Genomic DNA, 72089 nt, shown 5'->3' on the forward strand with positions numbered 1-72089 from the left:
ATTTTGTTGTATCGGTTCGAGTCGTTTGAGCGTGGCTTTGAAATTTCATCAATTGTGTTCATGGAGTTGGAATGGCGCAGGGTTAGCGACGCAGCGCTCCCGCCCGATCCTCGCTAGCTCTAGCGCCACGACACTGCCTTTGTGGCGCCGCAGCACCGCTTTGCTAGGCACCTAGGCGCTCGTCCCAAAATTTTTAAACACTATTTTAGGCTCATGTCTTCTATGTTTTGGTAAATGTCAACACATCATTTTAGGATTTGTTTCGGGGGTTGATGTCATGGTTTAGTACGATGATTAAACGAGGTCAAGTCCCGAGCAATTTAGAATGTCATAAGAAAATTTTCATCTTTGGTGGCGAGTACGATTATTACGTCTAGGCATGGAATTTAAGTGCATGAAATTGTGTTAGTATGTGCGGCAGTGGTGCCAAGCGAGATCCAACGAACCTCTCAACGCCATGTAAGTATGTTCGATGTGCAAAGGAAAAATGTTTTATTTTTGAGGTATGCTAAATATCTTGTGACCAATTATGAACGGGTTTTGAAGTCGGTGAACGTTGTCGATGACCTCTCCACCCCGGTAAAGCATGATCGGGTTTAGATCAGGATTGGAAAGCAGTAAAGCATGATCAGGGACCAATCCACCCGATAAAGCATGAACAGCAATCTCATGTATGTAGTAGTGGATTTTCCCTGCCAGCCCAGTACTGTGGTTTAGTCTGATCAGGCACATTTATGTATAGGTCACTTGCTTTGAAACATATCTCTACGCAAAATGGTGAAGTTATGCATGTTCAAGTATGTATGATGCAAGTATGTTTATGAAAATTTTTATGATGATGGCACGTCTATGTTTATGTCACTACGTTCAAGTTTCAAGTATGTACGCTCTACTTTAAAGATGCATGTGGTTTTATTACGTATTATTTGTTATCTCCAGTTTATACATGTTGAGTCTTTAGACTCACTAGACTTGATCGATGCAGGTGAGGACGAATATGAGGAGACAAGGGGTGAGGACCAATGAGCCGGCCTGGACTGTGAATGAGGCTAAACTCGAGGACCGCCAATGTTTTAAGATTTTATACATGAAGATTTTAGTACTCTGACTTTTCGAGATTTCTTCACGTTGTTTGAACAAGTATTTTTAGCAAACTTTATTTGTGATCCGTTTATTACAAATATTTTGGATGAATAGTTTAATTTAATTGAAATTTGAAGGTTTATTTCATATCTAAGAAATTTTTATTTTTCTGCAAATTTTAAATAGTTTAAAAGTAAGGTACATTGCACCTGGTTTAGTCCCCCTTAGCCGTGCCACATTCTTTCTTGCACTAGACCAACCAAAACCCTAGCAGCTCAAGGAGAAACGATCGACCCTCTCTATTTCGTGGACAAATCGAGACTCCAGCCCGTAGAAATCTTCAATCCCTTCATGTACAGCCCTTACAAGCCTTAACCTAGCATCCCCTTGTACAAGGACATGAAAAACGTGAGTTGTACACAAGATATATGCATGTTCATATCAAAACCTTTGCGAAAACGATGCTATATGATAGACCAACGAAATTTCATGCAAAAAAATATACAACATATAAATGATGTAAATGATGAGAAAAAAGAGATACATGGCGAGCCTTGATGATTATACACTTGAAAACTCGAAGAAAATACGCGCGGGACGTGAACCGGAGAGCGTGGGAGGAGCTTTTCTTGAAAAAAGAAATCAAAGCCGAAGCTTGCTCCTGGTTTTCTACTGAAAAACGTGGGGATGGAGGCTGCTGAATGAGGGGAGGGGGTATCCAAGGAGTGTATTAGGTTTAGGGTTTGATTAGGTTAGGTTTAAGTAGGAAATTTGTGCACTAATGAGCCCTAACTTAAAATTAAATGGATTAAAAGGGTTTTGAACCCATTAAGCATTAAAAAAACCCAACAAGTCCAGTAACACTCCTGAAAAATCAAGGGTGTCAATTTGGGTGGGTTGGGTCGGGTTGAGCAATAGCACTATTCAAAAATTGTCCAACCCGAACCCAAGCCAACCCGAGAACTCTCAACCCGGACCTGAACCTGATCAATCCGTATAACCTGATTTTGAATTTTTTTATAATTTTTTTAAAAAATAAAATTTAAAAAAATTAATACCAATATTTTAATTTAAACACATAATAATAAAATCTCCCTCATATATATGATTTAAATTTGAAAGTGTAATTATAAAAAAATAAATTATATATACTAAATCAAATAAACAATTGTTTAAAAAATAAAAAGATGTTCAAAATAAATATTAAATTATGAAAATTTATGATATAAATATAAAATAAATATTTTTCAGGCATGCAATATATAAAAATGTAGGCAGTATTTATTAATTATAATTTTTTTAAAAAAAATTTAAATTTTCTGGTCGACCCGGGTAGATCCGAACACAACCCAACCTATCATTTTTCGGGTCAGCTATTAGGTCCAACCTGATCTGACCCAAACCTGAAAACCCCAAACTCAAACCTGATTTTTTTAGATTTGAATTGTGTCGGGTTGGTGGGTCATGTCGGATTTTGACACCCCTATGAAAAATATTCCGTTTAGTTACGTTTTTGAAAATATTGTCTAATCCCTCAAAGAGTCCCCCAAATCACTAAAATTTGTGTACTTGTTAAAAATATAACTCGACGAATAAAAATACCCAACCAATGTCTATTTTCAAAAATCATACTTAAAACACCTCATATTATATAATTAAAATTAATTCTTTAATAAAAATATTTTTCCTGATTATCCCCGATCTCTGTTACCCGTTCGAGCGCGAAATGCAACTTAAAACCCTAATGTTTGAAACTTTAAAATACTCATGCAACAACACCTAACTGTTGCGCATTTTCCTACTGCAAGTGTACGGTGTCAAGTTTTAGTACTGGTTAGAGTACAGATATCGATCCCACGAGGAGTGTGTGTAAAATTGTATATCAATTCTTGTAATTAAAATAGTCTCAACTTTATTTAGAGAAATTGAATAAACGGTTGGTTTGGTTGAATGAATTAACTGAAAACAATGAATTAAATAAGTCACCGAATTGAGAAATAATAATGAGAGAAAGTATCTAGAGAAATGATTTCACAAAGTTTCCACGATAATTATTCACAGTTTAATTTATATTCCTGAATTCCAATCAATTAATGGCCAAGAACACTTAGATTGTTTTATTCCCCCTTTCCCAAGTGACGAATAAAGTGTATCTATCAACTTCGATTCAATTATTCCTAATTAGAATCTACGTTTCATAGATAAGTGCAAACAATGTTCTTACTAAGCCTCGCTAAAGTTATACGCCTTCCGAACGCTATAAACATTTAACGATGTGTCTCTAATGATCTATAATCCCAGTCCCTCTCCCGAGTTATAAGATTAATCAAACAACAACAATTTATGGCCAGTAAATTGCAGTGCAGTAAACACAGAGAACACAATTAAACGAAAGCGGAATTCAATCAAATAAATAACGATGTCAAATCATCGTATCCACAGAGTTACGTCATTCTCTAGAATGGAAGTTTAGTTCATCACGAAATCCAAGAGAAACCAATACATATTTGTAGTTCTAGGCATCGACACGCAATAAAATAAAGAGACAAAAGAAAAGATAACAAATCCAAAGCGTCGTCTCTGTCCCCAGATCCGTCGTTCTTCGTAGTTATGATCGATCTTCGCGTGTCGTGCCTTCGTCTCGCCTTCGCTCCGAGTCTTCCTCTGTATTTTCGTCCAAAACGGCGCTTAACCCCCTTCTGACCTAGCGGTGCGCATTATATAGTGATTTCTGGGACGCCGTGCGCGCGGGTGCGCGTGATGTCGCGCTGCTGCGTGCGCTACTGTGTTTGGCCGTGCATGTGTACGCGCGGTTGCGCGTAATCTCGCGCGCCCGCGCGCAATATTCTGTGCATTCGCTTCTTCTGTGCGCGCGCGGGTGCGCGTGATGTCGTGCGGTGGCGCGCGATGTTCTGCTCGGGTGCTTGTCTTTGCGCGCGCGGCTGCGCGCGATGTGGCGCGATGGCGCGCGACTCACTGGTCTTGCATTTGTATGGGTGTGCGCGCGCCTGCGCGTGAAGTGGCGCGGCCGCGCACACACATCTGTCCGGTGATGTGCTCGTGGTCGTGCGCTTCTTGGTCCACTTGGCTTCGTGTTCGCTATTTTCTCCATTCCTGAAATGACAACATAAACAAACCAAAAACGCATAATTCTGTTCGAAACAAGCATAATTCAAAATGGATTTAAATGTAAATTAAGTGCAAATCTTGCACTTATCAAACCCCCCAAACTTAAACTTTTGCTAGTCCCGAGCAAAATAGAATAAAAGCTAATAAATAAATACGCAACTACTAAAGTCATGGATATGCGAAAAGTGATATTGACCTCCGACTCATTTAATTTCATGTAATTCACGATTTCCCAAGAGTCACGTGTGTGTGTGATATGTCAATGTTTGTTTACCCCATCGACTGCTCAAATAGAAGTGTAATGCCCATTCGCCTTACAGAATTAAGAATTCCTCAGTTCAGTTCAACTTACACTTCCTCAAAATATCAATTTGCATTCATAGATCACAAAGGACTTTATCGGTGATTTATCGGCTCCATAGATATTCAACAACAAAAAAAATAAACCAAAGAAGAAATCACACATTGAGATGCTCGCATGCACGTGATTAAAGTTTAACTTGATGACTATGTTTTCAGGTATCCATAGGCTTAACTTGAACAACTTTTCTCCACTAGTATATTGGATAAATGTGACAAGGTTAATAGGTCTTGTAAGCTTGTAGCGTTAGGCCACGGCTCACGGCTACAATAAAAGGTATGGAATTCAAAATTTGAGAGAAATAATCAACTCTTCATCAATTTCACTCTTTTTCATTTTCTTTTTCATTCACCATCCACTTATTGTTTTCTTTTCATTCATATCCTTCATCTCCCTTATATTTTCTTTGATTGAACTTTTTCTCTTTCTTTTTGTCTATTTTCAACTCCCTCTTTGCTCACTTCAATTTTTCTTTTTCTTTTCAAGGAGCTTTTGAATCACTACACCACCAATGAATTTATTTCTCTCAAAATCAGGTAGGAAAATAAGTGTATCGGCTTCATTAGGTAGTTGTTGTGGGATGTAGAATAGATACAAGTGGGGGCTAATTGTATGTCATTGACACACACCACTTGATTTTTAGTAAGCTCAAAATGGGACACTAGGGATATTCCATGTTCATTTGGTAGGCTCGAAGGCTCAACGGTTTCAAAGATCGCCTAAATCATTCCTATGTCACATATTATCCGTATTTCGCCTCAAAAAGTGCTCAAACAAGTTCTAGATTACCGTCAATCCATTAATCATCTCATACAAACTAGTCACATGCAATTTTCAATCAAAATGATATATGAAATAGGTGCACGAATGAAAAGTAAGCATCTCAATTAACTTTTAAGCTCAAAGGGCTACAATTGACAGTAAACAAAGAACACAGGCCCAAGGATGTTATGAAAGACTGCCTAGATCATTTCTAAGTCTGCAAAAGTGTCAATCAATGTCATGCAAGTTTTACCAAGAATCGGGTCTCCCTTATCTATTTAGCTTCATAGGCATGCAACTTGTCTCTAAGCAACAATAGTATCAATAAACACGACAGTGCAAAATATCTGTGACTCCTAGGTTCTCGTGAACACATATAGATCTCATGACCACAATTCAATTTTCATCATCGGCCACACGTTTTACTTATCCATGACTTTCCCTAACAAATATAGAATGCAAAAAGTAAATAGAAACTAAATTAACTACTGAGCAAAATAAAAAAATTCATAAAAATTCCAACAAGCAATTTGTTACCCCCCAAACTTAAAGTATGCATTGTCCTCAATGTATAGAAATGAAAAACATGACAACACATACCTCGCTCCCGAGTGTCAGAACTCGGGGCTCGAATCATCATTCCCAGTATCTTCATCATCTTCGTCCATGTGCTGCGGGTACTGTGGTGGCCAGGCTGGTTGTGGTGGGTAAGGAACATCTTCGGGTCCAGGTGGGAATCGCTGGGCAAGCGCCGATGTGAAATCCATCATGTAGGACATGAAAGTATTAGTGGTTTGTCGGTGTTCGTCCTGCGCTCGACGCTCAGCCCGCGACTCTTGTTCCAGTCGGAACATCCTATCTCGCAAACTAGAACGAGGAATCGATGGTGGTGGTGGTGGATTGCGTGCTCTGGCTCGCTGGTTGTACTCTGTCCTGGCCTCTTGCCGTTCTATTTCGTCTCCAAAGCGCGAACGTTCTACTTCACATACCAAGATTGGGCCTTTGACTTTCAAGACCTGTTCATCTGCGCTCCATTGCACACCGGCATAAAGACATAATGCAGTGATAGAATGTGGGCAAAGGGAGGCTGACGGTCATAAGTCCTGTACCAGCACGCATGATATAACTGTTAATAAGCTTCCCCAAATCCACGGTCCGCCCAGTCATGATGGCGTAAATTAACGCCACTTTGTCTTTTGTAATTTCAGTCTGATGGGAGGAGGGCATGATCCGTGAGAGAATAAAAGATGCCCAACAACGTGGTTTACGGCGTAAATCAGATTTCTTCAAAGTAACTGGGGAGCCCTGATTCAATCGCCACTCTGCACCCTCGATGCCTAAGGTCCTGATAATCTCATCGTAGTTCACATCCCCCATGATCAACTCAATGTACCCGTCATTTTCAAAATCCGACAGATTGTAGATTGCATTAATAGTGGCCGAATCAAAATAGACGAGTTGCCCTCGCACCAAAACTCCGTATTCTTCATGTTTGATTCTCAAATTCGCATAAAATTCACGGACTATGGATATCACAGCGTCTGGCGGAGACTGGGCTATATCCATCCACCCTCATCGCCCGACCTCTCTAATGAATGCACAATCGGGGTATGTCATATCTAGCCCTCTTTCTGGAATAATCGATCTAGACATGGTGCTCTCATATACCCGAAAGGCTTCCTCGTTCCAAAATTTTTGCGCATCGTAGGAACGAGACGAGGAAGCCCCATCCTTTGATTTTTTTCGAGGCGGCATAATTATCAACACTATCCCCACCAATAATCAACAAATAACGAGCACAATGCCACCACAAAGCTTTATTTCTCCGATTAAGCCCAAACAATAGTAAGGTAAAGGAAGTGGTACCCTTGAGCCAAAAATAGAAGATGACACCGGCGGTAGGAGAGAAAAGCGGCGGCGGCGGCTGCTGGGTTGAGAAGCGCTTGCTGTGGTGGTGTGGAGATGATGGGTTGTGTTGGGGCTTGTGTGTGAGGGGTGGTGTATTGTAGAAGTTTGGGAGAAATTTTTGCAAGTGTTGGATGCTTGGATTTATGGAGGAGAGGGTTTTGGAGAGGATTTTGATGGAGGAGGCAGCTGTTCTTGTGGAGAGGAGAGTTTTGTGTGAATGAAATTGTGAGATAGGTTATAAAGGGGGGCTGGTTCGCGGTGCGCGCGGTCGCGCGTGATATGGCGCGGCCGCGCGCTGGCTACTGTCTGCTGCCAATAATTGAGGGCGCGCGCGCTGGCTACTGGCTGTCTTCGATAATCAGGTGCGCGCGGTCGCGCGAGAACTCGCGCTGGGGCGCGATGGCTTCTGTTCTTTATGGTTGATGAGGGCGCGCGCTGGCGTGAGATGTTGCGCTGCCGCGCGCATGCTTCTGGTCTTGCCCTTGGTTCCACGCGCGCTGCTGCGCGAGAAGTTGCGCGGTGGCGTGCATGCGTCTGTTCTTACCACTTTTTTATATATATATATATAAATGATTAACCTGCAAAAATAAAACGATTCAAATTAATACATAAATAGAAGAAATTAAAATTATTAACTAAGAAATAGAATTAAAATAATAAAGCAGAACGAATGCAAAAATAAATAAATGCGAGTTGCCTCCCACACAGCGCTTGGTTTAACGTCATCAGCCCGACGCTCACTAATCATGTTCATGGTGGGTCGTATGATTTCGTGGAAGCCCTGAGTTCTACATTTTTACCATCAACCTCCAAGGTCAGTTTTCCTTGTCTCAAATCAATGATGGCTCCAGCAGTAGCCAAAAATGGTCGCCCGAAAATAGTACGAACATTCTGACTGTTCCCCATGTCAAGCACCACAAAATCTGCTAGAAGCCTTATTTTATCAATCTTAAGTTCAACATCTTCCACAATACCCAGCGGTGTCCTGATCGATCTATCCGCCATCTGTAAGCTTAGTCCTGTGGGTTTCATCCTGCTCAGTCCAAGTTTCTCGTAAAGAGAACTTGGCATTATATTTATGCTCGCTCCTGAGTCACAGATAGCTTTTTCCACTGATTGACCCCCTATTTCACATGGTACGATAAATTCTCCGGGGTCTTGCATCTTCTTCGGAAGGTTTCTTGGGGATGCCAACTCTTCCTGCTCTGCAGACTGACTGTTAGTGTGTAAGGTCTTGAGTTCTTCAAGACTTTTTTTCTTTTGAAATTCAGCCCTTAATTGTAAAAATCTTTGGGGATAGGGAAGTAAAGAAATATCGATGCATTGATCAAAATCAGAACTCATACCTTTCTTACCTCGGTTTCCTTTGCTTGGAGTCTTCTTATCCTCCCGGCTGGGTGTGCAATCAATTTTTTTCTTTTCTCCTTCTATCATCTCAATTTCCTCATGATGTATAAAGATAGCATTTACTTCCCTCATATGTGGATCTGCAGTCTTTTGTACTGCACCTGATGGTTGCGACGTGAGTTGCTTGGTTATCTGCCCAACTTGCGACTCAAGGATTTTCAGGGTAGCACCGATACTCGCCATGTGTGTCTCAAGGTTGTCAAGTCTAGATTCAGTCTTAAACATCCTCTTACCAGATTCAACAACAAAAGTCCCCACTAAATCTTCAAACGATGGCTTTCCTTCTCCATTTGATGTATTGAACCCCGGAGGAGGATTCAACACATTCTTATTGTTTGCATAAGAAAAGTTTTCATGGTTTCTCAAACCAAGGTGATAAGTGTTAGGGGGAGGGTTACCTCTGTAGCCTCCATAGCCACGATTGTTAATGTACTGAGCTTCTTCCACAACTGGCTCTTCCGCAGCAGTTACCAAAGCTACATTAGACGTAGATTGGCCTGGCTTGTTCATCGCTGCAATTTGTGCTGTCAATGCCGAAACCTGTGCAGTCAGTGATCTGATCGGGTCTACGGCATACACTCCAGCTGTTCTCTGTACTCCTGATCTCTCACTTGGCCACTGATAACTGTTGATGGTCATCTGTTCAAGTAATTCATAAGCTTCATCAAGTGTTTTAGAAAAAATAGTACCTCCGGCGGCTGCATCCACATTGCCTCTAGTTGGCCCATCCAGACCATTGTAAAAGAGCTCAATCTGAACCCATTCTGCATATCCATGATTCGGACATTTTCTGAGCAGTTCTTTGTATCTCTCCCAAGCCTCATATAACACTTCAAATTCCCTCTGCCTGAAGTTAGTGATGTCTATTTTCGGCTGAGCAGACTTGGCAGGAGGAAAATACTTTGACAGAAATTTTGTGACCAAATCTGCCCATGTAGTAATACTCCCTAGCGGCAGAGATTGGAGCCAGCTCCTTGCCTGATCCCTGAGAGAAAACGGAAACAAACGCAATCGAATAATTTCGTCAGAAACACCATTAATTTTTACCGTGTCCGTGATCTCTAGAAAAGTCCTGAGATGAAGATGGGGATCTGCTGTGGCTGCACCTCCAAACTGGTTCTGTTGAACCATGTTGATCAGTGCGGGCTTTAGCTCGAAGTTATTAGCAGCAATGGTTCCACGAGCTATTCCAGAATAGTGAGCGTTAATGACTGGGCGGAAATGTTCTCGGATTGGCACCTCTCGTGGGAGCTCGTTCTGATGATCTCTGTTTTCAGCCATTTCTTTAATCTCCTCTCGTCTTGCTTTCCTTAATTTCCTGGCAGTTCTTTCGATTTCAGGATCAAAAACCAGAAAGTCGGGATTTGTATATTTTCGCATGCACTGTAAAACCAGAGAAGATTATAAAATAACAAAGTAAAACAATAAAAAATAAACTCTAAAATAAAGTCAAGTCTACTTGGTAACAATACTGATATAAATTCAAATTTGACACTCCCCGGCAACGGCGCCAAAAACTTGTTGCGCGTTTTCCTACCGCAAGTGTACGGTGTCAAGTTTTAGTACTGGTTAGAGTACAGATATCGATCCCACGAGGAGTGTGTGTAAAATTGTATATCAATTCTTGTAATTAAAATAGTCTCAACTTTATTTAGAGAAATTGAATAAACGGTTGGTTTGGTTGAATGAATTAACTGAAAACAATGAATTAAATAAGTCACCGAATTGAGAGATAATAATGAGAGAAAGTATCTAGAGAAATGATTTCACAAAGTTTCCACGATAATTATTCACAGTTTAATTTATATTCCTGAATTTCAATCAATTAATGGCCCAGAACACTTAGATTGTTTTATTCCCCCTTTCCCAAGTGAAGAATAAAGTGTATCTATCAACTTCGATTCAATTATTCCTAATTAGAATCTATGTATCATAGATAAGTGCAAACAATGTTCTTACTAAGCCTCGCTAAAGTTATACGCCTTCCGAACGGTATAAACATTTAACGATGTGTCTCTAATGATCTATAATCCTAGTCCCTCTCCCGAGTTATAAGATTAATCAAACAACAACAATTTATGGCCAGTAAATTGCAGTGCAGTAAACACAGAGAACACAATTAAACGAAAGCGGAATTCAATCAAATAAATAACGATGTCAAATCATCGTATCCACAGAGTTACGTCATTCTCTAGAATGGAAGTTTAGTTCATCACGAAATCCAAGAGAAACCAATACATATTTGTAGTTCTAGGCATCGACACGCAATAAAATAAAGAGACAAAAGAAAAGATAACAAATCCAAAGCGTCGTCTCTGTCCCCAGATCCGTCGTTCTTCGTAGTTGTGATCGATCTTCGCGTGTCGTGCCTTCGTCTCGCCTTCGCTCCGAGTCTTCCTCTGTATTTTCGTCCAAAACGGTGCTTAACCCCCTTCTGACCTAGCGGTGCGCATTATATAGTGATTTCTGGGACGCCGTGCGCGCGGGTGCGCGTGATGTCGTGTTGCTGCGCGCGCGCTACTGTGTTTGGCCGTGCATGTGTACGCGCGGTTGCGCGTAATCTCGCGCGCCCGCGCGCAATCTTCTGTGCATTCGCTTCTTCTGTGCGCGTGATGTCGCGCGGTGGCGCGCGATGTTCTGCTCGGGTGCTTGTCTTTGCGCGCGCGGTTGCGCGCGATGTGGCGCGATGGCGCGCGACTCACTGGTCTTGCATTTGTATGGGTTTGCGCGCGCCTGCGCGTGAAGTGGCGCGGCCGCGCACACACATCTGTCCGGTGATGTGCTCGTGGTCGTGCGCTTCTTGGTCCACTTGGCTTCGTGTTCGCTATTTTCTCCATTCCTGAAATGACAACATAAACAAACCAAAACCCATAATTCTGTTCGAAACAAGCATAATTCAAAATGGATTTAAATGTAAATTAAGTGCAAATCTTGCATTTATCACTAACCATGCAATATTCATGCATTAAATGCATAAAAATCATTAAACACATATATTTATAAAACCCTAGATTGCATGCAGTCGGGTTACGTAGTTTGAATTTCCTACACCTTATAGTGTGTGTAGGTGTGTGTGTGTGTGTGTGTGAGACTCTTTCAAATATAATTTAAAAAGGTTTCCTAAACACTTAATTAATGAGATTAATTAAGCTTAGCTTTTTAAATAATTAATTAGGTCTATTAAGATTAATAAAATCATTAAGCCTCAAATTACAAGATTTAAAAATATCTATTTCCAAAAAATCTCATGTAAAATACATAATTTCCTAGTTCTTACAATTTAATTTAAATTCGACATTAAAAATGTTAAAATTCTTAAATTATTTCAAATAAATATTTTCTTAACTAAAAGTAAAAATTTAGCTTTTAAATCTTTAACACCTTAATCGTCTCTTGTCCTCCATCCCCGGCCAACCATCGATATTCGTTTGAAAATCTTTAAATTATGCAATCGAGAAAAATTACTCAATTAACATTTAATCATTCAAAATATATCATTCATGGAAATAAAATCATTTAATTAAAATATTTTAGCAATTTAATAATTTTCATGTATGCGGTTTACGTGGACTGATTTTCAGGCGTTACAAACTATATATAGAGAAGAAATTTAGCTGAACAAGAAGGAAATTCCAACTACTGAAAAAAATCAAATATTCTAAGCTTTCATTTGAGCAAAACTCATTCAGTCTAGCACACTTTCAAAGAGTATTGTATTTGATCATTTAAGGATCATCAAGTGTTAAGACAATATCGTAATTTATTACTTTGAATAACAGTTTGGATATTATTTATTATCAGCAGAGATATATTATGTGGGGACCCGGGCTCTAACTCATTTCTTTGGGATTAAATGGATCTTTATTATGAAAAGTGGGTCAAATTTTTGCTTTTAACATTACATCAAATGTTAATAAAACTAAACACAATAGATACTTCTACTTTATTTCATCAAATGTAAATACAAGTCTTGCTATTATACATTCGTACCACTAGTGTTTAAAACAAACTACTATTTACAAGTAGTACAAAGCTAGTAGTCACAACTAGTCCTCTGCTGCGCCCGAAGTCACCACGCTATCACGATCTCATCTCTGTCTCGACCCAGATCCTGCCCCACCTGTTGTTATGCACACATACAGACATAACAACAGCCGAAAACTCCGGTGAGAACAAATCCCAGTATAAACATGTATACATGCATATAATCAATCTAAAACATGAAACATGCTATTATGAATGACATCCATATAAACATGCAATGCGAATAAAACCATGTCTGGACTCGACTCGACTATAACTATAGGGATCTCGGTGTGAATAAGAAGATCTATCACCTACCCTCCCAATCGGGGTGACTGTACGTCTTATTCCTAGACTTCGGCCTGATCTGTATCCACATCTACAATAGGAGACTGATCTTCCCCTAAGCTGTGATATCACCGAACGTCTAGAAGTTTGACTGTTCTGTCAAGACTCCCTATCTTAAATGCAATGAATAACAATCTGTAAACAAAGCATAATCATCTCAAAAGATTTGAATACAAATCTATAAACAAATCACAATCATATTACAAGATAAACAATAAATCTAGTATGTTATTTTGGTTGGGAAACTCAAATGGAATCTCATTTGAGTTGTATCTCCCCAAACAAAACATGCATTATACCTTTCTTACAACAATCTGTGTCGTACTCTAAGTTTCGATGTCGAATCTGTCAACTTCAATCTGAAATAGCAATGTTGATACACATTCTATTAATTTCTAACTCAATTCATTCATATACAAATCAGTAAGCAAGCTGGATACAATTCGACGGTATAACGACGTAGTATAAACAACATAATCTACCTCATAACATATATCAACACTGTATATAATCAACACTGTATAATCCTCAATTTATACAGTATATAATCAACACTATATAATCAACACTATAATCAACACTATATAATCAACACTGTATAATACCTATACAATGTCATTCACTCAATTTATACACTATATAATCAACACTGTATATTTCCCATGTCATTCACTCAATTTATACAGTATATAATCAACACTATAATCAACACTATATAATCAACACTGTATAATACCTCATAACATAGAAATACAATTGGATCGATACCGATCAATCTAATCTCAACATATATCAACACTGTATAATCCTCAATTTATAAACAACATAATCTACCTCATAACATATCAAAATCTACATAATCTCATATACAACCATTCTGAAAACCGTAACAATAGTATACAATAACCGTTCTTCGATCCAATTGTATTTCTACGGTGTCAATAACTTCAAGAACGTATATCTACAAGCATAATACAGTTTCCCCAATATCAATATCTTAAATCATGTAGAAACTGAATCATGCTTACATCCCCTTGTAGCCCTTGACGAGAGGAACTCAAATCTCTATTCGGTATAAAAATCGGATGGCTAAATCTTAAGAAATCTTACCCCAAACCCTTGAAGAAACTTGAGAATTCTTGGAGGAAGTCTAGGTTCTCAGCTGCTGAAATGAGAAAGAATGATTCAGCATACTTCTATATATATATACTTTGCCATGTGTCAACTCAAGAAGAGATGGTGGATTTCTCGCATGCAGCACCGCGGGTGCGCTCATGCTTCGGCATGGTTTTTATTTTTCAAAAATGACGACCGCGGGTGCGGTCTTATTCTTACCGCGGGTGCGGTCACACCACCACAGGTGCGGTCCTGCTTCGAATAAATTTTGCCAACTTTCTGTCTATGCACCGCGGGTGCGGTCTGGGTTGCACCGCAGGTGCGGTGTGGCTTCGGCCTTTCTTGTAAAAATTCCTAATTGTATGACCGCGGGTGCACTCCTGTTCTGGGCGCGGGTGCGGTCTTGTAAAACCCTAATTTCTCATGTTTTTTCTCCTCTCCTTACACGTCATGCATTCTCATATCTTCCGAGTCTCATATTAATGAATACTAATAAATCTCGGACCTTACATTTCTCCCCCTCTAAGAAATGATTTCGCCCTCGAAATCGCAGGCAATTTATCAAAGCATGAACATAAGTAATATAGTCAAGACTGAAAAAGTACTCACATTATGTGAATAATTCGGGATATATTTTTGCCGCATGTCTGTTTCTGTTTCCCAAGTCGCTTCTTCGACGCCATGACGACTCCATTGGACTTTCACTAGCGGAATAGTCTTTGTCCTGAGCTTCTTTTCTTTCCGATCAAGAATTTGTACCGGTTGCTCAACATAACTCAAAGTCTGATCAAGCTCAGCTTCGTCAGGGTGAATGACATGGGAAATATCCGGCATATATCTACGCAACATCGACACATGAAAAACGTCATGTATCCCGGATAACGAAGGAGGAAGAGCAAGTCGATAGGATCGGTCGCCAATCTTCTCTAAGATCTCGTAAGGACCGACGTATCTAAGAGACAACTTCCCACGCTTGTCAAATCTGACAACGCCTCTGAAAGGAGAAATCTTTAGAAATACTCTATCCCCTTGCTCAAATACTAATGGTCTCCGGCTAATGTTGTCGTATTTCGCTTGTCTATCATGTGCCATCTTCATTCTCTTCTGAATGATTTTCACCTTCTCAGTCATGTCTCGAATCATATCCGGCCCAAGTTCTGGTACCTCTGAGATGTCATCCCAGTACAGCGGAGATCTGCACTTCTTGCCATATAAAGCTTCAAACGGTGCCATCTCAATACTTGTTTGATAGCTGTTATTGTAAGAGAATTCACAAAGAGGTAGAGAATCTTGCCAACTAGTGCTAAAATCTAGCACTACGGCTCTCAACATATCCTCTAGAGTCTGGATAGTCCGTTCTGACTGTCCGTCTGTCTGAGGATGATAAGCAGTACTCAGGTGTAATGTCGTACCTAAAGCCTGCTATAAACTGTGCCAGAATTGTGAAGTGAATCGTGGATCATGATCTGATACGATAGACTTCGGCACACCATGTAATCTGACTACCTCTCGGACATATATCTCCGCCATCTGATCATGCCGATACGTCATTCTGTACGGAATAAAGCAAGCTGATTTGGTCAGTCTGTCAATAATGACCCAAATCGCATCACAGCCTCTAGATGATCGAGGTAACTTCGTCACGAAATCCATGGAAATGTGATCCCATTTCCATTCTGGAATGACTAAACTCTGAAGTAAACCTCCGGGCTTCTTCCTCTCAGCTTTCACTTGTTGGCAGTTCAAACATTTAGACACAAATTCTGCAATATCTGACTTCATCTGCTTCCACCAGAACTGTGTCTTCAAGTCGTTGTACATTTTTCAGCCACCAGGATGAATGCTAAACCGACTACAGTGCGCTTCTGATAAAATCTGTTGTTTCAAATCTGAAACATCTGGCACTACAAGACGGTTATTCACATACAGCACATGATCACGTACCTGATATTCTGACAAATGCCCTGATCTGACCATCTGAATCGATCTCTGCACATTCTGATCCATTCTTTGTGCTTCTTTGATCCTCATAATTAAATCAGGCTCAACTCTGATTGTAGCAAGATGTAGTGATCTACTCTTTGTATCAAATTCTAATCCAGACAAACAACAATTCTCAACTAACTTTGTAACACCTATCGTCGATAAGGATAGGGAACAAACCTTTCGACTCAAGGCGTCCGCTGCTGCATTTGACTTCCCTGGATAGTATTTGATTTCACAATCAAAGTCTTTCAGTAGATCAAGCCATCTACGCTGTCGCATATTCAGTTCTGATTGAGAAAATAGATACTTCAGGCTCTTGTGATCTGAGTAGATCTCAAATATCTCGCCGTAGAGATAATGACGCCAGATCTTTAATGCAAATATGATAGCCGCCAATTCGAGATCATGAATGGGGTATCGAATCTCATGTGGCTTCAGTTGTCTCGAGGCGTATGCGACCACATGACCTCGCTGCATAAGAACACATCCCAACCCTCGGTGAGAGGCATCACAATATAAAACGAAATCACCCGTACCTGAAGGTATCGTCAGTACTGGAGCACTGGTCAGCTTCTTCTTCAATTCCACAAAGCTAAACTCACAATCCTCGGACCATACAAATGGCGCATTCTTTTGTGTCAACTGGGTAATTGGTTTTGCAATACTGGAGAAATCTTTAATAAATCGTCTATAGTATCCTGCCAGACCCATGAAACTGCGTATCTCTGGCATAGAAGTCGGTCTCGGCCAATTGATCACAGCTTCCACTTTACTTGGATCTACAGCAATACCATCTCCAGATATGATATGTCCCAAAAAGACAAGTCGATTCAACCAAAACTCACACTTTGACAATTTAGCATACAGTCTTTCATTTCTTAAGGTCTGTAGTACAATTCTGAGATGCTCTGCATGCTCATTCCTGTTCTTAGAATACACCAGAATGTCATCGATAAAAACAATCACAAAATCATCCAAATACCTCTGAAAGATTCGGTTCATCAAACTCATAAACTCCGCTGGAGCATTTGTTCAACCAAAAGGCATGACAATAAATTCATAATGTCCATACCTGGTTCGAAATGCTGTTTTCGGTATGTCTACATCTCGGACTCTGAGTTGATGATATCCGGATCGCAAATCAATCTGAGAATAAACCGATGATCCCTGTAATTGATAAAATAAATCGTCGATGCGCGGCAATGGATATTTATTCTTCACTATCGCTTTGTTCAATTGCCGATAGTCTATACACAATCGCATCGATCCATCTTTCTTTCGCACAAAGAGCACTGGTGCGCCCCAAGGAGATACACTAGGTCGGATATATCCCTTGGCTAGAAGATCTTCCAATTGTGCTTTAAGTTCTTTCAGTTCAACAGGCGCCATCCTATACGGGGATCGAGATATAGGAACAGTACCTGGAATCAAATCAATGCTAAAATCTACCTCTCGAGCTGGAGGTAACCCTGGGATCTCATCTGGAAACACATCTGCAAACTCCCGTACTATTGGCAAGTCTGCCAATGCCGGGCTCGATTTCTGTACATCTACAGCATACACAAGGAACCCATCTGCTCCTTTCTGCAACAACCTATTCATAGTCAAAGACGAAATCAAGGGAATCCGAGATCTGGAACCCTGACCGTAGAATTTCCACTCTTCTGCCATTTCTGGTCTGAATCTTACAATCTTGTGGAAACAATCCACGGTGGCTCTGTACTTCGTTAACATGTCAATCCCAACAATGCAATCAAAATCAGCTAGCCCAAGTACTATGCAATCTAGATCAATTTCATGACCCTCAAACTGTAAAATGCAATGTCTAACCGTAGTTACAGATATCAAGCCACTTCCCAACGGAGAAGTAATAGACACTACATCCAACAAAGACTCAACAGGCAAGGAATGCAATAACGCAAATCGTTCTGAGATGAATGTATGCAATGCACCTGTATCTATCAATATATAAGCAGGATAACCGCAAAGAGAACAGTTACATGCGATGACATCGTCTGGTGCATCTTGGGCTTGTTCTTCCGTCAATGCAAACACTTGAGCCTGTTGTCGGGTCTGCTGACTCCCGGTCTGACCACCTCTGGCTCGAGGCTGGGTCTGTGTAGGTGGCGGCTAAAAGGAGTGAACAGATGAAGCTTGCCTCTCAGGCTGAGTCACTGATGCAGATGACCCTGCACCCTGAAATCTCGGTACACCACTCCTCTGAGGACAAACTTTGGCAAAGTGACCTGGTTGCCTACAAATATTACATCGGCCCGTAACCCCCTGGCACTGTTCAGTCGCATGTCTGCCACCACAAGAATTGCAATATACACCCGTGTACCTTGTACTCTGATCAAAACCACTCTGTTTTGATCCACTGGAGCTCGACGAACTGCTCCCGGGTCTTTTAAACTGCTTCCTTTTCGCTTTCAACTGATCTTTCCGCCCGCTGCTACTACCGCCGCTATCAAATCTAGGAGGAGGTTGTACTGGAGGTAATGGCGGTCTTGGACTTGGGGCAACATACGGAACACTCCGTTGCCTAAGCAGTCCTGCTTCTGCTCCTTTGGCACGGTTCAATGCATCAGCGAAGGTGTTGGGTCTCCCCGTATTTACCAATGTAAAGATATCAGGATTTAAGCCGTTTATAAACTGATCTGTTACGGCCTCATCACTACTTGATACATGAGGTGCAAAGCGAAGCAAGGAAGAAAATTTAGCGACATACTCTTCAATGTTTAATTGCCCTTGCCTCAGGTTTGCAAACTCAGCGCCTTTATCTTTACGGTAGGATACAGGAAAGAATCGCTGATAGAACTCTGTCTTGAACACTTTCCATGTAATCTCTGTGCCACGCTGCTCGAATGCTCTTTTGATATTCAACCACCAATTCTTAGCCACGTCTTGCAGTTGATGGCCAATGAGTTTCACTCGTTTTTCATCACTGTATTCTAGAGACTCGAATAACATCTCAATATCCTCTAACCAGCTTTCACATTCGATTGCGTTTTCTGTACCCTTTAAGGTAGGTGGTCTGAAAGACTGGAATCGTTTTAACAGAGTCTCCATGGGTGTAGCAGTAACATCCATCGGATCTCCGGACGTGCTACCCCGTTCTGGTGCTGTGGGTCGCAAAGGCACGGCTGCTCTTCTAGGAGGCATGTATCTGGTATTCAAACAAATTAGTGTACAGGCTATACAAACTGTCTCAGCCCTCCTCTGATCATTTACCTCTGATCCAGAATCGGTTCTGATTCAGTCATTACATGCTGTAATCACATCAGATAACACACAACATGTAATAAGGGAAACAATAAATCATAATATGTGCTAGCATGATATAAGCAAGGAAGATGACTCGATCTACCCCGCTCATTCTAACCTATCTCAGTCTACAGAACCTACGGCTCTGATACCACCTGTTGTGGGGACCCGGGCTCTAACTCATTTCTTTGGGATTAAATGGATCTTTATTATGAAAAGTGGGTCAAATTTTTGCTTTTAACATTACATCTGATGTGAATCTTGATACGAATAAATAGCAAACACGATTAAAACGCAATCGCACCCTCTATTTAATTACGATAATAAGACTCGTGTGTTTTCCCGATCTTTTGAATCAAGTAATTGATGTGTTATTCACCTCTAAACTATAAGAGCTTAGCAACAAATAAACACGAGGATAACAATCGAAATTTGATACGAACCTTCGAAGAACGACGCCTACGACAATCCGCACAAGCACGATCACATCATCCTCCCCTTCTTGAAAAGGATTTGTCCTCAAATCTTGCCCTCTTGCACAAAAACGAAGCAAGTTAGTAATAACAAGGATGATATTATCAACATACTTACCTTTAAGCTCAAGTTTGTAGGTGTTATCATTTGCTTGCTCCAACTGCACTGGAAATTTCAACACCATCGTCGCTTTTCCTAGAAACTCAACTTCACCACATATCAAATAATAAATAACACCGAATGATAAAATATCACCAAGTATCACAAATATAAGATTCCTCCCCTTCTTAGACCTAGTCAACACCAAAATAATATCCATACACATGTACGACCATAGCTCACTAGGAATAAGAAAGACTTCAATCAACTTATAGAAATCAAGCTCAGGTGCTCTCGCCCTATAGGCAACGCATTCTTTGCTATACCATTTAACATACCTCTTCATATGCACCCAACACATATAATCATGCAATTTATCAGAGATAAAAACATAACAATACGCCTCACTAACAATTATTTCATAAAATGAGCATAACAAGAACAACTTAATCTCCTTAAAATTATATTCATCATGAACATAAAAATTCTTATATTCAATCATCATCTTTCCAAATACATCATCAATCAAGTATGAATCATGCAAATAGGACACATTAAATGTTCTATCCATGTATTCATTTAACTTACCACATGAATTTAATTCTAATGCACATAGGTCATTGCCATGACAAAGTGTCAATTGGACAATCTTTGAACACTCAAAAGCAGTAACATTTGAATCTAATTCATGCAATGCATCTCCATCCTCAATTCTATGACACTTAGGCAACAAGATTAACTCACATTCACATCTCCTAAACATCACATTTTCAAGTTGTCCCCATAATTCTTGAAAACAAAACAACAATGAATTAAGGTAAAGAAGAAAATCATACCTCATAGTTGTTGTAGTGGCAACTAACCTTACCTCGTCGTGATTGCACTTGCATCTTCGAGGCTCAAACTTTTGGGTTCTCCCTTTGACAAGACTCACTTGTCCCTTTGTCATGATAACTCCAAGATCCTGCAAATAAGACATAGCAATGCTCGGGATTGAACCGGCGATTTCATCACAATATGGGTAAACCACTTTGTACAAAGGTACATGTAATGGTTTATGGAATAATAAACAACTCTCAACCTCACTCTTTTCACTCCTTTGGGTCATCAAATTATTTTTCTTTTCTTTTTCTTTGGCCTCTTTTTCTCTCTCTTTTTTCTTTTCTATGGTCATCTCACTCTTTTGTTCACTCTTTCTTTCGACCATATATTTTTCTTTTTCTTTTTCTAAGGCCATCTCATTCTTTTGGACACTCTTTTTTTCGGCCTCATCTCTTTTTTTCTTTTTCAATTGGTCTTCAAGTATTTGTTTTGGTGACAAAGGTATTAATACAATTGGTTCTTTGTTTAGGACAAATGAGTACCTATTCTTGAAACCATCATGTGTTATCTTCCTATCAAATTGCCAAGGTCTACCCAACAAGATATGACAAGCATGCATGTGCACCACATCACACAAAACCTCATCACTATACTTCCCAATAGAAAAGGACACTAGAACTTGCCTATTCACTTTCACCTCCGCACAATCATTCAACCATTGAAGTCTATATGGTTGAGGGTGCTTTAAAGTAGGCAAACTCAACTTCTCCACCATCTCAACTGGCTACGTTGGTACAACTTCTCCCATCTATAATAACGTTGCAAACCTTTTCGTTCACAAAGCACCTAGTATGGAACAAGTTCCCCCTTTGATTGGTCTCCTCCTCCTCGACTTGGCCAATCATGATACGCCTAGTCACCAATGATTCACCTACAACCGCCTCATATCCCTCAACAGGATCCTCTAACGCAGGCATCTCATCATCATCACCCTCACTTTGAGACTCATACTCACCATAAGCATTCAAAACCATCACGCTCTTATTAGGACATTCGCTAGCAATGTGACCCAACCCTTGACACCTATAGCATTTAGTATCCCTAGAACGATTAGAAGGAGTTTTCAGATTTACCTTGGACTCCTTGCTTAGGTGTCTCTTGCTTAGTGTCAAATCTTGGCTTGGCCACCATTTTATTTTCCTCATGCTTCACAACATTGGATTGCCAAGAAGAAGACGTACCTCCAGTTTGGTTGGTGCGGCCAACTCCACGCCGTTTGAGTTGTTGTTCCACCTTTATGGCCATTTGCACCATCTCGTATAGATCCAAGTAGTGTCGAAGCTCAACTTGATCTTGGATTTCCCTGTTCAAACCACAAAGAAAACGAGCCATTGTTGCTTCATTATCTTCTTCAATATTGGCCCTAATCATGACTACCTCCATCTCCTTATAGTAGTCCTCAACACTCTTAGACCATTGCCTCAAAGTTTGTAACCTCTTAAACATCTCCCTATAATAGTGGTTAGGCACAAACCTCTTCCTCATGACCCTCTTCATCTCATCCCAAGACTCAATGGGTCTCTCATTATACTTCCTTTTAGTGGTCACTAATTGATCCCACCAAATGAGAGCATAGTCTAAGAATTCAACCACCGCCAACCTCACCTTCTTTTGTTCGGAGTAGTGGTGACATTCAAATACGAACTCTACCCTCTTTTCCCACTCTAGGTATGCCTCCGGGTCAGATTTCCCATGGAACGATGGAATTTTCACCTTAATGCTACCCATGTGACCATCTTCCCTAGTCTCCTCATATCTACCCCGCATGCCTTCCCTTTTTCCTCTACCAAATCCTTTACCTCCTCCATTCCTACCCCAATTCTCATTTTGACTTTCATCGCCTCCTCCCAGATCATACTCCTCCTCATCTCTACCCAAATCCCTAGGCTTAGGTTTACCCCCACTAGCACTAACCTCAAGTTTATCCAACCTATCGTGCAACGACTCCATTTGGGTCGTCATCACCCTACTAAAATCTCCAAACAACGCATCTATTTGGGCCTTAGACAACCCCGAATTCGAACTACCTCCTACCTCCCTCTCCATTTAATGTCAAATTTGTACCTGCAAGAAAAGGTTAGTAGAAATAAAATAATCCTCACCCAAATGCTCACGGTCACTCCAAAGAAATTCACTCGTCTTTTCTCACAATTTTGTTTGCTCACAACAAATACTCACCGTTCACTCCAAAGAAAAGTCACTCGCACTCAAGTGTATCACTCAAATTTTGAAAGCTCTCTTGGAAGTGCTCAAGCTTTGTATTCTGGGTATATCAAACAATCAAGGTTCAAACTTGTGAACAAATGCGACCGACTCACTTGGACTGTGTAGACACGAAATTCGAATATAGGGAATATTTTTTTTTTGACTGTGAGAGACAATTGAATATGACTCTCTAAAGTGAATAGAACAATATACCAAAACAATTGTGTAGGCAAATTTTCGAAATTTTGTACTCGTTTTTTCTTTTTTTAAGGCTGAGTACAACTCGAAAATCCCAAAAAAAATGAAGAAAATTGACCTAATTTTCGAGAAATACTGTTTCACGAAAATTGAATAACGATAGAACGAAACAGATCTGAAAACGATTGAAGAAATAACACAGATCTGAAATTTAACAAGATAACTTACTTGATTTCAATAAACCTATGCTCTGATACCAAATGATGTGAATCTTGATACGAATAAATAGCAAACACGATTAAAACGCAATCGCACCCTCTATTTAATTACGATAATAAGACTCATGTGTTTTCCCGATCTTTTGAATCAAGTAATTGATGTGTTATTCACCTCTAAACTATAAGAGCTTAGCAACAAATAAACACGAGGATAACAATCGAAATTTGATACGAACCTTCGAAGAACGACGCCTACGACAATCCGCACAAGCACGATCGCATCAACATCAAATGTTAATAAAACTAAGCACAATAGATACTTCTACTTTATTTCATCAAATGTAAATACAAGTCTTGCTATTATACACTCGTACCACTAGTGTTTAAAACAAACTACTATTTACAAGTAGTACAAAGCTAGTAGTCACAACTAGTCCTCTGCTGCGCCCGAAGTCACCACGCTATCACGATCTCATCTCTGTCTCGACCCAGATCCTGCCCCACCTGTTGTTATGCACACATACAGACATAACAACAGCCGGAAACTCCGGTGAGAACAAATCCCAGTATAAACATGTATACATGCATATAATCAATCTAAAACATGAAACATGCTATTATGAATGACATCCATATAAACATGCAATGCGAATCAAACCATGTCTGGACTCGACTCGACTATAATTCTAGGGATCTCGGTGTGAATAAGACGATCTATCACCTACCCTCCCAATCGGGGTGACTGTACGTCTTATTCCTAGACTTCGGCCTGATCTGTATCCACATCTACAATTAGGAGACTGATCTTCCCCTAAGCTGTGATATCACCGAACGTCTAGAAGTTTGACTCTTCTGTCAAGACTCCATATCTTAAATGCAATGAATAACAATCTGTAAACAAAGCATAATCATCTCAAAAGATTTGAATACAAATCTATAAACAAATCACAATCATATTACAAGATAAACAATAAATCTAGTATGTGATTTTGGTTGGGAAACTCAAATGGGATCTCATTTGAGTTGTATCTCCCCAAACAAAACATGCATTATACCTTTCTTACAACAATCTGTGTCGTACTCTAAGTTTTAATGTCGAATCTGTCAACTTCAATCTGAAATAGCAATGTTGATACACATTCTATTAATTTCTAACTCAATTCATTCGTATACAAATCAGTAAGCAAGCTGGATACAATTCGACGGTATAACGACGTAGTTTCTCGATACCGATCAATCTAATCTCAACATATACCAACAATGTATAATCCTCAATTTATAAACAACATAATCTACCTCATAACATCTCAAAATCTACATAATCTCATATACAACCATTCTGAAAACAGTAACAATAGTATACAATATCCGTTCTTCGATCCAATTGTATTTCTACGGTGTCAATAACTTCAAGAACGTATATCTACAAGCATAATACAGTTTCCCCAATATCAATATCTTAAATCATGTAGAAACTGAATCATACTTACATCCCCTTGAAGCCCTTGAAGAGAGGAACTCAAATCTCTATTCGGTATAAAAATCGGATGGCTAAAAATATTAAGAAATCTTACCCCAAACCCTTGAAGAAACTTGAGAATTCTTGGAGGAAGTCTGGTTCTCAGCTACCGAAATGAGAAAGAATGATTCAGCATACTTCTATATATATTCTTTGCCATGTGTCAACTCAAGAAGAGATGGTGGATTTCTCGCATGCAGCACCGCGGGTGCGCTCATGTCTAGACCGCGGGTGCGCTCATGCTTCGGCATGGTTTTTATTTTTAAAAAATGACGACTGCGGGTGCGGTCTTATTCTTACCGCGGGTGCGGTCACTCCACCGCGGGTGCGGTCCTACTTCGAATAAATTTTGCCAACTTTCTGTATATGCACCGCGGGTGCGGTCTGGGTTGCACCGCAGGGGCGGTGTGGCTTCGGCCTTTCTTGTAAAAATTCCTAATTGTATGACCGCGGGTGCACTCCTGTTCTGGGCGCGGGTGCGGTCTTGTAAAACCCTAATTTCTCATGTCTTTTTCTCCTCTCCTTACACGTCATGCATTCTCATATCTTTTGAGTCTCATATTAATGAATACTAATAAATCTCGGACCTTACATATTAGTCGTTTCAGTTTGACATTATTTTAGTAAGCCAACTGAGCTTATCCATTGAGATGGAGTTCAAACTGAACTGAGATATTGCAAATCACCTGTATAATACAAAGTTTTCTAGTATAAGCCTTCCAAATGGAAGAAATAGTGACGTAGGAGCTTGAATCTTTGATCATCCAGAAACATATATGTCCATTTTCTATTTTCAGCTTAACTAGACAACATTGTTTGTAATTTGTTCTAATTTGTCATTTTGACATTTTTTTGCACTTATTTGTTAGTCAATTGACATCGGCGCTCGAGAATATATAAAAGTTAGTTGTCAACCCAACTATATTAAACAAAAAGTGTTAGGTGTTTATTCAAACTCCCTTTCTGAACATTTCTCAATCTTACAATAACTTCGAATATCTTTAGATTCCCAATATATTAAGTCTTAACCATAGTTCTATTTGAATTTCTCATAAATATATCTCAATATAAAAGTATGTTGTAATACTTTAAATCCATCAATATTATAAAATCATGATACTTCAATGGTACAAATTTGTTAATAATTATACCTATGTTTCTTCTAGATCACAATGAATATTTCAAAAAATTGATTATTGACGATATTTTGTGCTTCTTCATGAGCATTAACAAATTGATATTTATCTTTATTCTAATTAGTTTTATAACATCGTATTGATAACTAATGATGTAAACGAACCAAACCGTTTGTGAGCTATTCGAAGCTCGATTCGATAAAAGCTCGTTTGAGCTCGTTTAATGAGGCTCGTTAAGATAAACAAACCATACTCAAGCTTTACAGTATTCGGCTCGTTAGCTCGTGAACATGTTCGTTGGTAAGTTCATGAGTAATCTTTTAGATGAAAAAATAATAGTTTTGATATTTGATTTATTGATTTTGTATATTATTTATGAAATATATAGAAAAATCTATTAAATTTATTTATTATAATAAATTTACAAATTTTAATAAGAATAATATATTATATACAATTTACATTTTAATTAATTTAATGAAAATTTAAATGTATAATTCATATTTATTAAGCTTGTTTAAGCTCGATAAAGGTTTGAATAAGTTCATGAGACATGCATATATTCGTTAAATAAAGCTCGAGCTCGGCTCGATTATAAACGAACCAAGCTCAAACATTCAAAAGTTTGGCTTGGCTCGACTCGATTACATCCCTATTGATAACATGTTATAAATTATAAGAGAAAGACGAAAGAATATTAAAAATTCATATAAGAAAAGAAAGAACAAGTCAATACTCGTATCTAATTTTCATTAAATCATTTATAATAAATACATATTTATAATATTATCTTTCTATATTTTTCTATATTATTATATTATTAAGAAAGAGACATTTAGAGTAACCAATTTTTGGTGTCATGGTCTATTTTACTAATTATATATATTAATAAACTGTTAAAAAATTAATGCTAGTAACATGTAGTTTAGCAGATAAAACCTTTGTTTCTTAACCATGACGTTTGTAGGTTCACAATTCCTACTTCGGTTTTTTTATTCCTTTTTTTTCTATTTATTTTTTAGTTCATTTCTTATAAATATATTTTGATCTTCATTTAAATATCGTACAAGCACGCAACACGTGCGTTGGTGGTTGCGTGCGTCAGTATACTAGTCTTGATAAAAAATCTATTAAATTATTTATAAGAAAATACAAATATTTATAATATTATCTTTCTATATTTATTTTTATTTTATTTTGGGAGAAAATAATTATTTTATATGTTTATTTTCTTTAATTAATTTTCGTGAGAAATAATTGCATATATTTTATTTATTTTTACGACAGACAAGAGAAACAGCCTTTCTTCCTCAAACCCTAAACCCCGAGCCGGCTCTCTGTTTTTCAAATCGAATTCTACGTAAGGCGCCTTCCATAATTGTACGTATTTGGGGGGCAAAATCTGATCTTTCTATGGCGAGCGACAGCTCCCAAAAGAATGATCTGAATGAGAAAGACGTCGACAAGAAGTGGCGGCGGCCGCACCTGGTCGAGGAAAAGGATTATGCAGCATTAGGAGAGCTTTTTAAGCATCATATTGATTCATTTAACTACATGATGGAACACGGGCTCGAGACCATGTTGATGAATATCAAGCCAGTCGAAGTGTTTGATTCCTTTACCAAGCTCAAGCTAAGAAATATCCTTCACTCTTGATGAATTGGGTTAAAGAACTAATCTTTTGTTATTTTCTGCGTGTTATTTGTTTCTAGCATTTACTGGAATAATTTATATCTAGAACAATCTAGCACTGTGTGTGCTAAATTCAGATTTTTTGGGCAAGTTCGCGTTCTTTTCCAAGTGAAAGCTCGGAAAAATGCGCATGGTTTTTTCTTATCTTGTTTCTAGTTTTCTACCATGCAGGGGTTTTCAGAATATGAATTATAGTCCCTTTAAATTTTCGAATTTGGTGTTGACAAAACTCCATTTGATATTTTACCCCAAGGTTGATTTTTTATTTATTTTTTTCTATGTCAATACTTCAAAAACAATGCAGTTGAGGGATGAGTTTTTATTGATTGCTGTGTTTGGTAGTTATATCATATATGTGCACGGATTATTGGGACACCAATTGAATGGAATAAAGCTTGAAATTGTTTAATTCGACAACAGTTTTTTTCATCCTTTTTTATTTGTTAAGTAGCATGATAAAACTGGATAATTTATGAAAATTAATTAATTCATAGTTTTTGGTTCCAACATTTTAGGGCCGAAAGTGTGAAACATTTGAAGTGTTTTTGGTTTATCACATAATTTTATGATACATATTGTTCTGAAAGTCTCTCTATCTCATGTGTACTCCTATTTTACCGTTGTACATGAAGTTTAATTAATAGAAGTTGATTCTTAACCAATGGCATACTCTGGTTCGGGAAACCTCAAATATTTCCCCCTCAGAAAGAACGCCTTTCAAGACAGATGGCTGATGCTTTATACCCTTTTGAGGTACAACTTTTTGGGTATCAATTCACATATTTAGATACAGCTACTATATGAATGCAAAATACTAATGACATCTTTGTTCATTTTCGGAGCAGTGTAGACAGGCTAAACTCTCATATTCAGGGAGGTTCATGATGGACATATACTTCCAATATGATGATGGAGTCTCTGTCAGAGAAGGATATAATTTTGGGCAGTTTCCAATTATGTTGAAGGTTAGTGATTAGCATTTGATCTCTAGCATATGTTACATTCCTCTCATAAAAGTATTTTAAGGATGGTTTCGTTCTTTGATTGCATGTCAATCCTGATGCATTATCAAAATATTTTAGGATATGGTCATCACCACAATGATGGGCCGCCTAAGTAAATTTTAATGTTATTATTTGTTATTTTCAAATTTGAGAAGATGTGAGAGGATCAGGGGAAGGGTATTGACCCCGTAATTATTATTCGGTTATATATGGTATATGTTTCATCAATGGCCTACTTTTCTCTTTTTTTTTTATTTACTTTTTAGAGTTATATTTAAAGTGCCATGGTCCATTTTTATGAATTGTAAATCTCATTATTAATGGATTACCATGATTTTGTGAAGTGATGTAGGACCTGATGCAAGAAAGAAACAAATGGATTATCAAGTTTTTTAAAAAATGGAGTGAGACCTGATGACAGAATGATTCTTTCAAGTGTTCTTAGTGGCATTGACACTTGATAAGAAAAAGTTACCTTAGTATAGGAACTTCCCAAGCTAAATGCTATTCAATGGGAATAATGAGAAGATATACATTTTGGGAAACTGCTTTTGTAATTGCTTTTTATTAACTTTATAAGACATTGAAAAATTCACCTGAAATAGAGCAGCATAGTATCCAGTAAAAATGACCTGATCTTGCACCTTAACTTTTAGAGCTCAAAAGGCTTTTATGTATCTTCTTGGTCGTAGTGCAAAATCTTTTGGTGCTTGAGCTGAGTGAATTTGCTAGATGAAAATAAGTGAACTCCGGAAGTCTTGTATTCCATGTCTTTCATGGAGTATTATTTCATTTATTTTTAATTTGTGTTCGAATTCCCTTTTTTTTTGAAAAGAAACTATATATTATTGATAGAATAAATATTACATAGTAAGTGGATGAGTAATCCGCAAAAAGATTACAAACCAAACAAAAACAACACTACCCTAGTATTGTCATGCCCATGCAAATTTCCAATCCCTAATCAAATCTGAAACAGATAAATAATTGAATTCTTTAATATTAGTTGTCCAACTGGCCACCCTGAACTTGATCTTTCTCCCAAACTTGGTCCACTTTCTCCGACTCCTCTGCGAATATTCTGTTATTTCTCTCCAACCAAATAGACGTGTTAAAATTCCCTTTCAACTTTGGAAAGATTCTGTAGTTCGTGAACTTGTCAAAATAATTTGGTTGTGAATCAAATAGTTGATGTCAAGTAGTCCGGCCAACTTCAACTTTCTAAGAACTGCAGTAGGATATGATCTTTAGCTATGTAAATATTCATTGAGTTTGTTTAGATTGTGTCAGGTTGTTTTTTGACATTGGATATGTTGCATTTCTTCTGTTTAGTCCAATCTCTGTCATCTAAAAGCCGCAAATGATCAAAAAAAATTAGTTGCACTCAAAGAAGAGCCGTCAGAAATGGGTGGGTAAGTAAGCTAATTGGTTCTCTGTCTCTCTCTAACGGGTTAGTAAGACATCATGAACTTCTATGTTTATTTACCAAGGCTCACATCTATGTTTTCTTAGATACTTCATCTTAAATGGGCTGGAGAGAGTCATGCGACTTCTTATTTTGCCAAAACAGAACTATGTAAGTACCTTTCCTTTTCGTACATGATCTTTAAATTAGTTCCCCGTGTCTTCATACCGGGAAATTTGGGATGTTAGATATTCATTTTACCGATATAAATGATGCGACCATGTATAAGATCCATTTTTCTTATCCAATAATTTGTTACTTTTCTAGCCTATGAGCACCGTGCGAAACTCATTTCGTGAACGCCGTGAAGGATATACCGATAAAGCCGTTATGATAAGGTGTTGTTTCTTTCTCATGCTCACAGTTTGTTTATGGTTCGAATAGTGCCATTGCCTTTACGTTGATCAAATATTTGTCACAGTTTGACTGGTGATGAAGTTTTTACATTTATAAAATTGTGTCACATTGATTACTTGGAGACCTTCTCGCAGGATTCTTCATTATCTGATGTTTCATGTATGAATGTCCCCAAACTTTGAAAACAATGGCTGAGAGAAGTATCTTGAAAGGTCTAGAAAGTTAGCATTCTACACAGTCAAGATTCTTCCAGTGATTGTTTATGTGTTCCTTTTCATTTTGATAAGAAACTAAATAACTAAAGTTGAATTAACGGATAAGATATCCTACTGAGCAATCTTTCGAACACAGTAATGGCAAACCATTTGAATACCTAGTCTTAACACAAATGAAATACTTAATAATAAATGTTTCTTATCAAAAAAAAAAAATACTTAATCATTGTTGTAGGCAAATTATGTTGTCTTGCAGTTAATCATGAACTAAATGGATATTCTGGAACAAATGTGATTTACTGCAATGGTATTCCCATGCAATGATTCCTACTCTTTAATTTTGCGTATTGACCTACATATAGTCGTCTTAATTTATTTTAAACTAATTTAGAATGATCGTGCCTGTACTCGTTTTTCTCAGCATCTAATTAATTTGCTTCATACTTGCATTTTGCACGTGGCTATGTATAATTTCTGTTTGCGATAATATTTTTGTTTTTAGCATGCAGATGTGTTAGAGAAGATCAGTCAGCTGTGACGGTTAAATTGTACTACCTTAATAACGGGAGTGCACGACTTGGATTCTGGTGAGAATCTTATATACCGGACATTGGCCTCAATGGTGAAAATGTTGAAATATCACTCTTTTGTTTTTCAGGGTACAAGGGAGGGAATATTTGCTCCCTGTTGGTATCATATTAAAGGTACAATGACTTCTCATCTCATTAGAGGATTGTTGTTGTTAAGTACTCTTGACGGTTTCTCTAAAGTGGTTTTATATGTTTTCAATTAGTTTAATTAACCAAAATATTGGGACATATCTTTGTCATCTTGATTGCGATGATGTCCCATCTGTGAAAAATACGATGCTTAATAAATGTGTGGTCGTGTTGTATCGCATTGGAATTTGGAATTTGGATTGGTGTTATCATTTTAAATGATTGGTTAGTAAGCTTTGGATCAATCATTTCTTGATTAGGGTTTGGGAGCACAAAATTGATATAGGATGAAGTTATGTTGAGTTGTATAAAAAAAAAGAGTTGGGGAAAAATTCTACTGCTGAAATTAAGTCTTAAGTTAAAGCATGTTGGAAAGTTTGACAACTATGACTTTTGTGTCTGGGATTTTGCGAAGTACATTTGACTCTCTCTCTCTCACCCCCTCTCAAGGCTCTAACAGACACAACTGATCGTGAAATCTATGCGAGTTTAACATGCTGCTACAATGAGAAGTATGATCGGGTAAAGGGATCTGTTGGCACTCAGCTTGTGGGTGAAAGAGCTAAAATTATCTTGGATGAACTTCAGAACTTGTCTCTTTTTACCCGTACTCAGTGCCTTCAACATATTGGTACTAATTACCTCAATAATCATTGAAGTTTCAAAGTGCTAATTTATGGAATGTACTGAATATTTTAATTTTGCAGGGGAGCATTTCCAACCTGTTATGATGGGGCTTGAAAAAGAAAGCTACACAGTTGTAAGTTCACATCCCTTTGTGAATTATACTGATGTATCACTTGTGAGTTGCTTATATAGAGTGCTTTCAGCTACAAAACTGTTGGCACATTCCATAGCATATCCTACTGTGACTGCAATCTTCAATTTCTTTATTCAAAATTGAAATGAGAAGCACGATAATCCAAAACCTTTCCTTCACTGATCTCGGTATAAGTGATTCTCAATTTCTAACCATATGAATCTTGTTACTTTCTTTTTCAGGTCGGCAATGCTGTTTTAAAACATTACATATTTGTTCATCTGGATGATAATCTGGACAAATTCAATCTACTGATGTTAGTGTTGTTATTTTGTTTTTCTTATAGCCACATTAAATTAATTTTAGTGGATCTTTAGCTGTCTACTTAGTATTCTCTGGTGATATTTTTAAGTTCCATATAATTATGTATGTTATTTTATTTCTAACCAATTCACACATAATTCAGATTCATGCTGCAGGAATTGTTTTCTTATAGCCTTGTTAAATCAATTTTTAAGTGATCATTAGTTGTCTACTTTGTATCTCTGGTGATATTTTTAAGTTCCATGTAATTATGTATGTTATTCTGTTTCTAACCAATTCACATGTAATTCAGATTCATGCTGCAGAAATTGTTTTCTTTCATAGATCAGAGTTCTTTACAGGACAACCCGGATTCCTTACAAAACCAAGAAGTTCTATTGCCTGGCCACTTAATTACTATTTATCTCAAGGTATGCCCCATGATACTTCGTTCTTTGAAGGTGATGCAGTTGGTTAACTCAACTTTCATCTATTGTGGTCCTTGATGCATGTGCTCCAAAAAGCCTTGCCCAGATTTAAAACACATGGAATTGTGTATTATGACATATTCTGTCTGACCTGCATTGGTTGAATTTTGCAGCATGAATAATGTTTAGTATACATTTGACTCCATGGTTTCACTGAAAGAAATACTTTTTTATGTGTAGATGTAAGTTTACAAATATTTTTATGAATTAAAATCTTTCCAGAGTAGTAGTCATAGTACCCAGTGAAGATTTGTTGATGGATCTAGTTTATATTTTTCATTGTGAACAACTTTTCATTTCTGTGGGAAGAAATTACAAATTTTGTTAAAGCTAATTTATGCTTCACTACATGATGCAGTAGTTGTAATCCAATGTTCCACTTTTTGTTGTGGGGGTTAAATGGGCATATGACCTTTGTTCCGGGAAAAAATTGCATGTTTGCAGGTTCAAATATTTGTCTTAAGAAACTCTGCTTTGGTTATTACCTACCTTTCTTTTTAACTACACCTAGAGCAGAAAACTTGAGGGCTTTATATCAAATTGGAATGCTTCCTTCACATGATTTTTTTTCTCAATATGTCTGATTTCCCTGCTTATTTGCTGGTGATATCGGAAATGACCGCATTTTTATGATTCGTCTGTAGTTTATAAGTGAACTGATTGTGCGCTTAAACCTGCACATGCTGTTCTGGAATTTCATTTTGTAGACTGCAGAATGAGGATATTTATTTATTTTTTACATTTCAGGAAAGATTACAAGACTGGTTAGTCAAGGTTAAACGGCTTCTTCAAGATGAAGTTGACAATAAAACAAAGAAGTTTGAGTTGAGCAGTTGTATGCGTTATTTTCCATTTTATATTACTTGATTTGTTGTTTTTAATATTTTTTGTCGTCGCATAGGTAATATTATTATTACAGAATGTTAACTTGTATAATATTTATTTCTTCTCCCTGCTCTTTTTGAACAATTTTATAGTTTTGTCTAGTTTGATTTGTTTGGTCTTTTTGTTGTTTAAATGGTTATTTTAGTACACTGTTTTTTTAACCTTTTTTCTGTCCTCACAACAGAAGTTATATTTGTGGTTAAAATTTCTTTCCTACAGCAACATCCAATTTTATGATGTTCGACAATTGCTTGCTTTTTCCAGAATACAGAATGTGTTTTGAACCCTGTACATTTGTTTTTTTTTTGGTATGATGCAGTGATACTTTAGTTGTAGGATTAAAGGTTGTGTGGCCACTTGCACTGGAAATCAGATTTTTGTGTAACTTTATATGGATCTAGGATTTAGACATACAATGTTTTAGTGTCCGTGATTTCTATTATTTACATAGCATTTTGGTGGCAATCTCCAGAAGCAAGTGTTAGTTCTCACTTCTCACCTTTCCTTGCAAGCAGATGGCATTACATTTATGCTCTAGAATGTGGTCTAAGATAATAATATCCACGACTTAAATTTTGTATCCTAGTCAAGAATTTTTTTTGAATTGATGCTCAAATTTCTAGGAAAAACTGGCTTGTGGTAAGTAAAACATGAGACTGGTTTAACTTTTTTCTGCTTTTTTTAATGACAGTGGCAGATGTCAAGAAAGTTATTGAGAAAAATTCTCCGCGGCAGATTGGGGCAATTGTTGAAAATTTGTTAAAGACGGGAAGATTGGTCACACAAACGGGTTTGGACTTGCAACAGGTATAGATACTGGCATTCTTTTTCATTGTTGCAGGCATCTACATCCTAAACAGAGTAGGCTGTATTTGGTATATACTGTGTTCGAGAACTTGTGTAGCACGGATACTCTTAATTTTTTTTTTGAATTATTGGATGCTACACGCTAATATGCGTGTCGGATACGGCAAAATCGGTATCGTTGACTGGTTGTAGGTTTGAACAGTCGGATCCGTCTTGAACACGACGATGATATGCCATGGATACGGCGGGGCATATGTTTTGGCACAATCGCAAATAGTTAAAAGTTTTATGGGTTAAATTGAAACAAATTGAATTTTTGAGGACTAATTAAAAAATAATTTAGCAAGGATATGGGCATATAAACCCTATGCCTAATCTTATCATTTCCAGTTTCCTGTTCTGAGTGCTCTCATCTCGATCATCACTCCCAGTCCTCTCTTACCCATTAAAATTCGATGATGCCGCCGGCTCACCGCCCACCGTCGCCCTGCAGTTCCTCTACACACTCTGTCCTCTTCTCTGCCCTCTACAATTTTTAATTTAGTACTAAATTTATATAATTGTGTGTATATATATAATATTTATATATATTAATAATTGATGTATCCTAGCCGTATCGTGTTTTATGTTCTCAAAATTTGCCGTATCGCTGTATTCGTATCATATTCGATACAATACCCATATCCATATCCATGCAACGTAGTGAGAACTTGTTTATAGCGGTAAATGTTCCATACGATTGAAAATGCTTTTTGAAGATGACTGTGTTTCTGATTATAATATCTTTATAGAAACTATGCATTATATTCCGACAGTATCGTCGACCAACTCGCAACCTTGAATTTTATTTTACCCCAGACTTCGTCGGCTGACTCTGACTTCTCTTCAAAAATTCTTGTAGTCCTTTCCAACCAAATGGACCAGAATATACAATGAACAATCAAATATCAGAACCTCAGATGTTTTCTCCCTGTTTGCAAACTCGGTTCCATAATAAACATCTACTTTGCCTTTTCCGGGAACGCCCATACCAAATCCATCTCTTTTAATGCCTTTGGCCAAATGTTTGTTGAAAAAGAACAATGAAGTAGTAAATGATCCTGACTTTCCTGTTTTCTACGACACAAATAACACCATTGTGGACCTAAGACACAGGCCGACCATCTTCTTTGCACAGAATCGCAAGTTTGTAACTTTCCCAAAGCAACAATCCACGAAAAAAACTTGAATCTTCGGTGGGACATGTACTTTCCAAATGTTGTGACAATATGTGAATGGATTAGAAATAGATGTCGGGAAAAAAGAATTATAAAAAGATTTAACAGAAAACAACCCTGATGAGTCCCCTAGGCCCCAACCAACTTCTATAGTCCTCAACACCCCACTCTAATCGAACGGATTGTAGGACAAGGACCCCTAAAAGAACTGTGTACTCACTCTCTTCTCTCTCATTAAAATTCCAACAGACATCCCAATGGATAATAAAATTAATGCTACAAGTAGGATTGGTTTGTTAGTTAAAGTGCATATCTGAAATAATGAAGGAAAAGGATCTTTGAACGAGACCCCCCTACCCACTAATCCTCCCAAAACCGAATGATATTACCTTCTTTAAGCACCTCCCTAACCAACTGATGAAAAGTCGGGTAAGATCGAGAGATACATTTCCAAGGACTTCTGAAGGTCGTATTCCCCGCCGACCCCAAGTCCCATCCATTTTCTTGAATACCGTAAATGCTGATAATCATTTTTTTTCCACATAGTCTCCCTGTCCATCAAACCTCTCCACCACCATTTTCCAAGAAGCGCCTTATTTCGTAAACAGATGTTTCCTAATCCCAGGCCTCCGCTGTCCTTTGGTTTGCACACTTGTTCCCATCCTACTACATGACAATGATTTTCCCCATCGGCCCCATCCCAAAAGAATTTTTCATCAATTTTTCCATTATTTTCCCCACCTTATTCGGCACTTTGAAGATAGACATAAAGTAAGATGGCATGGCACTTAAAACAGCCTTGATCAACGTTAGCCGACACCCCTAGACAGAAATGATTTTTTCCAGCTTGCTAATTTTTTTGCCATTTTGGATAACACCGGTTCCCAGAATTCCATAGTCATTGGGTTTCCTCCCAAAGAAACCCCTATATATTTAATTGGGAAGTTGCCTTTATCGCACCTCGTCAGACATATGCAAACCCACCACAATACTTTTATCCAAATTAGTCTTAATATCCGAGTGTAGGCCGAACCTCTTGAGTAATTCCACTATTTCCAACAGATGCAACCGTGTTTGTGCAAAGAATAATGTGTCATCCGCAAATTGTAAATGTGAAATTTGTATTTTTTGTCTACCTACCTCGAGTCCTCTGACTTTATTGTCTTCTTTTGCCTTATCAACCATCCTTCCCAACCCATCTACGACTAGATTAAAAAGGAATGGTGAAAGTGGATCCCCTTGTCTGAGTCCTCTCTCCCCTTTGATTTTACCCCGTGGCCTTCCGTTAATAAAAATCGAATAGGAAACACTAGAAACACACCCCATGATCCACTTCCTCCACCTATCGCCAAACCCTTTTTTTTTGTAATACAAAATCCAGAAATCTCCAATCGACGTTATCGTAAGCCTTTTCCAAATCAACTTTGAACACCCATCCTATCTTCTTATTTCTTCGATAAAGCTCCACCACCTCATTAGCGATGAGACAAATGTCCAAAATTTGTCTTCCTTTAATAAAAACACATTGATTCTCCGCAACTGTAAAATTCATGACTTTTTTCATTCTACTTGTCAAGACCTTAACCAAAATTTTGTACAAACTCGTTATCAAGCTGATTGGTCTGAAATCATTTATCCTGATTGCACCTTGTTTCTTTGGAATGAGGCAGATGTAAGTTTCGTTTGTAATGCCATTAACAATTCTACTGTCGAAAAATTCAGCAAACACCCTCACTACATCCTCTCTTACCATATCCCAATTATGTTGAAAGAAAGCCATTGTGAACCCATCCGGCCCTGGGGCCTTTGAACCATCACTTTCAAACACTGCTTTTTTAATCTCTGCCTCCGAAAATGGTGACTCCAACTCTTCTGCTTGAGTCCTATCTATCAGACTCCATTCCAATCCACGAAGTTCCTCCGCTTCTCCATCGAAATCTCCCTCCACCCCTTCTGATTTCCTATACAACGTCCGGTAGAATCTTATGATTTCCTCTTCAATCTGTCTTTCCTCAGTGACCATCGACCCGTCCTCCAATTCCACTTTATCTATCATTGCTTTGTTTCTTCTGTTAGTCAATATTGAATGAAAAAATTTCGTGTTTTGATCGCCTTCCATCATCCAATTAATTTTCGCTTTTTGACACTGCATTTGAGATCTTCTGAGCACTAGTTTTTCCAACTCGCATCTTAATTCCTTTCTTTCCTCTTTCATAATTCAGACCACCTCCCCGTCCCCTCTAATTCATCCATCCTTTGTATACCATTGATCAACTCCTTAATTCTAATTCCCACATCTCCAAATACCTCTTTGTTCCATTTTGACACTTCATCTTTGGTCCCATTATTCCACCATTCCTGAACTAATTCTTTGAACTTAAAATGTGACAGCCAAACATTCTCGAACCTAAACGGAACTGGACCCCACTTCAATTTAGCCGTGTCGAACATGAGCGGACAGTGGTCCGATGTAGTTCTGGGTAAAACCGTTTGTCTTAAGTTGGGGAAGATTTCTCTCCAACCCTTAGAAATGAGACAAAAAATCGATTCTGCCCTTAATTTAGACCACGTGTATTTTGCATTCAGTAGTGGGGGATCATGAAGTTGTAATTCGTCTATCAAACAATCAAAACATCTCATGCTCTTGGTTGATTATAGTTGTGCGTTGATCATTTTGTTTCTGATTTGTCTCACTGAGACATGGTGTTACTTTGTTTCATGTTATATTTTTAATCCTTTTCAAAAATATTTGGGATATTATGACATCTCTCTTTCTCCTAAACTGAAGCGATTTTTCCCTTTACTTGATGGAGATGCTGTCGAGCATACCTTTGTTAACTTTCTTATGCATTTGGGTTATGTTTTCTAGAGAGCTGGGATGACTGTTCAAGCAGAAAGATTGAATTTTCTGCGTTTCCTTTCGCACTTTCGAGCTGTCCATCGAGGTGCTTCATTTGCTGGTCTCCGTACGACAAGTGTTCGAAAGTTGTTACCCGAGTATGATAAATTATCTATTTTTAAGACACTTGAGGCATTTCTTAGTTTAAGTTGGTTTTTCCTCTCTGCCATGTAGTTTATTTCCTGTTGTTTCCTGTCTTCACAATCTCGTATCTTTATGTTGGATCTTTTTACAGATCCTGGGGATTTTTATGCCCTGTTCACACTCCTGATGGAGAGCCATGTGGGCTTCTGAACCATATGACTGCTGCTTGCCGTAAGAATTTCTCTGTAAAATTTGCGTTTCAGACCTTTGATATGTGATATAATATGTTCTGTCTTGTAGGTTTTTTTAATTACCTACAATGTCCATACTCTTCATCAAGCTATAAATTCCAAATCTGTAATAATTTTTAATAAAATTTCATTTTTATTATGTACTACTTGCTTTATGTTGCCTTACAACAGAGGCTGCAGTATTTATGTGTGAAATTTCGAGTTAAAAAAAATCTCTCATCTTGAATGATTATTATTGTTGAATAGCAGATGATGGAGAGGGGGGAGTCTTGTGACTGTAGGAAATGGGAAAAAAGGAAGAAAAGAGCTTGATTGGACCAATTCAAGTTGTGCGAGTCATTTTAAGTAAACTATAAGTACGAGGAGGATGTTGCTAAATTTGTTTTGGGATGTAATAGTGGATAGAAAATAATTTAGTGAGGAAGATAAAGTCCTAGGATCCTTTAAATTTTTCTACATTTTTTTTCTTTTGATATATTAATCAATGCCCTACTAGATGACAGTCAGTTCTCTAGACATAGCGCTTTTCCAGATTGGCCTGAGCTACTATTATTTTTTTGGTTACCTTTTTGACAGGTATAACTTCATATTATGATGCTAAGGGTGGTGTAAAGAACTTTCTAAAAATTCGAATGTCGATTTTAAAGGTTTTGGTGTGCATTGGAATGACTCCGTCACTCCCAAAGTTTGTGCAAGCAGGTCCTCCTGAAGTTCTTCATGTTATTTTAGATGGCCGGGTGGTTGGTTCTATTCCATCCGATATTGTAGAGAAGGCTGTCTCATATCTGCGCCAGTTAAAGGTTTCAGGAGTGCCTGAGGTGTGCATTTATCCTTTATTCTGTTGAACAATTTATAGGTGTTAGCCCTGACTTTTTGTCAGCATACACAGATACCCGAGGATCTTGAGGTGGGCTATATTCCTCTTAGCATGGGTGGGGCCTACCCTGGTTTATACCTGTTCACTTCTGCCTCCAGATTTGTTCGACCTGTACGAAACATCCATATTTCTCCTGACAATAGTAATAACATAGAGCTCATTGGACCTTTGAGCAGGTGAGCATTATTCTGATCATATTTCATTTTCTGTTTTTTCCATTAAAAAGGTTTGATCTTTTTATGATGTTATGTTTTTTTATATGCATCAACTGCAATCCACTAGCTGCAAGCTTCTTATTGAAGAATACATATGCAGGTATACATGGAAATAAGTTGTCCTGATGGTGGAGATGGTGGCAGAAAGGATGTATTTCCTGCTACTCATGAAGAAATTCATCCAACTGGAATGATGAGTGTTGTGGCGAATCTCACACCTTGGTCTGATCATAATCAGAGTCCTAGAAATATGTATCAGTGTCAGGTATTCTTTTGCTGCTTATTTATGAAAAAAAGTGTCAGGTATTTGTTCTGCTACTTATGGACAAATCATCACTTTCCTTGCCTGTGTTCAAAAGGTTGGGATTTTGAGTTTCTTGTCATTACCTTATTATAGATGGGAAAACAGACGATGGGTTTCTCTTGTCAAGCTATAAATTCCCGTGCTGATCAGAAGCTCTATCATCTGCAGGTTTGTGTGCCATCTTTCTATTTTCTAAGAGCTCTTTCGACTACCAACTTTTACTGATCTGTTACTTTTGACGAGAAATCCTGGAATTTGAAAACATCAGAAATTAATGATGTGACGTTTGAATTGGTATACATTGAATTGGAAATGAAATGCGAGAATCGTTTGCCGTTTAAGTTGTATTGGAAAATAAATTTTGCGGAGAAAATAGACCCAGAGATTGGTGTGAGAAATTTCATTGCCTTGGCAGGAAAATTCTAATTGTAATATATGGAAAAAATTGGAAAATAAAAGTTTTCTTACAAAGAGTTGTGTGGAATAAAATTAAAACACCCGTGCAGTATGTGACCAAAGTCAACTGTGCTTGGGAGATTTGCTCTATTAGCATATGGAGAGCAATGATTAAATAATATAACGTGTGGAGGTCATGTATATATTTATTATTTAAAGATATATGTTATATAAATTATGGTTTGTCCTTTTATTTAATTATCTTGGATGATGAAGAGTACTTTTTTCGTATTAAGTGGAGAAATTTAAGGATGAAATTTTTCTACTTTAAATAGTTGTATCTAACGAAAGAAAATCAGGTCTAAAGATGCACACATAGACATGTTATAGAGGTCGTTGGAAACACACTAGGCTGTTGAATATAATGGAAGAGATGTTTTCCATTTGTTGGTGCTTCACTTGTAAAGGAACGTGCACGTTCACAATTCATGCAAGGACAAGAATCAGTGATTTTTAGGGATGCACAGAAAATGAAAGGGATACTTCTTCAAACGTGCATCACGTTTAAAAAGAAAGCATCTACCACTGAACTACATCTCTTTCACTGAGGGACTAGAATAAGCCTTTTTATTGGGGTGCCATTCTTGATTTCTTGGGCAAGTGCTACCACTACTTTGGAGCTTTAATAGCCCGGGGCATCAAAATAATTCATAGGGAGCTGGGTAGTTGAGAGCGTTTTCGCGTGATTACCCTTTAACTTTCTTTTTCTTACCAGTAAAGATAATTTTGATAGGTTTTCTACTTGATCAGTCCCTCTTTTTTATCCCAACTTTGTTTATGTGAAATTTTTGAACTTACTATTTATGTACCACTGAACTACATCTGTTTCATTCCATAGACCAAAGCTTGGGTCTCCTTTCTTCGGTCATGTACCAATGATTGGGCTCAATTTTACTTTCCCTTTTAAGTTCGGACAAATTGAGACCATTTGTGGTAGTTCTTCCCATTCATCATGTATGCAGCCTGTATAGACTGGAGATCCCCAGAAAGTAGTTGGGTAATTATTTCTTCAGATTTTCCAGATGTTTTGGTGGATGTAGCTTCCGACATATTTGATCGGGAATGGAAAGGGAAAAAATGGAGGATAGAGACAAAAGCACAAGAGGAGACCGAGAGGGGAATAAATAGTTCGATCTTTAAAGGAATTTTTGTGAAATAATTTTTTTATACATTTGAGTGAGGCCAACACCTCTATTTATACAAAACTGAACACTAATCTCTAGCCTCGACCACGTCAAAAGGAAAAAAATCTCCTATACAATTGACAAGACTAATTACCACTAATTATAACATAATTCTAGGAAGCCAATAATATACATTCCTAATTTATTACATTTAAAATTTTACCCTTATTTTCTAGGGAGCCAATAATATATATTCCTAATTTATTACATTTAAAATTTACCTTTATTTTCCAACACATATCATTAGCTTTAATAGTGGCCTCAATGTTTTTATCTCCTTAGCTTATTTGATTTAATTTACAGTGATGAAGTATAAACTTTTCAGTACATTGAAATTCGCATAAGATTATTGAATTATGCAGACTATATGTAATTTGTTGAAGTAGGTGTCATCTTGTAGAGATCCCTTCCGTACATTAAATGAGGATTTGTGTTTATCTATCCACTTGCTAAGTTTGTTGCCTTACTCCTAATTCTGAAAGTTTTGTTTGCAGACTCCACAGACCCCTATTGTTCGCACTAAGGCTTATGAAAAGTACAGTATTGATGACTACCCGTTGGGAACCAATGCTATTGTGGCGGTGTTAGCGTATTCAGGGTAATGGTTTAATCTCATAACACATGTTAATTGTCTTTCAGAGCTTGGTTCATGTTTTTCCTTCTAATTATGCAGATATGATATGGAGGATGCCATGGTTTTGAATAAATCATCCGTTGATCGTGGCTTGTGTCATGGATACATATACCAGGTCTGATATGCAGACTGGCCTTTCTTTTCATGTTTACTAATTAGAGAAGCTTCTTAGTGGATTAAATGGGTAGTTTCATCTGAACAATCTATAATTTATTTTCACATTTGTCATGATTAATCTTCATAAACTATACTTAATAAATGTTTGTTAATTTTTTCTCTTTTATCTGTTCTCCCATTCCTTCTCTTTTGGTGTTGCTCAATAGTTTGTACTCTGTCTGTTTTTGTGAATTATCAAGATGATACTGTTGTGGAACTCATAAGAAAAATGATTTGATTTAAATTATAAGATGAATTCACTTTTACTTGAGATATCGAGAATGCCTAAACTTCTGTTTTATTTCAACTTTGCCAAATAAGCGAGAATGCCTAAACTTCTGTTTTATTTCAACTTTGCCAAATAAGATGGACGTTTGTCGTCTCTAACAAAAAACTTGTTAAAATTAGCTAGTGATGAAGTGCAAAATGTCTTTTCATGTTTATATTTTGTTTCTTCCTTTTCTTTACCATTAATTGAATAGCATGTATGTTGTTTACATGCTCATTAAAGACACTGTTGCCCTTGCTCTGCAGACGGAAACAATCGACTTGACTGAACAGAGCATCATGTCAGATCGCTCTCAAAAATCATTTGGGAGAAGCAATCTGGACAAATCAAGCCATAATTCGATTGATTTTGATGGTCTCCCTTTTGTTGGGCAGGTAGATTTTATTGTCCCTTTTACTATGTTTACTTTTTAATTAAAATGATGTTAACCTAGTTTTTGGTTACCTTATTTCAGAGGCTATACCCCAGTGATTCATATTATGGCATCCGCAATGAGACTACAAATCAAGTTACAACAAAACAGTTAAAATTTTCAGAGCCTGTCATTGTTGATTATGTTGCGGTTGATGGCAGAAACAAAACTGATGTTAAAACACACACAGATGATAAAAGCAGAGTGCGTATACAAAAGGTGAGTTGTCAAATTACTTAAATTTTTATGGGTGACAACTCAAGTCATTATGATATCCTTTAGCTTGTTAATTTGGTGATCCTTGATCATCTTTCACCCAAGAGGCAAAGTTGGTATGTGCCTTTTGCCTTTTCTCCTACCTGAATTCTGTCATTCCTCTCAGGGTTCTATCAGGTCTTTTGTGAAAACATTCTTTTCAGTTTACAAATGAAATTTCAGTGCTAACCTTATGGGTTTTTTTATATCTCAAAGCTTCGTCATGTGCAGCTATTTGTAGTTTCCCCCCATTGCAGTCAGTTCATTTTTATGAAAAGATGGAATTTTTTTCTGTAAAAAAATTGCTTGCTAAAAAGAACACAATTGCATGCTTTATCGTTTTAACGACTAGTTTTTATGTAAGATGCCTGGTTTATATAATTATCACTTCAATTATTTGTTCCAATTCTTTATGCAGGCAAACATACGATTTCGACAAATTAGAAATCCAATTATTGGTGATAAGTTTAGCAGCAGACACGGGCAAAAGGGTGTTTGCTCTCAGCTATGGCCAGATATAGATATGCCATTTTCTGGAGTTACGGGGATGCGACCAGATCTTATCATTAATCCTCATGCATTCCCTTCTAGGATGACTATTGGAATGCTTTTAGAATCAATTGCTGCTAAGGTATTACCAGTTATCATAATTGTTTCTGTAGCTTAGAATGTCACCGACTCACGGCAGTGGATCAGGAATCAATTCCTACGGAATTGAGAAAAAGAATTTTACATACAAACTTCATGTTTAAGATATGTCTTACACCAGGAAGTGCGTTGGTGGCTATAAATTTAATTGCTTCACATTTCTAACATTTAAACTTTCAAATGACGTGGGCATTCACTAGAAATACTAAATCTTTCTAGTCAAATCTGAAAATACTAATGCTCTTTAGCTCATTGTGGTATAGTCAAAAGGCTGTTATTCGTTGCTAGTATCTCGGTAGTTGGTTAGTTGTATCACTTATAACCTGGACGGTGTTAAATACTTTGTTGCTAATTCATTGGGACTCCATTCACCTACATTTAATGTTGTGATGGTTAGGAAGTGATGGAAGACTGTCTATTGTGTTCTTCAGTATTGTTTTATTCTGATTAGCTTCATATGTTGTTTCTTTTTATGAAATGGCAGTCCAATTTTATCAGTATACCAATATGATGTTGGATAAGGGCTTGGGAATTGGAGTAATTATCTATAATAAATTGTTCGAATGTGAAGGTGTCGAGGACTCTGAAATACTGTTTGTTATATGTATGAATCTGATGTGCAACTGCAGGGTGGAGCCTTGCATGGAAATTTTATTGACGCGTCACCATTTTCAAGTTCAATGAAGAAAAATGCTGCTGGGTCGGAATCAGAATCTAATTCACTTGTTGATGAATTAGGTTCTATGTTGATTGCTCGTGGATTCAATTACCATGGTGTAGAGGTGTTGTACAGTGGAGTCTATGGGACAGAGCTGACATGCGAAATATTTATTGGGCCTGTATACTATCAGCGTCTAAGGCATATGGTTTCAGATAAGTTTCAGGTGCTCAGATTCTTCTCAAAATCACAGTAACTTCATATCTTCTTGCCCATGAGCTCGAACTGTTTCATGTAACGTTCATTAGGTGCTACCTAGAGATTTCCTTCTGATGCATTTCTTCTTCCAATAATACTTCCAATATATGTGTCTTTATTACGATTTTCTACTTGAGTTATGGTTTAACTTGTCATTTTTGTAAGCAGCTGCTTTAGCTTGCGATCTCCCTTCCAGATGCATGGACCCAAGTCCTGCTGCCATTTTTTTCAGACAAAAGTGCTATTCACCGAATGAAACTTTTTTATGTAATATGTAGACTAGAGAGTGACAATTTTAGTGTATCTGGGTCAATTTTCACTTTGATGCGTGATGGCTGGAAAAAAAGGAATTTTATTCATGAGTAAATCAATAACTGGCATTATTTTATTTCCCCACCTTTTATGAAAGACTATAGGAACAGTTTTACATACTTTAGGGGTAATACCTGTAGACATGTTTAATTGCAAGTGTGTTTTAGCTGCAAGTGTGCATTTCAGAAGTCAGCTAGAAATCTAATGCAACGGAAACTATACATAATGATACTGAAATTGTTCTTCTTTGTTAAGAACTTTCATATGCCATTTACCATTCGAGGATGTCATAAAAATGGTTGGTTTAAACGAACGAAGATTTTCATTTCTTGGCTGAGAATAAAACTTCCAAGTGTAGTCCAAGTAGTATAAAATTAAAGTGGAATCAAATTTCAATGGCCTGATTGTAGTTTTTCGATTGATAATCACCTAAACATAGTGATCCTTCACAGAAATTGTCTCCTTTGTTAATAACTTTCATATACGCTTACCATTTGAGGATGGCATAAGAACGTTTAGATTAGGTTTAAGGAAGATCTTCATTACATGGCCGATGGCAGTGGTAAAAACTGTCTTTCTCTTCTCTAACACATATAGCTACTTTGTCTTTGTTGTGATTTTATGATTATCCATCCCTCCATTTTGAGTATCGGCAAGAAGACCAAGGCTCTGCGTTATCCTGATTATTCTCAGATTTGATCTCAGTTGTGTGATTGCCAACTGTCTATGTTACCACATATAACCCATATCATGTCTTCTTACAGGTCCGTTCCACCGGAAAGGTGGATCAAGTGACCAGACAACCTATTAAAGGCAGGAAAAAAGGCGGTGGTATCCGCTTCGGAGAAATGGAGCGAGACTCCCTTCTAGCTCATGGTGCAGCATATCTGTTACACGATAGGCTTCACACGAGTTCTGATTATCACATTGCGGACGTGTGCTCTATCTGTGGTAGCATCTTGACGTCGTCTATCATCCAGTCGCATAAAAGAGCAGTGCAGGAGATGATTAATAAAAACGCAAAAGGCCTTCCACCTGGCAGAACCCCCAAAAAGGTTCTCTGTGTTGCTTGCCAAACGAATAAAGGGATGGAGACTGTTGCTTTGCCGTATGTGTTCAAATATTTAGCTGCGGAATTGGCAGCCATGAACATAAAAATGACTCTCCAGCTGACTAACGAAGCTGGCGCTTGAGCTTCCTGCACACGAGGCATGTTGAAGATGGCAAAGTGTATGAATAGAGTGGCACGACTTCCGAGGTCCCCCCCCCCCCCCCCCCTCTCAATGTTCTGTATTTATTTCTTTCCCATTTTTTGGGGGGCTTGTGGGCATTCGCCAACGAATGTTTAATATGTAAACATTTCTGTAACATTAATCAGTTCTGCAAGGAAGGGAATATAAACTTAACAACAAGATAGTAATATTATTATTCTTTCTTGAGCTGATTTGGGGCCATAATTGAGGATACTTGGCACTTCTCTTGACCATAATGACATTCTAGAGGCATATAGTAGGTAGCACAAGCAGGGCTCTTTCTTTCACTGGAGTACCTAGTATTCCTGAATTTTGCGGTGATTTGATGTTAGAGTAGATGTTCAGCAGGCCAACGGTTGGCTAGGAAATTCATTGACTTAAATGAAATAAACAATCTTTATTTTAATATAATTTAATTTTTTATGGTCTTGTTATATTTTATCTGTATACCCAGACAAACAGTATAGATAAAGTCTTTGATTATGCTTTAATACAAATGAATCGTAATTCGATGTTGAAACTCATTTGTAAACACTGCATATTCTAAATTCGTTCTTAGTCGATTTAGTCGCCTAAAACAGGGATAAAGGTCGCTTGAGCTCGAGACTAGCATCTGTGATGTTGTGTATTGCGTTTTTTGTTAAGGGCATAGAGATGTCCAAACATGCAGATGGGTAGTCATATGATGATTATACGGAACAACCTTCCCTCGAACTTTCCAAGTGGTTATCATTCATCGAGAGGATAAGTATGTGCTTATGATTGTATACCATTAGTCTTTACGACCCGGGACAACACTGAGGCTCTATATGTTAGGGCTGTGCTTTGACTCGTTTACTGGCTACAGGAGAGTCATCAGGTGGCGAGGTTGGGTACAGTTGCGACACATATAGGAGCCAGTGCATTGTAGTCGGGGATTCACCGCTCACCTACGGGTGTGGATATCCTGTATGATCTCATGAAATAATAGTGTATGGAATCTCTGGCCAGAGTATGAGATGTACGTTAGAGAAGGAGTTCTCAAATAGTACACGCGATGCCACTATTATAGTTATCACATAGTTATCGAATTAATATGCAACTCTCGATGAACCAATGGTTGCAGATTCGATCGAGATATATGAGATGAAGGGACCGTACTGTACGTTAATCATAATCGACTGGTTCTTGCAGGCACTATCAATGATACCTAGGGGATCATGGGGCGATGCTACTAAACGCTCTTACCATGATCCGATGGGTGCAATCAGAAATGAGTTCTGACATTCTTAATCAAGGTGTTGATGAAAAGAATGGGGCTAACTAGGGTAAGCCCGAATAAGAATAAATATTATTCTGAATCACAAAGAGTTGTGAACCCACGGCTAGCTATATCCCTGAACCATTGAGGGTCACACAGGTACTGGATCATTTGTTCTCGTTGAAAGAATAAATTCAAGGAGTTGAATTTATATTATAATATATTAAATTCAAGGAGTTGAATTTATGATAATTAAATTTTAAGAAAATAAATTCAAGGAGTTGAATTTATGATATAGTAAATTCAAGAAGTTGAATTTATGAAATTTGGAGAGAATAAATTCAAGTAGTTGAATTTAAAAAATTTTATAATTTAATTTATTAAACTCAAAAGTTGGGTTAATAATAGTAAATTTAAAAAATTTGATAATTTAATTTATTAAACTCAAAAGTTGGGTTTAATAAATAGTAAATTTTGGAGGTGATAAAATTCAATGAGTTGAATTTATAATTTAAATAATAAATTCAAATGTTGAATTTATAATGTATTTAATTTATTAAGCTCAAAATTTGAGTTTATTAAGTATTAAATTTTGGAGGTGATAAATACTTTTAAATATTAAATTCAAATGTTGAATTTATATGGGATTTAAATTAAATGTAATGGGTATATGTATAATGGGCTTGTAGGAATACAAGTCCAACATACATATTATTAAGGTTCTTAATTGGACTTTAAAAGATTAATTGATTAATTAAACTAGTTGGACTAGAATAATTAATTGATTAAGCCCATTAAATATTTAATTTATTAATGGACCCTAAGCTTATATATGTGTATTAGACTTGAGGTTAAAATTAATTAATTCATAATTTTTGAAAACCCTAGCCTCCATCTCCTAAGGAATTTCGAATTAGAAGAGGAACAAATCATCTAGTCGTGGACTTGATTAGAAGGAAGGAGTACTTGAAGAAAGTTCGTAGGGAATTCATCAAGAGCTATCTCCGCTAACCTCGAAATAGTTGGAGTCGTGTGAATCGTTCACCAAAGGTATAAAATTTCAACACCCTATGAATGTTTATGATAAAATCATACGAGCGCCCAAAGCAAAATATATTTTGATTGTCAAAATAAATAAAATTTTAAAACTTCCGTTGCGTTTGGGCACGTAGAAAACTGAGATCCAACATTTGATCCTTCCCTCGAGGATAGAGACCTTTTAAAACCTCACGCATTAGTTGAATCGGCTTCCACCATTGTCATACACGAACTCGACTCAATCAATGATCCGATCACGTGTTCTCGAGTTTGAGTTTTGATAGATGGCCAGAATTATTAGCTCGAACTTGGCTTGCATGCGTGCTATGTTGCTCTGAGCGTGCAAAGTATCGAAGAAACATTCATTCGTTGTTTTTGGGGAAAAAAAAAAGAACATAAATCTTTTCGGAAAATTGTCGCGATGGCTCTTAGTATTTTCTGTCCATCATCAAGTAGACCAGTACATTATATCCATCCAAAAGCATAATAATTGATTTGTTTTACAAGCAAACTGTAACATCATGCTCTTTAGCACATCCCACACACACTATTTTTATCTTTAAAGATTGTTAATAAGATAGTAAAAAATAATCTCAATTGATGAGGCATTTAAAAATCTTAAATTTTGTGAGATTATATTTTAAGACTATAATTTTCGTACTAAAATACATCACATTTAACTCTAGATTGACATTACGTCGTTACTAGGATAAGACATTGATTACTCACATTTATTTTGTCAATTCTTATATCAAATTCTACAATATATTGATTTATCATACTTATATTATTTAGGGATGACAATGGGTGGGGTATGAGTCGGATTTCATATATCCATCCACATACCCATTTATTAAATTCATCCCCACACCCATCGGATTATCGGATACTCATACCCTACCCAAATACCCTATTATCATATACAATTGAATTTTTTCAATTTTAAATTGTTTCAATAAAGTTATAAATATTTAAAAAATAATTTAGATGAACAATAAGAAAAATTGTTAACGAAAAAAATTTACAAAATAAACTTTATAGAAAAAATAACAAAATATTAAAAATAGTTTATAGTAGTTGAACAAAAAAACACAATTCAACAAAAATATAGTAGAATTTACATCATATCCAAAAATTCATAATTCAATTGATTAATCATCTATGAGCTACCCATAGTTTAATCATATATAAATATTATCAACCCAAAATCAACATAGATCGGTTTATTTTCGAACTAATTGTACATGTCTTCATCACTTGACATTGTAGTGTCCTGCAATATGATGAAGAGCAACATAAATAATTGACCAAACAGTTTATTTTCAATGTCAAATTTAATAAAATTAAAATTGTATTAAAAACTTACAACATCAACATCAATAGTGTCCTCATCAAATTCAATTGAAGAGAAAACAAAAAGTACCGATTTACTTGGATTTGAAAATATGAATATTTAATATAAATAAATATAATTACTATATATATATACATATAAACATACATATTGTGGGGACCCGGACGCTAATCAGCTCTTAATCGTCATCAGGATCAATTTACTAATCAAGTAATTAGGGTCATAAATTTTTTTTTTAATGCGGACTATAGTGAAATCAAACTAATATACAACTCAGTATAAAATAAAGTACATGTAATGCCCGAGAATTAATCACTATAATTAACGATGATTGATTTATAATTTTAGGTGATTATAAAAAGGGCTAACCGAGACACGAATATAAGATTACATGTGAAAAAGGTATGCGCGAGACATGCAAAAGGAAAACTTGACATTTGGCTTAGTATGCAACGTTGGTATATATATATATATATATATATATATATATATATATATATATATATATATATATATATATCACATGTATTCCTTCAGAATAATCAAAGGAAAATTGAAGGGAAAGTGTTGGTTCTTTGCGAAACAAATTTCAATCGTTCAAAATCCGTCCGTCCGAATCGTAATCCGACTTCAGTACTGTAATCCTATCGACGTAGGCTACAACTGGACGTAAGTTTTGCTATGTTTTGACATGTTTTGAAATTATGCTATAGTGAGAATTGAATAGGATTCATATATGATGTTCTTGACATGTTAGACGTCATAGGATCGAAGTCAGATTTAGAAACGGACTGATTATGGAATTGTTATGATTTTCTGAAGTAATTGACTGAGATATGATATCAGATTGTACTGGTATTAATTATTAGTTGAGGGAATTATTGTCTAGTAAGGTGATATTGATCGGGATATCAGAATTGTGCGGTGGTACCGTCGATTTTGAATTATTGATCAGATTGGTATCGATTTGAACGGTATATTAATATGATATTATTGATATTGCCATTGCCAGATTGAAGGATTGACAGAGTTTGAATTCCAGACCGAAACTACGAACGAAAGGTATAAATCAATGTGGTATTGGGACATCGACTCCAGTAGGATGTACTTGAGTTTCCCTAAATCACATACTTATTATTATATTTTATTATTGTGATTATTGATTTGATTGAATGCCTGTTCTATGGAGTTATAGGAGCATGCATTAGACGAGTAATCTTGTGACAAAAGTACCTGATAGTGGCGGGATAGCCACGTGCACATTGCACGATGTCACAAGATAGTGTATTGGCGATAGGACCACAATCCATGACGGTTAGGTCAGGACACTAGATGTTTGGTTATATCGACTTGGATAGAACTGGAGTCTTTTCTATTACTGTTGGTCGATATAGGAATACCAACATCTTTGCATCTGGGTGTTTTGGTTATATCGACGTGGATAGAACTGGAGTCTTTTCTATTACTGTTGGTTGATATAGGAATACCACATCTGAAAACCGGGATCCCTAGGCTAGGATTGAGTCTAGTCTGAGTCGTGGAGTCACGAGCATTGTCGACAGTTTGATATTGATTATGTTTCAGCTTTTGATATATATTGCTGTTATCTGTCCATGCTTTTATGTTTACCATATGATTGCATGTTTTGTTGATTTATACTGGGATTATATTCTCACCGGAATTATCCAGCTGTTGTCTTGTTTGTATGTGCACTTGACAACAGGTGAGACAGGATCAGAGTCCAGGAGATGAGGAGAGATCGTGATAGAGTGGAGACCTCGGACTTGGATGTATCTAGGGTTGTGACATTTGCTATTTGAACCTTAGTTTTATTTATTTGGAGACAGTACAGGACATGTACTATATTTTATAGTGAGTTGTATATTAGTTTGATTTCACTCTATTCAGCATTAAAAAAAAATTTTATGACCCTGATTACTTGATTAGTAATATGATCCTGATGACGATTAAGAATTGATTAGCGTCCGGGTCCCCACAACAGGTGGTATCAGAGCGATAGATCTTTGAGACTGAGATAGGAGCTAGTGTGCGGGGTAGATTGAGATTTTCTTTCCTGCTTTTGATTGCTAGCATGAATTCCTGTTTTAATACATGTTTGCCTGAATATCTGATTTTGATATGGTATTGTGTATTATTTGGAATGGATCAGCTGTAAGATGATCCGAGGAAGATTGAAACTGGTATGTGGTAATTGGAATTACTAACTTCTTTAATTATCAGATATGCCTACGAGAAGAGTACGGGAACAGGGTAGTACATCGAATCCTCCAATGGATGTGACAGCGATACCCATGGAGACCTTACTGAAAAGATTCCAGTCATTCCATCCACCGACGTTGAAGGGAACGAAGAATTCCGTGGGTTGTGAGAATTGGCTGGATGATATTGAAATGTTGTTTGAGTCCTTGGAGTATACTGATGAGAGGAAGGTGAAATTGATAGGGCGCCAGTTACATGACGTTGCAAAGAACTGGTGGATCACGACGAAGAGGGCATTGGAACACCGAGGTACGACTATTACCTGGAATGTGTTTAGAACTGAATTCTATCAGAGGTTCTTTCCAGTGTCTTACAGGAAAGACAAGGGAGCCGAATTTTTCTAATCCATTCCAAATCTGAATTCCCGAGTTTTTCCTTTGACCGAGAAACATGTACATGATGCACCTGATGATGTTGTAGCAGGTAACTGTTTTATTTTTGGTTATCCTGCATATGTATTGATTGATACTGGTGCATCGCATACTTTTATTTCTGAGAGGTTTGCATTGAGTCATGTGTTACCTATTGAGTCATTTTCTGCGGTAGTGTCTGTCTCTTTTCCGTTAGGGACAGGTTTGATATCGGTGAAGTCTGTGAAATCTTGTATACTGCAGTACGATGGGCATACGATTGAACTAGACTGTATTGTGCTTGGTTTATCTGATTTTGATTGTATTATTGGTATCGATATGTTGACCAAGTACCGAGCTACAGTTGATTGTTTCCACAAGATAGTGAGATTCAGACCTGAGATGGTTGAGGAGTGGAAATTTTATGGCAAGGGTTCTCGAGCTAGAATTCTTTGATATCTGCGATAAATATGACTCGATTTTTGCAGAAATGAGCGGATGGATTCCTAGTATATTCAGTTGATTTACTGAAATCGAGCCCATCATTGGTGGACTTACCAGTGGTGTGTGAGTTTCCTGATGTCTTTCCAGATGAGATTCCTGGATTACCTCCGATTCGAGAAATAGACTTCAGCATTGAGTTAATGCCAGGAACAGTTCCGATTTCGAGGGCTCCGTATAGGATGGCACCGATCGAGTTGAAAGAATTGAAAGAACAGTTGGAGGATTTACTGGCCAAGGGATATATCAGACCGAGTGTTTCTCCTTGGGGTGCTCCAGTACTGTTCGTGAGAAAAAAGGATGGGTCGATGAGACTTTGCATGGACTACTGGCAACTGAATAAGGCAACAGTAAAGAATAAATATCCATTGCCTCGTATTGATGATTTATTTGATCAGTTGCAGGGTTCTTCGGTGTATTCCAAGGTCGATATGAAATCTGGATACCATCAACTGAGAGTAAGGGATTCTGATATCTCAAAGACAGCATTCCGAACCAGGTATGGACACTGTGAATTTATTGTCATGCCGTTTGGTTTGACGAATGCACCGGCGGTATTTATGGGGTTGATGAACCGCATATTTCAGAGATATCTGGATGATTTCGTTATCATATTCATTGATGATATTCTGATTTATTCCAAGAATGTGATGGAGCATGCTGAACACTTAAGAACTGTGTTGAGAATTTTGAGGGCGGAGAAGTTATATGCTAAACTGTCGAAATGCGAGTTCTGGTTGAAACAGGTGGTATTTCTGGGGTATATTATATCCGGAGATGGTATATCAGTTGGTCCCAGTAAGGTTGAGGCAGTGATTTCTTGGCCGAGACCGACATCTGTACCAGAGATACGCAGTTTTATGGGTTTGGCAGGATATTATCGCCGATTCATTAAAGATTTTTCGAGTATTTCCAAACCGATTACACATTTGACACAGAAGAATGCTCCATTTGTTTGATCTGAGGAATGTGAGACTAGTTTTCTCGAATTGAAGAAAAGATTGACCAGTGCTCCTGTGTTGACGATTCCTTCAGGCACTGGTGGATTTGTTGTTTATTGTGATGCATCTCACCGAGGATTGGGCTGTGTGTTGATGCAGCGAGGACATGTTAACGCTTATGCCTCGAGACAACTGAAGCCCCATGAATCTTGTTAACCAATTCATGATCTTGAATTGGCAGCCATAGTCTTTGCCTTGTAGATATGGCGACATTACCTCTATGGTGAGAAATTCGAAATATATTCTGATCACAAAAGCTTGAAATATCTGTTTTCACAATCAGAATTGAATATGAGACAGCGGAGATGGCTTGATTTGCTTAAAGATTTCGATTGTGAAATCAAATACTACCCAGGAAAATCTAATGCAGCAGCTGATGCACTAAGTCAAAAGGTATGTTCTTTATCCTTAACGACTATGGGTGTTTCGAATTTAATTGAAGACTGCTGTTTGTCTGGATTAGTATTTGAGACAGATCGGAGACCTATGAGATTATATACTATTCAAGCTGAACTAGAGCTGATTTTGAGAATTAAAGCAGCTTAGAAAGTTGACCAGAATATACAGAAATCGATTGCGATGGTCAAAGCTGGACATCGATCGGAATATCAGGTTAAAAATGATATTTTGTATGTGAATAATCGTCTTGTTGTGCCAAATGTTTCGGATTTAAGACAGCGAATACTGACAGACGCGCACAACAGTCGTTTTAGCATTCATCCTGGTGGGAGGAAAATGTATAATGATTTGAAGACGCAGTATTGGTGGAAACAAATGAAATCTGATGTCACTGAATTTGTAGCCAAGTGTCTGAATTTCCAACAGGTGAAGGCTGAAAGGAAGAAACCAGGAGGATTGTTGCAGAGTTTGTCCATTCTTGAATGGAAATGAGATCACATTTCCATGGATTTTGTGACACAGTTACCAAGATCCTCCCGAGGTAATGATGCAGTTTGGGTCCTGATTGATCGATTGACCAAATCTGCATGTTTTATTCCATACAAAATGACGTACATATATGATCAGATGGCCGACATCTATGTCAATGAAGTGGTTAGACTGCACGGAGTGCCGAAGTCGATTGTTTCAGACCGTGATCCTCGGTTTACTTCGCACTTTTGGCAGAGCCTGCAGCAAGCTCTCGGTACGAAGTTACATCTAAGTACCGCATATCATCCACAGACTGACGGACAGTCAGAACGAACGATTCAGACATTGGAAGATATGCTGAGAGCTGTAGTGCTGGATTTTAGAACTAACTGGCAAGATGCATTGCCTCTCTGTGAATTTTCGTACAACAATAGCTATCAAACGAGTATTGAGATGGCACCTTTTGAAACATTGTACGGAAAGAAGTGTCGATCCCCTCTTTATTGGGATGATATCTCTGAAGTTCCTGAGACTAGACCTGATATGATCAGAGATATGACAGAAAAGTGAAATTGATTCAAAAGAAAATGAAGGTAGCCCATGACAGACAAGCCAAATATGCCAACCTTCGACGACGACCGTTGGTATTTGAGGCAGGAGACCGAGTGTTCCTGAAGATTTCTCCTTTTAGAGGTGTGGTTAGATTTGGAAAGAAAGAAAAATTGTCTCCACGATATGTTGGTCCTTCACTATCAGGGATACATGATGTCTTTCATGTGTCTATGCTGCGGAAGTATCTCCATGACGATTCTCATGTTATTCAACCAGACGAGACCGAGCTGGATGAGATATTTAGTTATGTCGAGAAACCGATTCGGATTATCGATCGTAAAGAAAAACAACTCAGAACAAAGATGATTCCTCTCGTGAAAGTTCAATGGACTCGTCATGGCGTTGAAGAAGCCACTTAGGAGACTGAATCGGATATGAGACAGGAATTCCCAGCATTATTTCACTAATGTAAATTTATGTTCAGTTTTTATTACATTCCTTCTTAATGATATGATTTGACTATCTGTGATTTCGAGGACGAAATCATATCTTGGGAGGGGGGGGGGGGGAATGTAATGCCCGAGAATTAATCACAGTAATTAACGATGATTGATTTATAATTTTATGTGATTATATAAAGAGCTAACCGAGACACGAAAATAAGATTACATGTGAAAAGGTATGCGCGAGACATGCAAATGGAAAACTTGACATTTGGCTTAGTATGCAACGTTGGTATATATATACATATATATATATATATACATATATATATATATATACATATATATATATATATATCTATATATACACACATATCACATGTATTCCTTCAGAATAATCAAAGGAAAATTGAAGGGAAAGTGTTGGTTCTTTGCGATTCAAATTTCAATCGTTCAAAATCCGTCCGTCCGAATCGTAATCTGACTTCAGTACTGTAATCCTATCGACGTAGGCTACAACTGGACGTAAGTTTTGCTACGTTTTGACATGTTTTGAAATTATGCTATTGTCAGAATTGAATAGGATTCATATATGATGTTCTTGACATGTTAGACGTCATAGAATCGAAGTCAGATTTAGAAACACACTGATTATGGAATTGTTATGATTTTCTGAAGTAATTGACTGAGATATGATATCAGATTGTACTGGTATTGATTATTAGTTGAGAAAATTATTGTCTGGTAAAGTGATATTGATCGGGATATCAGAATTGTACGGTGGTACCGTCGATTTTGAATTATTGATCAGATTGGTATCGATTTGAACAGTATATTAATATGATATTATTGATATTGCCATTGCCAAATTGAAGGATTGACATAGTTTGAATTCCAGACCGAAACTACGAACGAAAGGTATAAGTCAATGTGGTATTGGGACATCGACTCCAGTAGGATGTACTTGAGTTTCCCTAAATCACATACTTATTATTATATTTTATTTTTGTCATTATTGATTTGATTGAATGCCTGTTCTGTAGAGTTATAGGAGCATGCATTAGACGAGTAATCTTGTGACAAAAGTACCTGATAGTGGCGGGATAGCCACGGGCACATTGCACGATGTCACAAGATAGTGTATTGGAGATAGGACCACAGTCCATGACGGTTAGGTCAGGACACTAGATGTTTGGTTATATCGACTTGGATAGAACTGGAATCTTTTCTATTACTGTTGGTCGATATAGGAATACCAACATCTTTGCATCTGGGTGTTTTGGTTATAACGACGTGGATAGAATTGGAGTCTTTTCTATTACTGTTGGTCGATATAGGAATACCACATCTGGAAACCGGGATCCCTAGGCTAGGATTGAGTCTAGTCTGGGTCGTGGAGTCACGAGCATTGTCGACAGTTTGATATTGATTATGTTTCAGCTTTTGATATATATTGTTGTTATCTGTCCATGCTTTTATATTTACCATATGATTGCATGTTTCGTTGATTTATACTGGGATTATATTCTCACCGAAATTATCCGGCTGTTGTCTTGTTTGTATGTGTACTTGACAACAGGTGGGACCAGATCAGGGTCCAGGAGATGAGGAGAGATCGTGATAGAGTGGAGACCTCGGACTTGGATGTATCTAAGGTTGTGACATTTGCTATTTGAACCTTAGTTTTATTTATTTGTCGACAGTACAGGACATGTACTATATTTTTACTGAGTTGTATATTAGTTTGATTTCACTATATTCCGCATTAAAAAAATTTTTTTTATGACCCTGATTACTTGATTAGTAATCTGATCCTGATGACGATTAAGAACTGATTAGCGTCCGTGTCCCCACAGTACAAGTCCTGTAACGACTACAAATCAGTAAAAACTAAGGTTCAACATCTAATTGTCAAGTGCCAAAACCCTATATACATCAAAGTCCGAAGTCTCCACTCTATCACGATCTCTCCTCATCTCCTGAACGCTGATCCTGTCCCACCTGTTGTCATGTACACATACAAACAAGACAACAACCGGATAATTCCGGTGAGAATATAATCCCAGTACAAATCAACGAAACATGCAATCATATGATAAACATAAAAGCATGGACATATAACAGCAATATATATCAAAAGCTGAAACATAATCACTATCAAACTGTAGACAATGCTCGTGACTCCACGACTCAGACTAGACTCAATCTTAGTCTAGGGATCCCGGTTTCTAGATGTGGTATTCCTATATCGACAAACAGTAATAGAAAAGACTCCAGTTCTATCCACGTCGATATAACCAAACATCCAGTGTCCTGACCTAACCGTCATGGACCATGGTCCTATCACCAATACACTATCTTGTGACATCGTGCAACGTGCCCGTGGCTATCCCGCCACTATCAGGTACTTCTGTCGCAAGATTACTCGTCTAATGCATGCTCCTACAACTCCATAGAACAGGCATTCAATCAAATCAATAATCACAACAATAAAGCATAATAATAAGTATGTGATTTAGGGAAACTCAAGTACATACTACTTGAGTCGATGTCCCAATACCACATTGAATTATACCTTTCGTTCGTAGTTCGGTCTGGAATTCAAACTCTGTCAATAATTCAATCTGGCAATGGCAATATCAATGATATCATATCAATATACCGTTCAAATCGATACCAATCTGATCAATAATTCAAAATCAACGGTATAACAGCACAATCCTGATATCTCGGTCAATATAACATTACCAGACAATAATTCCCTCAACTAATAACAATACCAATATAATCAGATATCATATCTCAGTCAATTAACTTCAGAAATTCATAACAATTCTGTAATCAGTCCGTTTCTTAATCTAACTTCGATTCTATGATGTCTAACATGTCAAGAACATCATATATGAATTCCATTCAATTCTGACAATATCATAATTTCAAAACATGTCAAAACGTAGCAAAACTTACGTCCAGTTGTAGCCTACGTCGATAGGATTACAGTACTGAAGTCAGATTATAATTCGGACGGACGGATTTTAAACTGTTGAAGCTTTAAGCACAAAACTAAATTTTCCTTCGGAGGCGCTCGATTCTTTCTTCTGAGAAAACATTGCATGTATATATATATACAACTCGCGCATGCAACAAAACAAGTGGCTCGCCCTTTGTAACACACGTCTCGCGCATATGCGCGACATCACTCGGCGTATATGAGCGAGACAATATGTCTCGGCGCGTTCCAAGCACGGCAGCTCGCGCATATGCGCGCCACTCTTCTGCGCAGATGCGCGAAGCATTCTTCGCAAATCTCGGGTACCCTCGCGCAGATGCGCGAGTCTAAGTCGCGCATGTGCGCCCAACTCTCTGGACCTCTCGCGCATGTGCGCCCAATGCTCGGTCTTTCATTATGGCTTCTGCACAGCTCGCGCATATGCACGCCTACTCTTCGCGCATATGCGCGAGACCTTCGGTCCTCACACCAACAATTCCCACATAAAATCTCATTTTGTCTCGGTTAGCCCCTTTCATAATCACCTCAATTTATAAATCAATAATTACAGATTACCAGAATAAAATTCTCGGGCATTACATTTCTCCCCCCCCCCCCCCCCCCAAGATACGATTTCGTCCTCGAAATCAGAGATAGTCAAATCATATTATTAAGAAGGAATGTAATTAAAGTCGAATAAAAATTTACATCAGTGAAACAATGCTGGGAATTCTTGTCTCATATCTGATTCAGTCTCCCAAGTAGCTTCTTCAATGCCATGACGAGTCCATTGAACTTTCACAAGAGGAATCGTCTTCGTTTTGAGCTGTTTTTCTTTACGATCGATAATCCGAATCGGTTTCTCGACATAACTCAATGTCTCATCCATCTCGGTCTCGTCTGGTTGAATAAGATGAGAATCATCGGGGAGATACTTCCGCAGCATAGATACATGAAAGACATCATGTATCCCTGATAATGAAGGCGGCAAGGCAAGTCGATAGGCACGATCTCCTATCTTTTCGAGAATCTCATAAGGACCAACATATCGTGGAGACAATTTCCCTTTCTTTCCAAATCTAACCACACCTCTAAAAGGAGAAATCTTCAGGAATACTCGGTATCCTACCTCAAATACCAACGGTCGTCGTCGAAGGTTGGCATATTTGGCTTGTCGGTCCTGGGCTGCCTTCAATTTATGCTGAATAAATTTCACTTTTTCCATCATATCTCTGATCATGTCAGGTCCAGTCTCAGGAACTTCAGAGATATCATTCCAATATAATGGAGATCTGCATTTCTTTCCGTACAACTCTTCAAAAGGAGCCATCTCAATACTCGTCTGATAGCTATTGTTGTACGAAAAATCGCAAAGAGGCAATGCATCTTGCCAATTAGTGCTAAAGTCAAGTACTACAGCTCTTAGCATATCTTCCAATGTTTGAATCGTCCGCTCTGACTGTCCGTCAGTCTGTGGATGATATGCGGTACTCAGATGTAACTTCGTACCGAGAGCTTGTTGCAGGCTCTGTCATAAGTGCGAAGTAAACCGAGGATTACGGTCTGAAACAATCGAATTCGGCACTCCGTGCAATCTAACAACTTCCTTGAAATAGATATCAGCCATTTGATCATATCGGTACGTCATTTTGTATGGAATAAAACATGCTGATTTGGTCAATCGATCAATCACCACCCAAATCGCATCACAACCTCGGGAGGAACGTGGCAACTGTGTCACAAAATCCATGGAAATGTGATCCTATTTCCATTCAGGAATCGACAAACTCTGTAACAGTCCTCCAGGTTTCTTTCTTTCAGCCTTCACCTGTTGGCAATTCAGACACTTGGCTACAAATTCAGTAACATCAGATTTCATTTGCTTCCACCAATATTGTGTCTTCAAATCATTATACATTTTCCTGCAACCAGGATGAATGCTAAAACGACTGTTGTGCGCTTCTGTCAGTATTCGTTGTCTTAAATCCGAAACATTCGGCACAACAAGACGATTATTCACATACAAAATACCATTTTGAACCTGATATTCCGATCGATGTCCAGCTCTCACCATATCAATCGACTTCTGAACATTCTGATCAACTTTCTGAGCTGCTTTAATTCTCAAAATCAGCTCTGGTTCAGCTTGAATAGTATAAAATCTCATAGGTCTCCGATCTGTCTCAAATACTAATCCAGACAAACAGCAGTCTTCAATCAAATTCGAAACACCAACAGTCGATAAGGATAAAGAACATACCTTTCGAATCAGTGCATCAGCTGCTGCATTGGATTTTCCTGGATAGTATTTGATTTCACAATCGAAATCTTTAAGCAAATCAAGCCATCTCCGCTGCCTCATATTCAATTCAGATTGTAAAAATAGATATTTCAAGCTTTTGAGATCAGAATAGATCTCCAACTTCTCACCGTATAAATAATGTCGCCATATCTTTAGTACAAAGACGATGGTTGCCAATTCAAGATCATGAATTGGATAACGAGATTCATGGGTTTCAGCTGTCTCGAGGCATGAGCAATCACATGCCCCCGCTGCATCAAAACACAACCCAATCCGCGGTGAGATGCATCACAATAAACAACAAAATCACCAGTACCTGACGGAATAGTCAACACTGAAGCACTGGTCAATCTCTTTTTCAGTTCGAGAAAACTGGTTTCACATTCCTCAAACCAAACAAATGGAGCATTCTTCTGTGTCAACTGTGTAATCGGTTTGGCAATACTCGAAAAATCTTTAATAAATCGGCGATAATATCCTGCCAAACCCATAAAGCTGCGTATCTCTGGTACAGATGTCGGTCTCGGCCAAGAAATCACTGCTTCAACCTTACTGGGATCAACAGATATCACGTTTCCAGATATAATATGCCCCAGAAACACCACATGTTTCAACCAGAACTCGTATTTCGACAGTTTAGCATATAATTTCTCCGCCCTCAAAATTCTCAACACAGTTCTTAAATTCTCAGCATGCTCCATCACATTCTTTGAATAAATCAAAATATCATCAATGAATATGATAACGAAATCATCCAGATATTTCTGAAATATGCGGTTCATCAACCCCATAAATACCGCCGGTGCATTCGTCAAACCAAACGTCATGACAATAAATTCATAGTGTCCATTCCTGGTTCTGAATGCTGTTTTAGAGATATCAGATTCCCTGACTCTCAGTTGATGGTATCCAGATCTCAGATCGATCTTGGAATACACCTAAGAACCCTGCAACTGATCAAATAAATCATCAATACGAGGCAATGGATATTTATTCTTTACCGTTGCCTTATTCAGTTGCCGGTAGTCAATACAAAGTCTCATCGACCCATCCTTCTTCCTTACAAACAGTACTGGAGCACCCCAAGGAGATATACTCGGTCTGATATACCCCTTGGCCAGTAAAACATCCAACTTTTCTTTCAATTCTTTTAATTCGATCGGTACCATCCTGTACGGAGCCCTCGAAATCGGAACTGTTCCTGGCATCAACTCAATGCTGAAGTCTATTTCTCGAATCGTAGGCAATCCAGGAATCTCATCTGGAAAGACATCAGCAAACTCACACACCACTGGCAAGTCCGCCAATGATGGGCTCGACTTAAGTAAATCAACTGAATATACCAGGAATCCATCCGCTCCTTTTTGCAATAATCGAGTCATATTTATTGCAGATATCAAAGGAATTCTAGCTCGAGAACCCTTACCGTAAAATTTCCACTCCCCAGCCATCTCAGGTCTGAATCTCACTATCTTGTGGAAACAATCAACTGTAGCTCGGTACTTGGTCAACATATCGATACCGATAATACAATCAAAATCAGATAAACCAAGAACAATACAGTCTAATTCAATCGTATGCCCATCGTACTGCAGTATACAAGATTTCACAAATTTCACCGATATCAAACCTGTCCCTAACGGGGAAGAAACAGACACTACCGCAGACAATGACTCAATAGATAATGCATGACTCAATGCAAACTTCTCACAAGTAAAAGTATGCGATGCACCAGTATCAATCAATACGTATGCAGGATAACCAGAAATAAAACAGTTACCTGCCACAACATCATCAGGTGCATCTTGTGCCTGCTCCTCGGTCAAAGCAAAAACTCGGGCCTGATGTCTAGGAGGCTAGCTCACGGTCTGGCTTCCTCCTGGCCTCTGTTGTGACTGAGTAGACGGTGCTGGCTGAAAAAAATGAACAGCAGATGGTCGTCTACCTGTCTGAGCCACTGATCCAGATAACTCAGCTGCCTGGGATCCCTGGGCACCTCTCTGTGGACACACTCGGGCAAAGTGTCCTTGTTGTTTGCAGATACGGCAGCTGCCAAATATTCCTCGGCACTGCTCAGTGGGATGCTTCCCTCCACAAGTATTGCAAATAGGTCTAGTATAGCTCTGGCTCTGTCGAGGACTCCTAGAGCTAGAAGAACTACTTCCGGACTTCTTGAACTGCTTCCCTCTAGCCTTCAAGAAATCCTTCTTTCCGCCACTGCTGCTGCCACCTTCGAATCGAGGAGGTGGTTGTTGTGGTCCCGGTGCTGGAAGCACAAACGAAGCTCCTCTCTGCCTCATCAGACCGGCTTCGGCTCCCTTGGCTCGGTTCAGAGCATCAGTAAAATTATTCGGTCGCCCTGTGTTCACCAATGTAAATATTTCTGGATTTAGGCCATTTATGAACTGGTCCGCAACAGCCTCATCATGTTCAGCGACGTGGGGAGCAAATTGTAACAGTGAAGAGAACATGGCCACATATTCCTCAATGTTAAGCTGGCCCTGTCTCAGATTATCAAATTCGGCTCCCTTGTCTTTCCTGTAAAACAATGGAAAGAACCTCTGATAGAATTCAGTTCTAAACACATTCCAGGTAGTAGTCGTACCTCGGTGTTCCAATGCCCGTTTTGTTGTGATCCACCAGTTTTTAGCAACATCGTGTAACTGGTATCCTATCAGCTTCACTTTCCGCTCATCACTATATTCCAAGGACTCAAACAACATTTCAATATCATCCAGCCAATTCTCACAATCCACGGAATTCTACGTACCCTTCAAGGTCGGTGGATGGAAAGACTGAAACCTTTTTAACAATGTCTCCATTGGAGTGGCTGTAACGTCCATTGGGGGATTGGACGTGCTACCCTGTTCTGGTACTCTTCTCGGAGGCATATCTGATAATTAAAGAAGTTAGTAATTCCAATTACCACAAATCAGTTTCAATCCTCCTCGGATCATCTTACAGCTGATCCATTCCAAATAATACACAATACCATATCAAAATCAGATATTTCAGGTAACCATTTATTAAAAAGAATATATCATGCTAGCAATCAGAAGCAGGAAAGAAAACCTCAATCTACCCCGCTCACTAGCTCCTATCTCAATCTCAAGGATCTATCGCTCTGATACCACTGTTGTGGGGACCCGGACGCTAATCAGCTCTTAATCATCATCAAGATCAATTTTCTAATCAAGTAATTAGGGTCATAAATTTTTTTAATGCGGAATATAGTGAAATCAAATTAATATACAACTCAGTATAAAATAAAGTACAAGTCCTGTAACGACTACAAATCAGTAAAAACTAAGGTTCAACATCTAATTGTCAAGTGCCAAAACCCTATATACATCAAAGTCCGAAGTCTCCACTCTATCACGATCTCTCCTCATCTCCTGAACCCTGATCCTGTCCCACCTGTTGTCATGTACACATACAAACAAGACAAAAGCCGGATAATTCCGGTGAGAATATAATTCCAGTATAAATCAACGAAACATGCAATCATATGATAAACATAAAAGCATGGACATATAACGGCAATATATATCAAAAGATGAAACATAATCACTATCAAACTGTCGACAATGCTCGTGACTCCACGACTCAGACTAGACTCAATCCTAGTCTAGGGATCCCGGTTTCCAGATGTGTTATTCCTATATCGACCAACAGTAATAGAAAAGACTCTAGTTCTATCCACGTCGATATAACCAAACATCCAGTGTCCTGACCTAACCGTCATGGACTGTGGTCCTATCACCAATACACTATCTTGTGACATCGTGCAATGTGCCCGTGGCTATCCCGCCACTATCAGGTACTTCTGTCGCAAGATTACTCGTCTAATGCATGCTCCTACAACTCCATAGAACAAGCATTCAATCAAATCAATAATCACCACAATAAAGCATAATAATAAGTATGTGATTTAGGGAAACTCAAGTACATACTACTTGAGTCGATGTCCCAATACCATATTGACTTATACCTTTCGTTCGTAGTTCGGTCTGGAATTCAAACTCTGTCAATCCTTCAATCTGGCAATGACAATATCAATGATATCATATCAATATACCGTTCAAATCGATACCAATCTGATCAATAATTCAAAATCAACGGTATAACCGCACAATCCTGATATCGCGGTCAATATAACATTACCAGACAATAATTCCCTCAACTAATAACAATACCAATATAATCTGATATTATATCTCAGTCAATTAACTTCAGAAAATCATAACAATTCCATAATCAGTCTATTTCTTAATCTGACTTTGATTCTATGATATCTAACATGTCAAGAACATCATATATGAATTCCATTCAGTTCTGACAATATCATAATTTTTCAAAACATGTCAAAACGTAGCAAAACTTACGTCTAGTTGTAGCCTACGTCGATAGGATTACAGTACTGAAGTCAGATTACAATTCGGACGGACGGATTTTACACTGTTGAAGCTTTAAGCACAAAACTAAATTTTCCTTCGGAGGCGCTCGATTCTTTCTTCTGAGAAAACATTGCATGTATATATATATATATATATATATATATATATATATATATATATATATATATATAACTCGCGCATGCAACAAAACAAGTGGCTCGCCCTTTGTAACACACGTCTCGCGCATATGCGCGACATCACTCGGTGCATATGCGCGAGACAATATGTCTCGGCGCGTTCCAAGCACGGCAGCTCGCGCATATGCGCGGAGCATTCTTCGCAACTCTCGGGTACCCTCACGCATATGCGCGAGTCTAAGTCGCGCATGTGCGCCCAACTCTCTGGACCTCTCGCGCATATGCGTGTATTGAGGTCGCGCATGTGCGCCCAATGCTCGGTCTTTCATTATGGCTTCTGCACAGCTCGGGCATATGCGCGCCTACTCTTTGCGCATATGCGCGAGACCTTCGGTCCTCACACCAACAATTCCCACATAAAATCTCATTTTGTCTCGGTTAGCCCTTTTCATAATCACCTCAAATTATAAATCAATAATTACAGATTACCAGAATAAAATTCTCGGCATTACACACACACACACACACATATATATATATATATATATTAATTTAAAGGAGTATTCGGATCGAGTGTGTGTCGGATTATATCAAAATCGTCTCCATACCCGAACCCGAAAATCTTCATACTCGATTACCCAATTATTTAATCGGATCTAAAATTTCTCCATACCCTATTCTATTAGTATCGGATATCGAACCCCCAACGAGTTCAGAAAAAATTGCCAATCCTAATATTATCCACCGTCGCCCCCCATCAATTCCGCGATCCAAAAAGCAATCCCAATTTACTAAACCACATTACCCTGAAGCCGAAACTGTTAAAACCCGGTTTCACAAAACCAAACCAACCGGACCGGTTCGGTTCCTTTGACCATTTTCGGCATCTCCACTCCCCACTAGAACATTCTATCGGCCGTGGGTTCCTTCTTCTCCAAATTGAATAACAATCAGGGTTTCTCCAGGGCTTTAATTATCGCGCGGTGTGCAGATACCAACTCATGGTTCGGTGCCACGGTTTCCGGCTCGCGCGCCGCTGCTTCTATTCATTGCTCCTCCGCAATTCCTTTCCCTTTGTATGCAGCATTCTCACGTAGTCTTATGAATAATGTTGCGTTTTGCTATACATGTGTTGTTGTTTTAATGGTTATTTATTTTGCCTTGATTGGTTTGCAGTTGTATGAATCTTCATTGAAAGGGGACTTCAGGAGCTTCAGCTCGGCATTTTGCGATCGGTCGAGGGCCCTTTTTACTTCCAATTTTAGAAATGGTACTTGAAATTATGTCTGGGGTTCCATTTTCTTACTCATTATATTTTTCTGGCTTGAATTATGTGTTTCTGATGCTTTTTTTGTTAATGCAATGCAGAGAATGATGAAAAACATTGGCTGAGATTAGGATCATTGAATTATAATCTGGGAGCAGCACGGTCAATTCATGCAACTGGTATCGTTCACGTGTTGTTTTGTCAATCTTGTGTGTTTTTCTTTGCTTTGGAGGTTACTTGTAATTTGTTTGTTTGGAATGAGTATTATTCATGATGAAAAATCTAAATGATATACTGTAATTTATTTTAGTTTGTTAGTTTGTTACAAGAAGCTACATATTATTGTCAGACTATTATCAAATTGTTAAAGAAAATTATTAAAATAATAATTTTCTTTAACATATCTTTGTTAGCTATCTGTATCAACTAAAATTTTTAATTGACTAGATAATGCACTAGCAGCATTAATTGATTGTTCCTTAATGACTCAACCTTAGTTTCTAGGTCTTTTTTATATTTCCTTCGAAGCATGAAGAGCATGCTGCATGCCTACCAAGTGCGCCGGTTAGCGGAAGCTCCGAGACCATAATGGGATGTATTGATTAAGTATAAAAAGTCTACTATTTCTTTATCTCGTGAATTTAATCCTGAAAAATAAAAACTCTCAATGAACCTTTAAGTTGCTCAATCTGCAATTAGCCTTTGTCAATATCCTGTTCATGTTGGTTCTAATTTATGTTTGAGAGTCCATATTAATTTTCAACTATAAGGTTGACCGATTGAATTATTCTGTTTTCTCATTTTTTTCTCGGTCTGCCTTTTCTTAATAGCTCAATTGTCAAGAAATTTTTACGATGTACTCAGTGTCAGTAAAAATGCCACGGCATCTGAAATCAAGAAAGCTTATTATGGGGTATGTTCGTGTTTCTTCACCTTTTTTCTTCTGAGCTCCCCTCCTATTTTTTCTATCTTCTTTTTACTCCACATACTCTTAGCTATTTTCTCGATTTTGCAGCTTGCAAAGAAGTTGCATCCAGATACAAATAAAAATGACCCTGAAGCTGAAAAGAAATTTCAAGAAGTTCAAAAGGCTTATGAGGTACACTTTGAAAGCATTGGCATTTTTCGGCATAAGCTCCTAGATTTGCGTATTTTATCGAACTTTCCATCCAAAATTTTGGCAGGTGTTGAAAGATGAAGAAAAGCGCCAGCAATATGATCAGGTCTCAAATATATATTTCTCTGCAAGTAATTGTTTCTTTAAATTTGCAAGTCTTATGTTTAACTTTATAAGTCTGCAGCCATGGCTCCATTTACGGCAACATTCATAATATTCTTTCCTATGCTATGTAGTAAATGATTTGAGATGCTGTAGTTTTCTTCCTTCTCAGTGTAGGATATGGCATTCTCAAATTAATTAAGTTGGTCATTTAATTGAACTCCTCAGACAATTGAATTTTAGAATTATTTTTTGATTTAGAGAGGAAAAGAAAAAATTAGATGAAGTGAAGTTTGAAAAGGTGAAATCATAGAAGTGCAAATCTGCATATGGTAAATATGAAAGATGTAAACAGATACTAAATGTTTTTATTGTATTCCCAATTTAAAGGAGGGATATGCTGATATAGTTTGAATTATATAGAAAGAACTAATAAAATATGGCTTTAGTTATTGTCTCAAATTTTTTCATATTTCTTATTGTTGTTTCCAACTGTTTTTTATGACTTGTTGACTCTGTATTTATTATTGTCTCGTAAAAGTAGTGTAGCTAACATAATAGTCATTATATGTACTCCGCATGCGTTACAAGTGACTTTTCCTGGCATATTTCGGAGTGCTGAATGTTTGATGGATATATCTATATATGACAACTTTTGCCGTAAGTCTTCCCCCACTTTTCTCTCTCTACATATAATTTTCCAAGCAAAATTCAAAATTAAAATAGCTTGTGCCATTGTACAAGTCCTTAATTTAAAGAAATTTTGTGTTCCATATATTTTTGCTACAATCGAATCCATATTATTTACAACATGTACAAATAGAATCCTAATGCCTGCACAGAATCTAAGCGTGCAACTTTGCTGGGAGTTGTACCTGAATTCTATGTTTTACATAGTGTTGCATGTGATGACAAAAATCTACTATACCTGTGATGTAAATTAATTACTTGTGTGCATGTAGGAAGTCTTCATTCTCCATTTTTTAGTTGCATTTAGAATTTCGTTATTCGTGTTTGAGTGTTTTAATCTGAACAAAATGCCCATTAAACAGCTTGGTCATGAAGCTTTTGAGCAAGCCGGTAAAGGTGGAGATCCTGGATTTAATCCATTTGGAGGAGCTGGTTTTAATCCTTTTCAGGACATCTTTAAAAATGCAGATGTAAGTTTATGACCTTAAATTATCTTTTTGCTGTTCATGAACATAGTTGTCAATAGCCCCCATAGTCCTCGCTATAGCGAATAGCATGGTGAAGCGACACCACATCGCTATGCGCCAGGGACTTTGCCATAGCGCTCGCTATCCTCACTATTGGCACTATAGCGACAATCACGATAACTGAAATAGCGGCACTATTGCAAAGTGAAGCTACATGTTTATTTTCTGTCATCTTTTTTTTTTTTTTTTTTCTAATTTTGGTTTTTTTGGCATGTACTTGGATTTTTGCTGAAATTATATTTTTCTGCATTTCTTGCTTTATTTTTGTGTCTTCTATGATAATTCAATGAAAAAACTTAAAATAATTCAGATTTTAGTATTTTACGAAAGTTGATGGAATATTGTGATGGAAATTAAGGTTTTGAATTGATGTTACTATATGTTATATATTATATATTTATATACTTGCGACACTTTACTTTTAAATAACCCTTGCTACGCTATTCTCTATGCGCTATAGACACGGGCAAACCTTTGCGCTACAGAGCGCTATGCGCGATTGACAACTATGTTCATGAATAGCTATCGTTGCTTTCTAAAATGTCTTGGACTCCTAATTCAACCGCACTGCTAAAGGTATGATGAGAGTTGTAATTGATCAGGTATTGGGATGAGTTAGGGAGTGAAGCTGCTGTAATGGTGATACACTGCTGCAGTCTTATAATAGACTTTCTAGAATGGTGGTATCCAGAAATTGCAAGAAGATACAATGGCTAAGACATATAGAAGTAGAATTTAGTTATTCTGCTACAAACTAGCTTTTCTAGGTGAGAGTTTTTGTGGAGTACCGAACTTTGTATATGGGGGTGCATCGATGACCATCACCTCCTTTTTTTCTTCGGAAGCCTGATATATAATATTGCATGGAACTCACCAATCAGTAGTTTTTAAATGCTCCCTCACTCTGGCTGAAAAGTGGTTTATGGTGATAGAACATAAATTCACAATTAGCCACTTAGATGTTTTCAAAGTATGGTAGAGTTACTGAACTCAGTGATGTTTATGATGAAAGAAGATGTACGAGTTATCCATGGACGTAGGTTCAAGTTTCAACTGGTAACAAGCGACTTCAAGACAGTGGACCTTAACATGTTATCACTGTTGCATATCCTAATCTTGACATTTTTGCCTCAGTTTTCCTTATGGTTTCTTCTCATGTTTGAAAGATCTAATCTGTGTGTTGTTTTGTTATGATCTATTGCAATTAGATTTTCAACAACATCTTCAATAGGAACATGGGTGGTGAGGACGTCAAGGTTAAAACTTTTTGTCTACCCATCGATGACAAATTTAGTGTTTATTGTTAATATGTTCTCTTAATCTGAGACACTGGTGCAGGTTTCTGTTGAACTATCATTTATGGAAGCTGTTCAGGGATGTACCAGAACTCTATCAATCCTTACTGATTTGGATTGCGAAACTTGTGGTATTGGCTTATATCTTTCCTATGACAACTTCAGAATCCATGGGGCTCTGTTCTGGATTCTTTGGCTTTGTGCATTTTCTTTGAATCCTAACTTTTTAAGTTGATTTTGAGTTACATGACAAGAAGGTCGAGGTTCAACTGAATTATTCTTTAACTATGTTTTCTCATGCATCAGTTTTCAATTATGTTTTCCTTCTGGATTCTTTGGCTTTATGCATTTTCTTTGAATCCTAACTTTGTTAAGTTGATTTTGATTTACATGATAAGAAGGCGAGGCCAAGGTTCAATTGTGTTGTTATTTCACTATGTTTTGTCATGACTAAGCTTTCAA

General features: G+C 37.7%; 3 protein-coding genes across 4 annotated transcripts in view; 2 read left to right on the forward strand and 1 right to left on the reverse strand.

The window, feature by feature from the left end:
- Positions 1 to 7993: 7993 nt before the first annotated feature.
- Positions 7994 to 10030, reverse strand: LOC140811217 (uncharacterized). The gene is made up of 2 exons (XM_073169087.1): positions 9049 to 10030; positions 7994 to 8931 (listed from the first exon to the last, which is right to left on the reverse strand). The coding sequence occupies exons 1-2, from the start codon at positions 10028 to 10030 to the stop codon at positions 7994 to 7996; spliced, it is 1920 nt and encodes a 639-aa protein (XP_073025188.1).
- Positions 10031 to 27411: 17381 nt separating this feature from the next.
- Positions 27412 to 47598, forward strand: LOC140813341 (DNA-directed RNA polymerase I subunit 2). The gene is made up of 27 exons (XM_073171846.1): positions 27412 to 27757; positions 28481 to 28563; positions 28656 to 28775; positions 30147 to 30226; positions 30327 to 30390; positions 30547 to 30617; positions 31361 to 31438; positions 31510 to 31555; positions 32021 to 32201; positions 32278 to 32330; positions 32573 to 32646; positions 32947 to 33064; positions 33869 to 33956; positions 34698 to 34813; positions 38900 to 39027; positions 39165 to 39244; positions 39841 to 40082; positions 40154 to 40317; positions 40444 to 40621; positions 40754 to 40828; positions 42795 to 42898; positions 42974 to 43049; positions 43625 to 43753; positions 43834 to 44010; positions 44465 to 44677; positions 45324 to 45578; positions 46687 to 47598. The coding sequence occupies exons 1-27, from the start codon at positions 27532 to 27534 to the stop codon at positions 47113 to 47115; spliced, it is 3648 nt and encodes a 1215-aa protein (XP_073027947.1). The 5' UTR covers positions 27412 to 27531; the 3' UTR covers positions 47116 to 47598.
- A 19811-nt stretch (positions 47599 to 67409) lies between these two features.
- LOC140812139 (chaperone protein dnaJ GFA2, mitochondrial-like) overlaps positions 67410 to 72089 on the forward strand; it is an 8368-nt gene continuing 3688 nt past the window's right edge. Inside the window, exons 1-9 of one of the 2 annotated variants that reach the window (XM_073170349.1) lie at positions 67410 to 67705; positions 67806 to 67899; positions 67998 to 68075; positions 68727 to 68809; positions 68912 to 68995; positions 69081 to 69119; positions 70168 to 70275; positions 71541 to 71588; positions 71671 to 71758. In XM_073170349.1, the coding sequence (XP_073026450.1) occupies positions 67631 to 67705; positions 67806 to 67899; positions 67998 to 68075; positions 68727 to 68809; positions 68912 to 68995; positions 69081 to 69119; positions 70168 to 70275; positions 71541 to 71588; positions 71671 to 71758 (697 nt within the window). In that variant the 5' untranslated portion in view covers positions 67410 to 67630. Of the gene's footprint in view, positions 67706 to 67805; positions 67900 to 67997; positions 68076 to 68726; positions 68820 to 68911; positions 68996 to 69080; positions 69120 to 70167; positions 70276 to 71540; positions 71589 to 71670; positions 71759 to 72089 lie in introns of those variants that run through there. The other variant, XM_073170350.1, reaches the window with a different exon arrangement.

This window comes from Primulina eburnea, chromosome 14, assembly GCF_022965805.1.
Source record: "Primulina eburnea isolate SZY01 chromosome 14, ASM2296580v1, whole genome shotgun sequence".
Taxonomy (NCBI): domain Eukaryota; kingdom Viridiplantae; phylum Streptophyta; class Magnoliopsida; order Lamiales; family Gesneriaceae; genus Primulina; species Primulina eburnea.

Coding starts and splice junctions, on each gene's coding strand:
- LOC140813341 (XM_073171846.1), top strand. CDS start 27,532: ATGGCGAGCGACAGCTCCCAAAAGAATGATCTGAATGAGAAAGACGTC. Junction 33,065..33,868: donor TAATTACTATTTATCTCAAG/GTATGCCCCATG, acceptor TTTACATTTCAG/GAAAGATTACAAGACTGGTT. Junction 40,318..40,443: donor CTCATTGGACCTTTGAGCAG/GTGAGCATTATT, acceptor TTCTTATTGAAG/AATACATATGCAGGTATACA.
- LOC140811217 (XM_073169087.1), bottom strand. CDS start 10,030: ATGCGAAAATATACAAATCCCGACTTTCTGGTTTTTGATCCTGAAATC. Junction 8,932..9,048: donor TGGCTATGGAGGCTACAGAG/GTAACCCTCCCC, acceptor CAAATGGAGAAG/GAAAGCCATCGTTTGAAGAT.